The 72,089-nt window shown below is 35.2% G+C and overlaps 1 protein-coding gene and 2 pseudogenes across 1 annotated transcript; 1 reads left to right on the forward strand and 2 right to left on the reverse strand.

Annotated features, from left to right (window-relative positions):
* Window positions 1-8,485: 8,485 nt before the first annotated feature.
* LOC143557621 (PR5-like receptor kinase pseudogene) lies at window positions 8,486-9,734 on the reverse strand (annotated as a pseudogene).
* A 9,935-nt stretch (window positions 9,735-19,669) lies between these two features.
* On the forward strand, window positions 19,670-20,047 carry LOC143557626 (uncharacterized). Its single transcript, XM_077046659.1, has one exon. The coding sequence runs from the start codon at window positions 19,670-19,672 to the stop codon at window positions 20,045-20,047; it is 378 nt and encodes a 125-aa protein (XP_076902774.1).
* Window positions 20,048-46,161: 26,114 nt separating this feature from the next.
* On the reverse strand, window positions 46,162-47,310 carry LOC143557622 (PR5-like receptor kinase pseudogene; annotated as a pseudogene).
* Between the last annotated feature and the right edge of the window lie 24,779 nt (window positions 47,311-72,089).

Raw genomic sequence — 72,089 nt, forward strand, 5'->3', positions numbered from 1 at the left:
CAGCTTCCTTTGGGTTCGTGTTTCGTAGTTGGGCCGAGCTGTTTGGGATCCGGGTTTAGTGGTTTGAACCAAACCCTCGTCATAGCCGAGCATTCCATCAACCACCAGTGCTCTTCTTTATTGTTTTGTATTATTTTGTCAAGTTTCTTATTATTGTTATTTATTTGATTCAACCGAAGCTCGTCTTTATCGGTTTGACTTGGTTCGTTTTACGTTTGACTTTCGGGGGTCCATTCGTTCATTTGTTATTAGATCTAAAATAGAAACGAGATGAGAAAGAAAGATAAATCCTTAATTTTAAACATACCTTAAAGATTAGATCTTGAATGGACAAAAGGTGAAATAGGTGTACATGGGGTTTTTGTTGTGTGTGTATGGATGTGGTGACAATGATTGGAGAATGATGATGGAATGATGAGGATTTAGGGTTTAGGGATTTAAATAGGTAAAGCTCAAAGGCTTTTAGGCCCATAATCCCTCCTTAGGTCCAATAACCTCTCTTAATCCTATCCATACTCCACATATTATTTAATTACCCCAAATAATATAACGCGGCACATAACTAAAATACTCGAAATATTTTATTCATTTATTATAGAAACGAGGACGTTACATCTTAACCCAATAACAAGAGCCGAAGCTTTGATACCACTCTGTTGGGGAAAACGACATGACCTAGTCATAAACGGTAAACAAAAGTGCGGAATAAATCTTCGTTTGCCTAAACTTTTTCCCAATCCCAATGAACATATGAGGATGCCAACAAATAGGTTGTTTTAAATGCAAAAGGGACACAACAAGTTTAGCGTGGAAAACCTCTTAAAACGAGAGTAAAAAAACTACTAAAGTCGCTTCAAATCCACTATCACCAATAATAGCGCAATACAAGGTTTTCTCTAGATATACTAAAGGCATACAATAATCATCATATAATTTAAACAATCTAACATTAAGTTTATGAAATCAAAACAAAAGAGTAAACAAATAAGAAAGAAAATTATCGATATCTGAAACGTTTCGTATCTTTTAAAAGCACAAAAACTTTGGAGCACAAATTTTCTTCTATTATGAGGCGACAGAATGAGAAAAACACCAAATACTTTTCATGTCGGCAGAATGTCTACACTCTAAATAAATAACCTCTTTCTTTTGTTTCTTGTTAAGAAAGTTACTAAGCCCACAAAATAATATAACCACAACACTTTGTGGGGGCCACGTAGGCCAAAGCCCACACACACCCCTTTGTTTTCTTGGACGGAAACCCGCGCAAAAAACACATAATAAAAACTTAATTCAATTCTTTTAATCAAAAATTTAATGGCACAATATTTTATCCGCGTGCCTTCTGTTTCGTTGTAATAAAAAACTTATAATTATCTTAAATATTTCTTCACTCATTCTTTTATGTTGTCCCGTTTTCTTTTATTATAATCCAATATGTGTGTATATATATATATATATATATAAGGGTGAGTTCTAATGAAAACTTCTCTTAAAGAGAAAACTTAGAAACTCTTAAAAACTTCTAAAAAACTATTTTTAACTTTTTTTTTTAAATTTTCTTTTGAAGTTACTTTTTATTCCATTATTCTTATATGTTGTTATTGGATCCAAAAAACAAAAAAATAAAAAAACTTGTCGGGAACCTTGTCGGTATAGTGCGCATGTGTAACAGTGTGCATTGCATATATGTAAAAGTGTTTCTATTGCATAGAATACAACACTATTGCACATATTTGATACACACCATTGTATATATGCAATATAAGACTAATACACACATCGAATACACATTAGTACGTATGTGTAATACAACATTAACGCACATGTGCACCACATCGACTTTTATTTTATTATTATTTTTTTTCCATATAATACAACACTACTACACATATACAATACACAAATATTGAATATATGCAATAAAACACTATTAAACTCAAAAATACATAGTAATACATATGTGTAATACAACGGTATCGCACAGTAATACGTATGTGCATTAGAGTGGGTTTTTTTTATTTTTTTTATATTTTTCCAGTGAAATATAAGAATAATGGCAAAAACGGAAATTTGAAAATATTTATATATATATATATATATATGGAGAGAATCAAGAGAAAACTCATCTTTAGGGAGAAACTTAAAAACTCCTAAAGAACTATTTTTAATTAAATATAAAAAAATATTTTCAAATTTTCGTTTTTGCCATTATTCTTATATTTTGGTCTCCTTCACTCGAAAAATAATAAAAAAATTAAAAAAAACCCGCTGTATATGCACATACGTACAACTGTGCGAAACTGTTGTATTACACATGTGTATTACTATGTATTTTTAAGTTCAATAGTGTTTAGTTGTATATATTCAATATTTGTGTATTGTATATGTGTAGTAGTGTTGTATTATATGGAAAAAAATAATAATAAAATAAAAGTCGATGTAGTGCACATGTGCGTTAATGTTGTATTACACATACGTACTAATGTGTAATCGATGTGCGTATTATCTTATATTGCATATATACAATAGTGTGTATCAAATATGTGCAATAGTGTTGTATACTATGCAATACAAACACTTTTGTATACATGCAATGGACACTATTACACATGTGTACTACACCGACGAGGTTATCGACAAGGTTTTTTTTTTGAGCCAATAACAAAATATAAGAATAATAGAAAAAACAGAAACTTCAAAAAAAATTTAAAAAAAAAGTTAAAAATAGTTTTGAGGAGTTTTTAAGTTTTCTCTTTAGGAGGAGTTTTCACTGGATCCCACCCCTATATATATATATATATATAGAGAGAGAGAGAGGAGGAGGTTCATGTGTATTTTAATCTTAACATAAGAACGTAGGAAATAATACCTATTTATAAAAAAAAACGAGAAAGTAAAAAACAATACCAATCTACATAAACAATGATTTATAATAGCAAAGAGAAAAACCTAAAAATTACAACAAAAGAATCAAAATCAAGAACAAAATAATAAGAACATATACCAGCAAATACTTATAATAGCAAAAGAAAAAAAATCTAATAATAACAACAAAATATAAATCAGCAAATACTTATAACGCCTCATGATCGAAAATTAGCAAATACGAACAAAAAATAACAACAAATACCTATAAAAATAAACCTAATGATAACAACAAGTTAGTTCTCACTGTTCTCATGTTAAGAATAAAATGTATTTGATCCTGTTTCTATATATATATATATATATATATATATATTTCTTTATAAACCCATTTAAGATAAATATTTGTCAGACTTTCTCATACGAAAAAACCCCAACACAAGCATCCAATGCCTAGCATCCCTAAGCAAGCATCGTTCACAAATCAAAACTGAAAAACAAACCACTTTTTTACTTTCAACTCCCAGCATTATAATTGAACAAACATCAAGTATATAGTAATCATCAATAGTGGTCATTATTTAAGGGTCCTGCTAGGGACACCCTCCACACCCATGAATACGCCGCATATAGGCCTATACGTGGCGTATTAGGGTACGATTTGACGTCCTAGCCTGGCTCTGTTATAGGGTTGTCGGATCGTACCCTAATACGCCGCGTATAGGCCTATACGCGGCGTATTGGGTTTTGTTTATTATTGAAGCCCAGCTCCCTCCCCTCCCTCTCCACCATTTCTTTACCTCTGTTTCTTTTCCCCCTAACCATCACCCTCACCCTCGCCCTCTTCATTCAACCCACACCAACAACCACATATGTTTCTGGAGTCGGACAAGGAGATGCCGGACGATGCTAATAGTCAATCGGAGTTAAACCAGGTTTCGTTTTATCTTTATTTAGTACATGTTAGGACATAGTTGTAGATATTAGCACAGAGATTTGGTGAATGGTTTACTTTTAAATTTGTCTAGGCACCGACCGTTTTACGGTAACCCTAGTTCGTCGGGCCTCCCAAACTTAAAATAGATATCCCGTACTGTTACTGTTGTTGTTAAAATTTTTATTATGTTATTACTATTAAAATATTAATATTATGATTAAGATATTGTTGTTATGAAAATATTATTGTTAATAAAATAAAATACTATTATTGTATATATTAAAATACTATTATTATTATTATTATTATTATTATTATTAAAATAATAATTTGAAAATACTATTTAAATATTAATTATTATATTATTATTATTATTATTAAAATAATAATATTAAAATACTATTATAATATTAATTATTATTCTAAACATACAGTTGTTAGTATTAAAGTATTAATTTTTTATATTATTATTAGTACTAAAATATTATTATTATTAGGTACGTGATGTACGTCAGAGATTCAGATGCCAGGGTTAGGCAGCGACGCAAGACGTTCGAAGGTACGTTTGTATACAGTATAATATAATAATATAATATAATATATTGTATTATGTTATAATGTATTATATCAAACGGGTGCTGGTTATGTTAGTGAGTTTTTCTAGAAAAGCCCACCAGTGTTGTCTTATTATGGTTTTTTTTCCTTTTTTTTTATTTCTTTTTTCTTTTCTTTTGTTATTATTAATGTTATTTATGATTATTATTAATATTAATATCATTTAATTATCAATAACATATTATTATTGGAAATTCGATAAAGAGCATTCAGTAGCATGACTTATTTGGGAAAATTGACAGTGCAAAACGAACTTTTAAATTATTAGCTGGTTTCGTTATGAGCATCTTCAATCAGTTACAGTGGCTTACTTGGGAAAAATGGCATTTCCAAACGAACTTTCAATTTCTTGGCTGCTTTCGTTATCGACATCTCAAATCTGGCTCTTCGATTTCTTCGAACTCCAACGGTCTTGGCCGCCGGTCACCACTGACAACCGTAGTTGTGTTCACTCGAACACATATCAGTCGTCACTAAGCTTAAGCTTAGACTTGTTATTAGTTTTATTTTTAGTTAGGGGTATTCTAAGTTGTTCAGGTTGCGTATATTAAAGAATTATTGGCTTATATATATACGTATATATATATAGTAGATGTGCAGTATAAGAATTCATTGCGTCGACATACCAGCACCAGATCGAGACGCTAGTTTGATGAGTTTGAATCTATCGGATCCGCGGTATCTGCTAACGACAGCGAGAACGGGAGCCCTTACTTTGGAGAGATAGGTGGAAATTCGGTCATTGCTCCAACATAACGAGCACCAGATTGAGATATTAGTTTGCACTTAGCTGAACCGGTTGACACATATGCAGACGTGGATTTAGGTTCGTTGTTGACCTGGATATTAACACGTTTATTTACAGCATTCGTTGACATGTTTGCATAATACACAATGAAAGCATAAACTAAAACAACAATCCATACAATAGCAATTGTCTTCGTTATTTTTCTCTTCTTCTTCTTTGACCGGTCGTTGAAGAGAATTGCTATTGTATGGATTGTTGTTTGAGTTTGTTCTTTCATTGTGTATTATGCAAACGTGTTAATATCAGTTCCAACACGGAGCCCAAATCCACGTCAGCATACGTGTCAACCGGTTCAGGTAAGTCCCGGCTAATATCTCAGTCTGGTGCTCGTTGAGCTGGAGCAATGACCGAATTTCCACTTATCTGTCCAAAGTATGGGCTCACGTTGTCGCTGCCGTTAACGGATACCGCGGATCTGAGATATTGAAACTCATCAAACTAGCGTCTCGATCTGGTGCTGGTTATGTAGGCGCAATGAATTCTTATAACGCACATCTACTATATATGTATACGTATATATATATATACACCGATAATTCTTTAATATACGCAACATGACTAACTTAGAATACCCACAACTAAAAATAAAACTAATAACAAGCCTAAGCTTAAGCTTTGTGACGACTGATATGTGTTTGAGTGAACACAACTACGGTTGCCGGTGGTGGCCAAAGGTCAAGACCGTTGGAGTTTGAAGATATCAAAGAGGCGGATTTGAGATGCCGATACCGAGAGCATCCAAGAAAGGGTTCGTTTGGCACTGCCAGTTTTTCCCAAGGTAACCGTAACAGATTCAAGATGTCCATAACGATAGCAACCAATAAATTGAAGGGTCGTTTTGCATTGTCAATTTTCCCATATAAGGCCTGCTACCGAACACGCTTTGCCGAATTGTGAATAATAATATATTATTCATAATTAAAATAATATTAATAATAATTATAAATAAAAAAAAAAGAGATGAAAAAAAAAACAAAAAACATAACAAGACAAGCTGGTGGGTTTTTCTAGAATAGCTCCTTTTTACGCCGCGTATAGACTTATACGCGGCGTATTAGTGTGATTACAACCTGCCCTGCAAAAGCTGGGCTAGGGCTATGTCCGTGGCCGGGGCCGGGGCTGAGCCTGGGGCCGTGGGCTGGCCCGCAGACCCCCTGAGGGTGACGACGTGTTGGTCACCTACCCTCATGTGCAGTTTGATGAGGGTTCTCCCGCCCACACACGATACCTTCGCCTACACCAGATGCACCCGTTTCCCAGCACGATTATATCCTGGTGGTTTTTGGAGTCTTGTGACGCTCACCACCGGGCGGCTGAGTACATTGAACAGGATACGCCCCGGAGCCGATGCTTCAGTATGCCACTATCAGCCCACCGGGGGCTGAACACTGGAGGTTTACTGCACGATACGCGTTACGTAAGTTTACTCCACATTGTTACGTTTTTAATATATTATATTATATTATATTATTGCAGGCCCCGCTCATCTGGTACGCCAGAGATTCAGATGAGGGTGCCAGGCGCCGATACGACACAGTCAGAGGTTTACTACCGCATGTTCGGGCAGGACGTCCATCTCTCGATGGAGGAGTTTGCGGTTGCTCTGGGCTTAAACACCGAGCAGGAGGTACGTAGCCCGATATACACGGAGAGCATCCACTGGGGGTATGGTGGCGGGCCATCAGCGATCACGACTTCGGGGATAGGCCCTTGGACACCAAGTTCAAGGTCTCGGCTATTTGGGACCCGCTGCACAAGTACGTTCTTAAAAATGTATTGTATTGTTTAGTATAACGTAATATATATTAATAATATAATAAAACATATTATATTATATTATATTATATTATATTATATTATATTATATTATATTATATTATATTATATTATATTATATTATATTATATTATATTATATTATATTACACAGGTACCTTCACAAGCTGATTGCGATGTCCATCGCAAGTCGCAACCAGGGCGCGGAGCACTGCAGCCTGCGCGACCTTTTTTTTTAGGTGTCTGCTGATTCACACGCCCTGCAACCTCGCTAGGGGGTTTGCAGACTATTTTGTCGGCTACCACTTTAGGCAGGGACGAGGGTTCTTGATGGGTGGCAGGTACGTCACCCAGCTTGCGATATCTCTTAGCGATGGAGCCCTGGTGGACGGCCTGCGTATCGCTCCCACCCCTCCGAGCGAGCTGGACCGCCTCCGTTGCGGCGGCATGCACATTGTGCGTTCGTTCCCCGGGCCCAACGGCCTGCAGGAGCGACTGGTGGCCGGGTCGGGGGCATGTGCGCCTTACGTCCCGGTGCCTTTAGTCAAGCCTCCCCCGCTCGCGGCACCAGAGGTGGTGCTTGTCCATCAGCCTGTCGACGCGGGGGATGGGGGCGGCGGGGATTCGGACGACGGTGGTGACGGACGTGAGGATCCGGGCGCATCTCAGGTACGTTTTAATATATTATCGTTTTATCGTTTCTTTTAATTCGTCCACACGTATTAAACGTATTTCTGTTGTTTTGTTGTTAGGGGCCGACGCAGCACGTTCCACGCACATATCGCGCGGTGCATCTGGGTCCCGCCACCGTCGCCAGGTTGGAGGCCCTTGAGTTGGCGATGAGGCAGATTTCGCGCCAGATCGACTGGCTTATTAGCAGTCGGGTAGCGGAGCTGTCTGGACAGCCCTACAGCGTGCCACCGCCACACCCTCCCAGTTTTGACCACGAGGCAAGCACGTCTGGCGTGAGACGCGGACGGGGCGACGACGTGGATGCCACGGACGGTTCGAGGCCGAGGTGCAGGGAGAGGACGACGCCGACGTTGCCGACGCGTTCCGGGGCCTCGGGGGCCACGACGACGGCATGGGCATGAACATGGAGGACTTCCTGTAGATTTTTATGTTTTAGTTGTCGTATTTTCTTTTATTTGTATAGATTATCAATATAACAGTGAATTTTGGTATATATATGTGTTAACTATCTTTCACCGAAATAATATTAAATATTAAATAAATAATTAACATATAATGATAATAAATAATAATAACAAAATAACAAAGAAAAAAAAAATATTATAAGACAAAATTGGTGGGGTTTTATAGAAACACCGGCCTATACCCGCGTATAGACCTATACGCAGCGTATAGGCCGGTGTTTTAGCAATTGAGGCGGTGTCTCTAGAAAATCCGTTATTTAATTATCACATGCTTTCAGAAAGTATTGTTTTTATTCAAATGTTCATTATGGCGATTCAAACTTTTTCAAGATATGATATTCGCGGTCCTTACTAAATTTACAATTAAATAATCCTGGATTCCTGGTAGCTAAATAGGTGTAAATTCCATCAGTAGTTGATACGAATTAACTAACATAGAAATACCTAAATGACAAATATCACAACGTATCAAGTAGATGAAGAAAATAAACCATAAGGATGCGATAAATCTGTAGATGGGGAACCGACACACCTTGGTGGAGAAGACAAATAAGGCTTTGGAGGGATTTTCAATGATTCTAAGTCCCCTTCTAACATTTCCAACACTTTTGTGATGGTCGGTCGGCTCAAGGGATTAGTCTGTATGCACCATAAGCCAACAATAATCAACTTCCTTGCAAACTTATTTTCTTCATCGCTCATAATCTCTTTCAATCCAAGTTGTTGTTCATGCAATTCAACCTTCTTATATATCCAGTGAGGAAAGTATATCTCACTTGTATGATCAACTCCAACCTCAATGTTTTTTCTCCCTCCAGCCATTTCTAGAATCATCATTCCATAACTATAAACATCTGATTTTTGGGAAACCTCTCCAAAATTCCTAGAAATTAGTTCAGGAGCAATATAACCTGGTGTTCCTCTCATATGAGACATGGATATCTTGCTTTCTTTCTCGCGGGGCAATGCCTTAGCCAGCCCAAAGTCGGATATTTTAGGGCAAAAATCACTATCCAATAGAATATTATGTGGCTTTATGTCAAAATGTAATATTCGTGTGCTACAACCCCTATGCAAATATTCTAGACCTCGAGCAATCCCAATAGCGATCTGATGCAACTTTTCCCACCCAAGTTGCCTACTATCTGAAGTATCATGACTGTATATGAACCTCTCCAGGGAACCATTAGGCATAAATTCATAGACCAAAGCTCTTTTACGACCCTCCAAACAAAATCCAATAAGACTTACAATATTAACATGGGATGTCCTACCAACACTTGCAACTTCATTAATGAAATCTTCCCCGTCACCTTTTACTTCACTTAAAATCTTCACTGCTACTAGGTTTTGATCTTCTAGCACTCCTTTATACACAGTACCAAAACCTCCTTGACCTAATTTGAATTTAAAGGAGTTTGTCATCTTTTCAACTTGAGCATAAGAGTACCTTTTTGGAGCTAGGAATTCATGATTCTTTAGAAACATTTCTGCTTTGACATTGTACTTAGTATTTGTTATTCTTATAAAGCTTACACCAAGAACCCCAGCTGTGAACAGATCATGTAAGTACATCAGTAAGTTTGTTTTTATAAGTGAAATAGTGGGTTAACATCATTAAAAATTTAAAATACGATTATCATATATTAACCAACACTAAAATCACTTGTGTCAATTTTCTTCCTAGACATACAATACGAACCATTGCAGTAATCATATACCATACGATTTTTTGGCTTAAGTTCAATATGTAAATTTGACTTTGTTTTTTTTTTAATTTGATTTTGGTCGCAGTAAAGTCCAGCACCCTTAACACCATCAAAGTTTTTTCGTTAGATTTTTTTAAAAAGCCAGATTCGCCCTTGATAATCTCTCCAGAAACCTACGAACAATTTTTTCGTAAAATCTCGTTTAATAACTAATAACAAGTTAAGTTTCTATTACAATACGAATACGAAACAAAAAGAACAATATGCAAGTTTCTCCACTACATTCTAGGGAAGGCAATGGGTCGAGATTTGAATAGGTTTCAGTATTCCAAACCCATACCTAAGTATTAAAGTTCATCCCGAACTCATCAGGTATAGGGTATACTCATTTGCGGGTACACACGGCCCAAAGCCCACCCCACCAGTTAACATAAATAATAAAACTAAAATAAGTTAAAATTATAAATATAAAACCATTATAATTCTCTAGTTCATCATTTTTAAAATTTTTATAATGTATTTTATATGTTTAATTTATTTTTAGAATTTGTTAGAATCCCTCTTCATTTTATTTTATACCTAAAGTCACAAATGCAATTTATTCTCATATATTATAATTTCTTTTTATATAAAATTAATTTCTTCCAACTCAATTTATTAACATCCATCAACACGTAACTGTTTTTAATAGTCATCAATACATATTTTTTTCTCAATTGACATAACTATAAAAATCATTGCGATGAATAATAAGAAAAGTACATATATCATACACATGTGACGATTAAATATCAATATTAAATATACAACTTATACAAATCGTATAACATATAATAGTTTTTATCTAAAAAACGTATAACATACCAAAAATACGCAACCTACACGTGAAATTCAATATCAACAATTATATAAACTACACAAAAATAAATATATCCTACATTTTGGACATTAAATATTAACAAAAATACACAACTTATACAAAAACATATAACTTACAACCTCCAAATGTTTTTGTTAGTACGTACTAAATACAATTGTGTAGGTTACATGCATTTTCGTGTAGGCTATATATAATTGTTGATGCTGAAATATAAATGTAGGCTTTGTGTTTGTGTAAGGTGTACATTTTTATTAAAATTTGATATGCACATGTGTAGGATATATGTATTTTCCGTGTAACATATATATATATATATATATATATATATATTGATGTTGAATTACATGTGTAGGCCGGTTGCATATTGTTGTGTAGGTTATATATTTTCTTATACTAAAACAAGTGTAGGTTATGTGTTTTTTGTGTATGACTCTAGATTGTATACTTTTTTTAATTATTATACAAACATGTGTAGGATATTTTTTTTTATTATTCATCAAATTGTAACTATGTGTTAGTTCATGTAGGTATGTTAATTGAAAAAATTATGCATTAATCATTACGAATAAAATTACATGATAACGGATATTGATATATATTAATTGAGTTAAAATAAATTGTTTTGGAGAGAAAGAAATTTCAGCCTATGAATAAATAAAATTTGTGTAGGATGAAAAATCAAGAGAGATGAGAAATAAGTTATAAAAATAGATTAATTTATTATATATTTTTTAATTGTTTTAGTTTTGATTAGTTATGTTAATTGTAAAGAGAAATTAATGGTGTTCTTAGTTGTATTAATATTGTTGCATTTAAACCATTTTCATTTAATTTTAAACATTTGTGATTTCTTGATTTCTCACAGTTCTCGCACTAAAATTGTTTCTCGCATGAACCATCCATATATGGAGAGGTTCAAGAGATAACTCCTTTTTAGAGAAAGAACTAATAAAGAAATATTTTTAATTTAAGAAAAAAAATATTTTTAATATTCTTTTTCCATTCATCCTTCTTATATGTTGTTATTTTTCAATACAAAAAAAAAAAACTCATTGTAGTGCATATATGTAATATATCAACTTTTTTTAATGCATATTTGCACTAGTGTGTATTTTATATTTGTAATAATGTTGAATTACATATATACAATCGTTTGTATTGTATATGTGCAATAATTTTATATTATATGCATAAAAAAATACCCATATAGTGCATTTGTGCATTAATGTTGTACTACATATATGCAATAGTGTGTATTGCATGCAGGCAATAGTGTTGTATTTCATATATTTAATAGTGCATATTGTATAATGCAATTGTGTTTTATTATATGCAATAAAACACTATTGTGTATATACAATGCACACTATTGCACATCATGGTTGCAAAAGTCGCTTGGCGGACCCTAGGCGGACGACTGGGGAGTTGAGTGTACTCGGAGTACTCGGATAATACTCGGACATGGTAAATATAATGAAAATTAAATTTTTAATATTATATCCATGTCAAATATCATTAGTTTACTAATATTTATAACAAAGTATGAAAATACAACTTTAAATAATAAATTATTTAAATTGCTAGTCATTAATTAAAAATTATATTTGTTCTTTAATATTATAGAAATACGAAGTATGTTTTATTTTTAAATCAAAATCGGCACAAGTTCACCGACTGTATATGATTCTGACTGCGGTTGACCACATTTGATCAATTCTTAGTAACTAGGCGGAGTGATAGAAACTCCCCTCGGCGGCATACCTTGTAACAAGTACTCGGAGAGTACTCGGCCTTGTAAACCTACTTTTACAACATTGTTGCACATATATAATACATCGACAGTTTTTTTTTTTTTTTAGGAACAACATCAACTTACTTATTAGAATGATGAAAGAAAAAAATTACAATTTTTTTTTTAAAGTTAAAAATAATTCTTAGTTAGTTTTCTACTTATCTATTTAAGAGGAGTTCTCTCTAGGTCTCACCCCTCTATATATATATAGGGAGAGGATCAAGAGAGAACTAAAGAACTAATAAAAAAATATTTTTAATTTAATTAAAAAATATTTTTAATTTTTTTATCCTTGTTATATGTTGTTATTCCTCACCAGAAAAAATATATAAAAATTAAAAAAATATTTTAAAAAAACTCATTGTAGTGCACATATGCAATACGTCGACTTTTTTTTATTGCATATGTGCAATAGTGTATATTTTATATGTGCAATATTGTTGACTAGCGTATATGCAATTGTTTGTATTGTATATGTGCAATAGTGCTATACTAAATGCAAAAATTAAAAAAATCTATATAGTGCATATGTGCATTAGTGTTGTATTACATATATGCAATAGTGTGTGTTGTGTTGCATATAGGCAATAGTGTTGTATTTACATATATTAAATAGTGTGTATTGTATAATGCAATTGTGTTATATTATATGCAATAAAACAATATTATATATATGCAATGCACACTATTGCACATATGCACTACATTGATAGCTTGTTTGTTTTTTTAACAAGATCAACTTATTAGAAAGATGAAAGCAAAATATCACAAAATAATTTTTTTTTAAAAGTTAAAAGTAATTCTTTATTAGTTCTCTAGTTATTTCTTTAAGAGGAGTTCCCTTTAAATCCCACCCATATATATATATATATATATATATATATATATGGGTGAGATCAAATGAAAACCTTCTCTTAAAGAGAAACTTAAAACTATTAAAGAATTATTTTTAGCTTTTTAAAAAATTATTTTGATAGTTTCTTTTTTTTTCATTATTATTATATGTTGATGTTGTCCCCCTCCCCCCCTCCCTCAAAAACCTTGTCGGTGTAATGCACATGTGTAAATAGTATACATTGCATATATGCAAGAGTTTTGTATTGCATAGAATACAACACTATTGCACATATTTAATACACACTATTGTATATTTGCAATATAAGATTAATACACACATCGAATTCACATTATTACGTATGCGTGATACAACATTAATGCACATATGCACTACATCGACCATTATTTATTTATTATTATTATTGTTATTGTTATTGTTATTGTTATTATTATTTTGCATATAATACAACACTACTTCACATATACAATACACAAATATTGAATAAATGCAATTAAACACTACTGAACATAAAAATACATAGTGATACACATGTGTAATACAACAGTATCGCACAGTACTACGTATGTGCATTACAACGTCTTTTTCTATTTTTTGTTTTATTTTTTTCCGAATGAGTGAAGGCTAACAAAATATAAGAATAATGGCAAAAACGGAAATTTGAAAATATTTTTTTTATTTTTAATTAAAAATAATTCTTTAGAAGCTTTAAGTATTCTCTCTAAGAAGTATTTCTTAGTGCGAGAAGTGCGAGAAATGAATCCAACCAATCATAATTTATCTTTAGTTTAATGATTTATTTTGATAAGTGTATGATAGTAAAATGTGTTTTTCATATATATGGCAAGTAATACTCTTTTGGGGATGCTACAAATGTTTTTAATTATCAGGTCAGTTAGGGTAAACTGTAAGTCCATATCAATCCAACTAATACGAAAGTCAATCGGGTACTAATAGGTTAAAATGAAAGTCAATCGAGTCAAAGGAGGATTAACGGGTTGAAATGAAAGTAAATCGGGTCAAAGGGGCTTTCAAAGTCAAGAGTCGAGCATGCATTTTTAGAAATTAAACGAAAAGGTCAAACATCAAATTAAAGTCAAATTTTGATTATTTTATATTTTGGTAGAAAGAATGGGCAGAGTGCAATTTTGTATATCATTAATCACAGGGACACATAGTAGAGGGGTATCATGGTCTTTTCGGACGCACCTAAAAAGAATCTTGATGTTGAGATGATAGCTCGTTGCAAATTGAATCGGTTTGTAGACGTCATGGATGTAGGTGACCACATGGGTATAAAAAGAACTTAACTCCTTAACAAATTGTTTAAATATTATCTAACAACTTGATCGTTCTTTAGTGCCTGTAAGCCTCTTGGCTACGCAAGTTTGTGTCTCTCTCTTGGTGTGTTTAAAATGGTGGCGAAGCTCCATTATTGTATCTTGGTAATCCAGCTTCATACTCTTCACACAATCAATTATTTATGGCACCGCCTTCATCAATCATATTATGTAGTATAATATATGATCACATTATATCATCTAACATGTAATGTCAAAGAACTTGTTGGACCTCCCATTATTCTTGACCGAGCTTGAAGGACACCTAAGACGCTCTCTCCTTTCTTGGAGACTTTTGACATTTTCTTTTCTTGAACAACTTCATATTTTATGCATCATAGTTTTTTATACATCTTACTCTTTTAATAAAGTAAAATAATGAGACTTAGTTGTCAAACTCATATTCAATTCTAGCTAATTTTCTTTTATAATCTTATCTAATCTCTTATCTTAGTTATCTTAGCTATCCATGGGTCACGGGTTAAACCAATTTTTGCAATTGGACTATAAAATGTAAATTTTCCATCCCAATATTCTATTTCTCATTTCATTCATCCTAACAATCCATGGGTCATAGGTCAAAATCACTTTCGCAATTGAGTTATCAAATAGTCAGGAAATTAAAATAAAAATATTAATTAAAAACCAAACAAATAGACATATGAAAGTTAAACAAGTAGAAAATAGCTAAGAGCAATATTTTTCTAGGGTCGGTTTGTTCTTTCGATGTCCAATTTTCCCGTGGACAATATATGTTGCATTATCCAGGGTAATTATCAGTCATGGTCTGAAATTGTTAATATTTGATGACGACAGGAATACTTGTGATAAAACAACAGACACTGTATATAAAGAGACTTTCTCAAATTTGTAAATTTGAGATACTACACTTTTAATTGTTATATAATTCATTTCTTTTTTACCTTTATTTTTGTTCCTTTGTTTCACATATCGAACCTTATTTATTTTTATTATTTGATAAATCCTGTGTAATACACAGGTTCAAAAGCTAGTCATTTAATACACACTTATATTATCTCCCGACAGACTTTCTGGTAGACTTTTAAACCTCATCTTATCTCCCTCATATGAAGGGCAAATTTTGTTGGTAATTTTAGTGTTATCAATGTGTATTTTAGTATATTGAATTAACTTGTCGATTCAGTAAATAACGTTAGAGATTAAATGAGTTCGGTGACGCAAGAGTGTGTGCTCGATTTAATTCTAGATGTTTTATGGGCTTTTTTATTAAGGCATTGTTGTTATATAATAACTTGGGCTTGATATACTATATATTAGGTTGCTAATTAATTGGGTTAAAACCCATGACATCAATACTAATTAGGGCATACTCAATCGTTCTTGACAGAGACCATAATATCGGTTACCATGTTCTGTTCTTCACGGCATTCACAGAAACATACAAATCCAATAGAGAGAAATCTCTGTCTTATCTGATAAATCAATCACATGTAACCGGCGAAATCGGTTTATCTGAAAGTTCTCACATGATATAGAGGTTAATCCAGGCTACTGATTATTTATGAAGATTGAAATCAAGATCATAGGTTTGAATATTTGATTGAATTCATAATTCAGGTACGTAAATTATACAACAATGTAATATAACCATTCAATGTTAAAAAATATTCGTCGACAAAAATTTCAATCGACATACACATAACCGTTCAATTGAAACTTAATAACCAAATTAATCAGAATGGGTTTATCTTTGTTGTATAATTTGCTTACTCGAATGGTGAATTCGATCAAATATTCAAACCTGTGATCTTGATTTTAATCTTCATAAATAATCAGTAGTCTGGAGTAATCTCTAAATTATGTGAGAACTTTCAGATAAACCTATTTACTCGGTTACGCAATTGATTTATCGGATAAGACAGAGATTTTTTTATTGGAGTTGGATTTGTATGTTTCTGTGAATACCATGAAGAACAGAATATGATAACCGACGTTCTATTCTCTGTCAAGAACGATTGAGCATGCCATGATTAATGTTGATGTCATGGGTTATAACCCAATTAATTAGCCACCCACTATTTGTATACCAAGGCCAAGTTATTATTATAACAACAAGGCCTTAATAACAAAGCCCAAACAACATCTAGAATTAAATCGAGTACGCATTCCCGCGTCACCTAATTCGTCTAATCTCTAACGTTATTTACTCAATTGACAAGTTAATCCAATATACTAAAATACACGTTGAAAACACTAAAATTACCAAAAAGTTTGTCTTTTAATACATCATATAATAAGCATTTATACCTCACTTAAATTAACAACAAATTTGTCTTTTAATACATCATATAATAATCTTTGTATTTTAACACAATTTTTGCATAGAAAAGGAGAAAAGATAAAAATATTTCATATTAGTGTTATACTATTTAAGCTTTAAACAATAATTGTGATTATCGTAAGTCTTGTAAATATGATATTACAAACATGCATATCAGATTCAAATAATCTATTTCATGTATTAAAACATAAAACAATAATAAAAGATGTTTTAGATTATGCGGTTATGCTTTAATCAATTAATAATATAAACACATGCCATGATCAGGTGTGTATATGTTTTAGAATTTAGACCTCCCGTAGTGCGTGTGCATACATGTGTGTTTAATAAGAAGAAACACTTATGGGTACTATTCATGTAATGAATCTTGCACTGTCATGTCATTTCTGTCTTTAAGTACTCATAAACTACAAAATACTGATAGCACCTACCCATTTGTGTAATAAATTAGTTATTAATTTATTTTATTTCTTAAACCTTTGCCATGAATTCAATTTTATATAGCAAGCATTTGCCATAAATTAAGCCATGCATAACCCACATGGCGTGCCGACGATGTTGCCATATGATTTAGAAGCATGCACCCTACCATACTCATATAGATGCCCCATCCTCTCATATATTTTAGAACTTTTGTAATTATTACACTATTTTGTATTTAATATATATATTCCAAATTTATAAAAAAAAAATCAAATTTTTACGTTTATGTGATCTCACTATTACAGAGTTTTATAATTCTAACACTTTAGTGAATTTGTTATCATTGATTTTATAGTTTGATGCATGTAATAGATTATTTGAATCATTATATGCATATTTGTAGTTTCATGTTTACAAGACTTATGGTGATTTTAATAAATTATTTTTTAGATCTCAAATAGTATAATAGTAATGTTAAAAGATTTTTGGTTTTTTTCTCTCTGCAATATGAGAACTTTTAAGATTTAAGAACTTTTGTAAACTGTTTTGGACCACCAATTTCCTTTCAACCAAAACCTTAAAAAAATAAAAAATAAAAAATAAAAAAAATGATAATAAAAATCCTAAACCCCTCAGCATAAACTAAAAGAAACCTAACAACCCCAAACCAACCACCACCACACACACAAAAACTAACTCCCCTTGCCATTTGATCAGGTGTGTATATGTTTTAGAATTTAGACCTCCCGTAGTGAGTGTGCGTACATATGTGTTTAATGAGAAGGAACACTTATAGGTACTATTCATGTAAGGACTAATCTTGCAATGTCATATCATTTCTACCTTTAAGTACTCACAAACTACAAAAATACCGGTAGCACCTACCCATTAGTGTAATAGATTAGTTATTAATTCATTTTAATTCTTCAACCTTTGCCATGAATTCAATTTTATATAGCAAGCATTTGCCATAAATGAAGCCATGCATCCGGCCCACATGGTGTGCCAACTATGTTGCTATATGATTTAGAAGCATGCACTCTACCCTACTCATATAGATGTCCCGTCCTCTCATATTTTAGACCTCTTGTAATTATTACACTATTTTGTATTTAATAGGTTCCCGGTTTAATATATATTCCAAATTTATATAAAAAAATTCAAATTTTTATGTTTATGTGATCTCACCATTTGTGTAACAAATTAGTTATTAATTCATTTTAATTCTTCAACCTTTGACATGAATTCAAATTTTGGGGTAGGATTTCTGGTGTCCAAGGGCGAAAGGTACCGCCAAGGGAAAAGAAAGGGGTATAGTTTGCGAATAGCCTCTTGGAATGTAGGTACTCTTAATAGTAAATTGTTGGAGGTAGTAGATGCATTTAAAAGGCGTAGAGTATAGATAGCGTGCCTTCAAGAGACAAGGTGGAAGGGTCAAAGAAGGGATGAGCGCAATGGGTATACGTTATTGTATTCGGGGTCGGATGGAGCAAAAAATGGGGTAGGATTTCTAGTGGCTCTGGAAGTATATAAGAATGTGGTGGTGGTGATTAGATACATCGATAGAATTATAATGTTGAGATTAGTTTTAGGTGAGGAGTTAGCTGTGGTCTGCGCGTACACACCACATGTTTGATTTGGGGTCGGGAGAAGTGTGAGTTTTGGGATCGTCTAGACATAGTGGTGAAGGCAATACCTAGAGAAGAGAAAATTTTTATAGGAGGTGATTTTAATGGCCACATTGGTAAGGAGAGTGATGGCTTTCAGTCGGTTCATAGGGGGTTTTGGCTTTGGGGTTAGAAATGACGCTGGTTGGGATCTCCTAGAATTTTCGGTGGCCCATGACTTGAGCATTTTAAACTCGTTCTTTAGGAAGAGAGACTTTCATTTGATAACTTCAGTAGCGGGGGACATCACACGCAAATCGACTACATCTTGACAAGACAAGAAGATCGAAGATGGTGGTAGGACTGCAAGGTTATACCACGGGAGACGGTAGCGGCTCAACACCATTTACTGGTGACTGATATAACTTTCAGACAAAAACTGATTGTAGGGGGAGGAAATCTCTACCTAGGATCCGATGGGGGAATTTAAAGGGTGAAAAAATTGAAGAGTTCAAAGATAATATCGCTTCAGTAACGCCGACTTGACTGGGGGATGATGCAAGCCAGATGTGGGAAGCTATGGCGATTACTAATACTCAAGTAGCGAAAGAGACCCTAGGGGTTACGATTAGCAAGTCAAGCGGGCATAAGGAGTCATGGTGGTGGAGTGAGGAGGTGAAGACCAAAATAAGGGATAAGCAAGAGAGTTTTAAGGATCTCTTAAAGTGCACAGACGAGGAAGAGAGACTATGGTTGAGGGAGGGATACAAAAAGGCAAAGAGGGAGACAAAGATGGCGGTGACGGAAGCAAAGAACACGGCCTATAAGCGAATGTATGAAAGTTTAGAAACAAAGGAAGGAGAACATGCGATGTTTAAGATTGCCAAAGCCAGGGAACGTATGAGACATGACCTAGGAACAGTGAAGTTAATAAAAAGAGAGGATGGACAAATTTAACACAAGGATATTGACATTAAGTTAAGATGGCAAACCTATTTCCACAATCGATCTGTTCAACGGGGAGAGAACTTACAAACAACAAAACATCAACAACACTACTCAAAGGAGACAACGGAATAATTGTTATTGCCGAAGTATCACGCAAGGTGAAGTGAGGACAACTCTTAGGAAGATGGGAAGGGCTAAGGCAGTGAGTATTGACAATGTACCAATTGAGGTGTGGAAATGTTTGGGAGATGAAGGAGTTCAATGGCTAACTACTCTGTTCAACCTTATTTTCAAATCGGGAGAAATGCCAGATCAGTGGAGAAGTAGTTTCATAGTGCCAGTATACAAGAACAAAGGAGACACCCAATGTTGTGGGAATTATAGAGGGATTAAGTTACTAAGCCATACTATAAAATTATAGGAAAGAGTAATCGATACAAGAATTAGAAGAGAAACCCAAGTTACGGTAAACCAATTTGGTTTCATGCCAGGGAGATCAACTACGGAAGCAATTCACATCTTAAGTAGATTGACGGAAAAGTATAGGGAGAAGAAGCAGGATTTACATATGGTCTTCATTGATCTTGAAAAGGCATATGATAATGTACCACATAGACTAATCTTGGATAGTTTAGAGAGCAGAAGGGTTCATGGGAGGTTCATAGACATAATTAGAGATATGTATGATCGGACAAAGACTACTGTTAGGGCGCCTGTAGGGGATACTGATTTCTTCTCCGTGGAAGTAGGACTCCACCAAGGGTCAGCCTTGTGCCCTTTTCTATTTGCCATCATCATGGATGAGTTGTCAAAGTCAATTCAAGGGATGGTCCCGTGGTGTATGCTTTTTGCAGATGACATTGTGTTAGTTGGAAACTAAACATAGCCTAAATGTGAGGTAGAAGAATGACGTGCAGCTCTAGAGGACAAAGGACTAAGGATTAGCCGCTCGAAGACCGAGTATCTACATTGTGATTTCAGTGGGGCTGGAGACATTAGGGACTCTCGTATCATCATCGGAGGTCAAGTGGTTGCACAAGCTACTAAGTTCAAATATCTAAGATCCTATGTACAAAGAAATGGGGAGATAGATAGTGACGTAGCACACTGCATTCTGGCGGGTTGGTGTAGGTGGAGAGCAGCTACGGGGGTTTTGTGTGATAGGAGGTTCCCAACTAAATTAAAAGGGAAATTTTATAGGATTGCTGTTAGACCTGCTTTGTTATATGGAACAGATTGTTGGGCCATCAAGAAAACACAAGAACGTAAGATGGAGGTGGCGGAGATAAGGATGCTGAGGTGGATGTGTGGGCACACAAGGTTGGACCGAATAAGAAATGAGGTTTTTAGGGAACCACAAGGAATTGCTGGTATATGTGAAAAATAAAGGAGGGGAGATTGAGATGGTATGGGCACGTGAAGAGAAGAAAAGTAACAGCGCCATCTAGATCAATGGAAACCCTCAATGTAGAAGGAAGAAGGAGTCGAGGCAGAGCCAAATTGACTTGGGAGGAGCGGATTAGGCAGGAGTTGCTAGAGTTACACCTCTCTGAGGACATGGTCCATGATAGGTGTTCATGGAGACGAAGAATTAAGGTTAAGGACTTTTAGAGAAGGTCATTTTTGTATCTTAGTTTTGGCGTATGGGCTTAGACTCTTCTACATTTAGGCAGATTTTGCTTATATTTGTTCTTGTGTTGGTATGTCTATTTTGATTCTGTGATTTCATATGTCTTGGTATTTGATTGTGCCACTTTATCACTATAAGTTTTGTTATTGGTACATTTGTGTTCATATGTTGCATGCTTTAGAATCGAGGGTCTTTTTGGAAGCAGCCTCTCTATCCTCATGGATAGAGGTAAGGTCCGGCTACATCACACCCTCCCAGACCCTACCAGTAGCTTTTGCTATTTATGGGATTTACTGGGTACGTTTGTTGTTAATCTCACCATTACAGAGTTTTATAATTCTAACACTTTTGTGAATTTGTTATCATTGATTTTATAGTTTAATGCATCAAATAGATTATTTGAATCATTATATGCATATTTGTAGTTTCAAGTTTACAAGACTTATGGTGATTCTAATAAATTATTTTTTAGATATTAAATAGTATAATATTAATATTAACGATTTTTTGTTTTTTTTTTTGGTTCTCTCTGCAATATGAGAACTTTTGAGATTTAAGAACTTTTGTAAACTGTTTTGAACCACCAATTTCCTTTTAATTAAAACCTTCAAAAAAAAATAATCCTAAACCCCTCAGTTAAAGAAACCTAAAAACGCTAACCCACACCCCACACCCACCACTACCACACACACAAAAACTACCCCCCCTCCAAACGTAATCCTAGAAGATAAAATAAACCCGAAGGCTAAATCGAGTTTGTTTGATGGGGTATTTTTTTTAGGAACAAGGGATGATAGGTAAACATTTTCTTTTTACTTTTTCTTATTTTTGTGTTTTGTTTTGTTTTATAATTTTTATATGTTTTAGGGGTTTTAGAGTGCTCCAAAATAATTCTCAAAGGTTCTCACACGATCCAGTACTATGTGTGTGTTACAGTTAACACAAACAACTTAAATGCCCCTCCATTTTACGGAAATAACTAACACAGTTGGGGGGGGGGGTATTTGGGATTGTTTATTTTCATCAACTTATAACTTATTAACTTTTTGAAAAGAAGCAAGGTGTTTGTGATTGCTTTTGATGTGAGCGAGAAAAGTTAACAAGTTACACTTTTGTAGCTTATTAACTTATTGAAAAGTTAAAAAAAGTTTTCATAAGGAATCTCAAACACCCCCTTAGCCAAAAGGTCTCAAAAGATTAAAACATTGAAACTGCTAAAGGTCTCAAAAGATTAAAACATTGAAACTTGAGGCCATGATAAGAGGAAAAATGAGAATTCGTACTCATGTAATTAAACTGGGTAAACGTGAGGAGATAAAATAGCAATTAACATTTAAGCACATTTTGGTCCATTTACATGATAAAGGTATTAAAAAGTTATTTATACTTTTAGTTATTTTTTATAAGCACATTTTGGTCCATTTACTAACATTTAACAAAAATATTGTATGGTGTCTGTTAGTTAGATCGAAGTGACAAGAAATCACAAACCACAATATCTTTTAAGCAAAAAAATATGGACTTTTGAATTAAAGTGTCAGTTTTGTTCAAACCATATGGACCAAAAAAGTACTTAATTCAGAAAAAATTTAGTGGGTGGTGACTGTAATTCTTTTACCCAACTTGCCATTATTTACCCTTGATCAAGGTTTGGAGATTTGTTATTGGTAGTGAAACAGGAAAAAGGGTTGTACTTACTGTGACGCCAGATTATGAAGATGACAACAGACATTAACATGACTATTAAGGCTGATCCAACTATAACTGAGACAAGAAAATGCAACAGGTTCAGGTGCATATCCAGTATTAACGCGTAGAATTGAAGATGCTTCTTACCCGGAATCTTAATCCCCCGTTTTCTACCTCGTATTTCTTCTGATATCAAATAACAAAGTATCAGTTATTTAATATATATATATATATGACCATGAATCAACTTCAATAATAAATAGGATCACAGATTCAAATAAACAAAAGTATATGTTATAGGACAAGAAATTTCCAGGAATACGTAAGACAAAATAAATTAAAGCAGCTATAAATACCCAATTTGACGTCTAAACACCGAACATTATGTCCATTTTCAGTAACACACTGTTGTCCGCTTTTATGACACTCATCACAGGAAGGTGTCAAAGTAAAATTAATGAAGGCGGAAGAATCGAGAAGAGAAAATATGTTAGTTTGAACTAGTCTTGGACTAATTGTTGACAATTTCGCAGGTAGCTGCACAACTTGGCATGTATGTGGGAGGCCACTTGGAACTGTTCCATTGTAGTAGTTATAGTAGAAATTGTGATCTTCGCATCCCTTATAGCTACTGTAATTAAGGTGCCCAAAATAAGCGACATTTTTTGTGCATTTAAAGAGAGTGATGGAGGAAGTTATTGAAATGGAATACAAAAGAGGGCTCGGAGAATTGAGACTATTCACAAGCGCATCACAGCTTTTATTCTTCACAAGCTGGTCAAATGGTAAGCTCCAGACGAGTAAAGAATTTTGATTAAAATCTAAATTTCTTACAATATCAAACGACCATCCTGCAATTTGAATCTCTCCACCTATAGAAGTACATTTGACCTTGATCAACCCACATCGTTTGTCCGTGGCATTGTAAAATTGGTACTTGAACGGGGAAAATGTTGGACAACTGAAACTTTCTGGGCATACAGGCATAGAAACGTTGTTTGATATAGCAGAATGAAGGAGTGGTTGACAAGCCAGAATAATCAGCACGGAAAATAAGACGAGAATCATCCTTTCAAATTCCTGTAGAAGGGATTAGAGAACTACCCAACTTATAAACTGACAATTCAACTTGTTTCATTCACTTTCTATGCAATAACAAATAAATAGACATTTCATAACATTGGTCATTGTTTTCCATATTGACTAAAACATTAAAAAAATTGACATATTGATTCCTGTCCTTCATTAATTCTTATACCCTTTCAAACGCCAGTAGGATAGACACGCTTGGAAAGTTTCATGTGGTTGCTTCATCTAACACGTCTCAACTTATAATAATCCAAGTTCATGAAAAAGACACCGAGTAGACTTTAAACCCATTTATTATGTATTTAATTTAATGTAAACTTTCATTTGTTTAAAATCATTCAATTTAATATCAAACCTTTTCCTTTGCTTCTAAGGTAACGTACACATCACATCTCATACTTTACCTCATTTTACTCCACATCATTAGGGTTGGCATATCGTGTATACCCATACATGATGAGGCACGAACACGATAAGAAACAAACACGAAATGTGTGCACCTGTTAATGACACGAAAACTTATCGTGTACCTGTATCCCAAGTACGAACACGAACCTGTTAATTCCTGGTATGCACGATAATACACGATAAGAGCTTAAATCAATCCTACGACAGTCAAATTATTTGTATTAACCTAATTGGGAATGTCGTGAGAATGTGACGGCTGAGAGAAAGTGAGAATTTTTTAGGAATTTAGGGTTTGTGATAACTTATAATTATATATATTTAATTATAAAAATCTAATCGGGTACTTAACATGTACTTAACAGGTAAACAGGTATTTTACCTGTTTAGACACGAAAATTAACAGGTAGATTCGTGTCTACCTGTTTAGTACATGAAACCTGTTAAGGCCTTACCTGGTACCTGTTAAAGTCGTGTAGGTACGTGTCATGTATTCGTGTATCAGGTATAAATTGCCAGCCCTACACATCATCCCAAGGAAATTGTTTAACCCTCATTGCATCTCTTTATTTAATATAAAATTGGTTCTAAGTTATTGTGGTTGTATGTGGAGGATTTTAAAACCCGTTAACATTTTAACCTACCTTAATATATAACGCCCTTTAACCATAAAAGGAGTGGTATACCCCTATGCCTAAACTTCAAATATTATTCTTTGTGTTGTCGTGGGCTGTTTAATAACAAAGTTTAAGATTGTTCCGGCCCAGCTCTGCTTTGTTTATTGTCATCGTACGTTCCAAGTCCAAGTGCGAGAAACGGGAGGACTCCCTGCTAGAGGTGCACAAAACACCCGAACCCGGAACCGGACCCGAAAAAAAACTTGGAACCGGTTTTTTTATACCCGAACCCGACCCTACCCGTAGGGTACGGATAGGGTATGACTTTCAATGCTGAAACCCGAACCCGTACCCGATATAAACCCGATAATACCCGAAACCCGGTTCTAGTTATACCCGAAACCCGGGTTTTTTTGCATACCCGAACCGGGTTTTTTGCATACCCGAACTAGATTTTTTTGCATACGTGATATTAGTGTTTGTGCGCATGTGTCTGTGTGGCACTTGACAATGGTTGTGTGGCTACCCACAGATCTATAGCCGTTCTGCAACGGATCTTTTTTGAAGCACATATTTGATATAAATATTTTGTTTAGAGCAACGTCTTTTGACATATCAAACAACAATTTAAAACACATAAAATAAATGTTTTTTATATCATTGTTTAGTTATTATCATATGTTTGAATGAACTTTGAAGTTTGTATGCAAAAAATGGAGTTATAATAAAAAAAACAAAGTAGGCCCGTTAACAGAAGAATGCTGCAGAAAATTGATTTTTTTAATGCCCAGAAATAGGGTATTCAAATATCCAGAAAATGGGTTTTTTCAATACCCGAAAATAGGGTATTCAAATACTCGGGTATTGAAAACCTGGTTCAATACCCGACCGGACCCGGTACATAGGGTATGGTTTTTCATGCCAATACCCGTACCCGAACCTGACCCGGTTATTAATAATACCCGATTTTCCAATACCCGATCATACCCGTACCCGGTTCCATACCCAAACCCGGTTCTTTTAATACTCGATTTGTGCAGCTCTACTCCCTGCCCTTTAAGTGTGGCTATAATAACCCTATCATATTTTTTGTTATTGATTTCTCTTAAATATATAAAAAAAGGGTGCTAGTTATTATTCTTCCTTTTGTTTTTCGTTTTCTCTTAATCTCGTTTTTCTTTAAATGTGAAAAAGAAAACCATCTTTTTTTTCAATGGCATGCTCTTTATGTTTTTTTTTCCTCAAGCATGTTACATCCCTCAATGTAGGAAAATTTTGATTGTTTGCGGAGGGATTTTGTATGTTTATTTAATATTAACATGATTTTTTAACTTTTAAGTGGAAAATATGCAACATTGGTTATTGTAGGGCTATATTTATTAGGTTTATGTATTAGATAATTTATCTATGTAATTTGAATGTATTATCTAGTTTTCGTTTAACTATTGTATGAGTCAAATGCCTTGTTGGTTGTAAGAAGCTTAATGGGCAAGCCTATTTCGGCCCAACTAATGGAAACACTAGGAGCACGGGGTTCCCTATAGAAGGAGAACTATTCACCCCATGCCCCAGGAGACTTTTGGATTGTTTCACAAACATCATCTTTTCGTTTCCTTTTCTTTTGATTTATTTTAGATTTGATCCTCCAAGATCTGAGTGCTAGTGGTGATTTGCGCTCACCATTAATATGGACTGATCCGAAACAAGTTGTTAGACCCACTTGGGAAGCTACATTGATATTAGAGCTTCGGCTCAACTTTTTGGGTTTTTGGGTCATCTTTTCAGGGTTTGATCGACTTGTTTGCTAGATTTGAGCTTGGATCCGTTTTAGGCGCTATATTTGGAGTGGCTTGGACCTTGGTGTTGCTCGAAAGTAACAAGATTTGAAATATCGAGTTCTTCACAGTTTCGATTTGCAAACAAAAGAAAGATTTAGGAAAAGTTGGCATTTTTTTTGGGTGTTTAAAATAAAAGGTTAGTGTTTTAGAACCTACATAGTATATTCCAGATCTGATGAATTTTTGATTTTTTGGAAATTTGGCTCCCAGCCCGCAAAATGTAACTCCCAAAAAGTTACTCGCAATCAGCAAAAATTAACTCCCAATCAGCAAAAAGTGACTCCTAGTCTCAGCTCCTAGTTCCCACCTCCAAAGTGTTTCTCCGAACTCCCAGTTCGCAAAAAGTGACTCCCAACTCACAATTCGCAAAAGTGAGGATCCGCAAATAATCATTCAGAGAATGGATTCATCTTTGATTTATAATCTATTCTATGATATCGTTGATTAGGTAATTAACTGTGTGGGAGTGTACGTTTTCTAGAGAGAATTGGACAGAGTAATAGGGTGTTTCAATAATAAAAGGCACTTCATTAATTTAGAATAAGTTACTGGGGTTTATATCGGGGAAGAGCCATTCGCTGATCCCTCAGCAAATGGCCTCCCATTCGCCTACCCACACGCTTACATCCCGGGCGTTTGGACTATCCAAAACTTAACGGAAGGACCCTATGCCTACAACCCAGGTGTATGGCCTTAGCTAAACCACATACGCTTACAAACTAACCGTATGGAACCAAAACAAGGTCCAATCGTCTACATACCAGGCAAATGGCCTAAGGATAATTACAATAATACCCCTACAACCTATTTTAAGACCAATTAATGATTACGAAGAACAAGACAACACAAATATACATTAACAAACTTCCCCTCGTCTTGAGCTTTGTTTTTGTCTTCTACTTCCACTTGGTCTGCCATGTTCCACCAGCATGTATATCAAAAGCTAAGCAAAGTCTGACAACTCATTGAAACTACAACACCAACTCATTATATCTACTATGCGACCACCGAATCTGATTCTTATATAAAATGTGAATATCCTCATTTGACGAGTTAATCAACCACATCAGATCAAGCACTCGAATAAATCTGACATTAATTCCCAATCACAAAATAATAACCGCTTCACCAGTCTTCTCATCATAGTACCACTTGCTAAAGTCCTTATAGAAATCTTGAGGCATTAGCTTCAAGGGAACTTTTTCATCACTCGAGGCAGTTCGACTTTTAGAAAGATTTTCAAAAATCCAGTGTGCGGATCAATTTCTCTCAAATTAGTATGGCTGGTAGGAACCTGTGGCTGACAGAATTTAAACACGTGTTCAATCTCTTAAACCAAATGGCTATGAAACCATCTTAGAAACTCAACATTATTCCGGTTTATGAAAGGTCGACAAGCCAAAGTTCTCACATCCCATCTTGGCATCATCAAAAAATCAGTAAACCTCTGAAAGTAGCCTCAGACATAATAGCTTTAGGAATAGATGTTGGTGTAGAAGAGATTGTAGAAGTTGTAGGTTGCTGCGTCATTTGTGGAACAGAAGATAAACGAGGATCGACAGAATCAGTAGAAACCAATGTGAGTATAGGAGATGCTTGCTCAAGAAGTAACCACAATTGTCAACTTTTATTTCTTCTTTGCTGGCTTAGGAAAACTTAGAGGACCATTGGGTAAAGAAGGATCTGGGTTCTCTGAAATAACGATCACTTTGCTTCACTTCTTAGATCTCGCTTTAGCCGATTTCTCAATCATAGCACGCTTCCTTTATCTTTCCTAATGGAACTTTTCCTAGTAGAACCACCATCATCACCTCTATCATTATCATCACCAACACCACCATCATCTTCATCGGGATTAGAATCATTATGATGCCAATAATCATTAGGAGGTCTAACATAGTTTAGATTACTCAAATGACCAATCAATCTCTTAAAATTAGGCCACTCCTCCTCAGACTACCCACTGTAAATCAACATTCTTTTTATGGTGTCTACAGACATTGGATTCATCATGATCACATCATTCAATGTAATAGAATCTTTGAGCAAGTTAGGCAGTAAATGGTTGATTATGATATGCAAGAATCTCGGGTACATCAAAAACTTATCTTTCTTGTTGGCGCAGTTCTCCATCATAAGAAAAAAATCATCTATGAAAAGTTGAATGGCTTATTAAGAGTAAGAGGCACCATTGCTGATTGTAACATATCTCGACAGTTATCAAACCCGGCTCTTCTTCCTCCAAGACAATGGATGAGAACATGCATCAAGTACTTGTATTGCTTACACAGAAAAGCTTTGCTATATTGAGACTCATTCAAATCTCTCTTGTACTTGATTCTTCTTAGTAGCCCCTTGATCGAATCACCATCAAAGCAGTGTACATCATCATTAGAGTCCTGAGAGACTAAGAATAATCTAATTGTCTATGGTGTAATCTTAATCTCTTGCTTTTGAATTGTTGCCTTGATACTCCGTGTTACTGCATCATATATAGCTGTGTTCCAAAATGGACAAATGATGCTGCAGAAAGATGGCAAATTTGTAGAACTAGCACTGTAGATTCTTAAATGCCTCTGAAATGAAATAATTCCATCAAATATAGAATGATCTGGATTATTGTGGCCCAAGAATGCAACAATGCTGTGATTGGGATTTGGGACAAGTTGTACCCATGCAGCTTGTACTTCAGCTAGTATTTGTTGTTCTCCGATAATTCGTGCCTCGTGAACAACTTCTTGATCTTCTTGAGCACCAGCAACAATGTTTTCAACTTGTTCAGCCATTTCTGCACGAAGGAGGCAATTAGCATTTGATAATATCACAAAATAACCAAAATACCCTAATTCGTTTATCAATAAGATAAGTGAAAGGGCTATACACTTAAATGAAAACCTATGGGCTCAGACGTTTCACTTAAGTAACGAATGGAAGATCATTCGATTAAGATTATTAGTGTATGGTTCCATTCGCTTACATTATGGTCATTCAAAGTCAACACCCCTAAATCAGGTTTATTCGCCTAAATCATCAAACAAATAGATAACCATTCACTGACATTAAAAAACCATAGGCTTAACACAAAAGCGTATGATTCCAGCGAATGGCTCAGGCGAATTGCCAACAGATAATTAGCGAATGAACGCATAAACCCATAACCCAAGTTACAAATCTATTAACCAAAAACACAAGTATTAAAATCAAATTTATGTTTAGTTAGCATTGATATGAGATCGATAATTTAAATATCACTTATACATTTGATTTTAAACACTGTTTAAAGGTTAGTTTTAATCTTTTTAAGGTCTAGTGAGTGTTTTATTAATAATGATGATTCAATCTACCTACGTAATAGTATCACGATGGTGAAAATGGATTAAAATGAACAGATATTGAAAAGAGAAAGAAAGGTACTGGTACTCGGGTTTGTTGATCCAGAAAGAAAGAAAGAAAGAAAGAAAGAAGAGGCACCACAAGAAAGTAGGAAAGAGGCCGGCGTCGCTTAGCAAGAAAGAAAGGCCTCGCAAGGAAGAAAGAAAGAAAACCTAAAGTTAGTAAGAGACCGGAACTGTGTGATTTGTAGCAAGATTGAATCTTTATGATTCAGCTAGCAAGAAAGAAGCAAGAACCGACATCAAGATTAAGGGGGTGAATGTTGGGTTTAATCATGATGGGTCGGTATACAAATCCGCTTTTATTGTCACATAATTTGGTTTGCATGGAAATAGTAGGTGTCAAAGTCCTCACGTGGAGTTCATGCTGGATACTTTGAAGACTAAGCATTTATTTGTTTTATGTTTGGTTTATTTAATTGTTAATGTAGACTTGGTATATCATTGACCGAATGTGGGGGGTACACGTTGGGTAAAAAGGTCATGTGATTGCCTATTCTTTAGGTTAGTAGTAGTTAGCTATTTTGTAGTTCTCACGATTTAGTTTGTAAGGCTATAAAGGCCACTTTTGTTTATTGAACATACAAGTCTAAGTTACCTTCTGCAAACTTCTTTTCACACACATATTACGTGAGTTTTGAGTGTTTGGTGTTGTGTGATTCTTAGGCCTGAACCAACATAGTTACTGTAATTAAATTGCCCAAAATAAGTGATATTTTTTGTGCATTTAAAGAGAGTGATGGAGGAAGTTATTGAAATGGAATACAAAAGAGGGCTCGGAGAAGTGAGACTATTCACAAGCGCATCACAGCTTTTATTCTTCACAAGCTGGTCAAATGGTAAGCTCCAGACGAGTAAAGAATTTTGATTAAAATCTAAATTTCTTACAATATCAAACGACCATCCTGCAATTTGAATCTCTCCACCTATAGAAGTACATTTGACCTTGATCAACCCACATCGTTTGTCCGTGGCATTGTAAAATGGGTACTTGAACGGGGAAAATGTTGGACAACTGAAACTTTCTGGGCATACAGGCATAGAAACGTTGTTTGATATAGCAGAATGAAGGAGTGGTTGACAAGCCAGAATAATCAGCACGGAAAATAAGACGAGAATCATCATTTCAAATTCCTGTAGAAGGGATTAGAGAACTACCCAACTTATAAACTGACAATTCAACTTGTTTCATTCATTTTCTATACAATAACAAATAAATAGACATTTCATAACATATATTGGTCATTATTTTCCATGTTGACTAAAACATTAAAGACTGACATATTGATTCCTGTCCTCCATTCATTCTTATACCCTTTCAAACGCCAATAGGACAAACACGTAGACTTGGAAAGTTTCATGTGGTTGCCTCATCTAAGGCTGAGGGGTGCGGAGCGCGAGAAGGGGCGCGAAAGCCCTTCCGCTCGCGCCCCGGGGCGCGAGCACCACACCACCGAGGCGCGAGAGGGGCGCGAGAGGGGCGCGAGCACGCAGACCAAGGCAGGCGCAAGGGGGATCACGCCTGAAAAAGGGCGTAAAGTGGCTTGGAATTCGTGCATAGCCGTTGGGTGTGGATAAATAGAGCCGTTGGCTCTTTAAAGTTTATTAAAAAAAAAAACTTTTTCTCTATATAAACCAATATCAACCCAATATCACATACCACATATCACATACCAATATCACATACCATCAACCTATTTTAACCATATCAAACACAACTTCAATCTCCAAACTCATATATAATATCCCAAAACCAATTTTTTTTTTAAAAATAATGTCGTCGTACTCGTCTGATTCCGACTCCTCCGAAGAGGATGATTTGCTTCTTCATGTAGGGGGGGTTTTGACCGCAACCGTGGTCAATCTCTTGCAAAATCAAGCCCATCAACCCCGACTCCCGAGGGTTAGAGCACCACCTCGTGATCGTGATCGATCGGGTGCTAACGATACTTTGATGAGGCATTATTTTAGCCCTCAACCGGTATACGCGGAGTCGGATTTTCGAACTCGTTTTCGAATGAGCAGGCAATTGTTCACGCGTATAGCGAGTGATTTAGAGGCACGGTATCCCTTTTTTCAACAAAGGGAGGATGCTAGGGGTCTTCCCGGTTTTACCCCTCTTCAAAAATGCACGGCTGCTATCCGTCAATTAGCGTACGGCATCTCGTCGGACGCTTTGGATGAGTATTTACAGATGTCGAAAAGGGTTGCACGTGAATCCCTTCATTTTTTCTGTCAAGGTAAAAAACATTAATTTTACTTTTTATTAAATATTTATTACATTTTGTAATATATATTGTACGTAGGAGTCATATCGACTTACGCTCGGAGATATCTGCGTAAACCTACAACGTATGACATCCAACGCATATATGAGGTGCACGCAGAAAAACATGGTTTTCCTGGGATGCTAGGTAGCATCGATTGTACGCATGTTGGATGGGCTATGTGTCCAACGGCCTGGCGAGGTCAGTTCCACCGTGGTGATCATGAAGGGCCGACCCTCATACTTGAGGCGGCGGTTTCACAGGATCTTTGGTTTTGGCATGCTTTTTTTGGTGTTGCTGGGTCAAATAACGACCTTAATGTTATCGATCAGTCACATTTGATCAACGACCTTATCGACGGGGTTGAACCACCTCAATCTTTTCTTGCAAATGAAGAACTCTTCAAGTACGGGTACTATCTGGTCGATGGTATTTACAACGAATGGGCTGTGTTAGTTCAAGCTTTTACAGATCCAGTCGCCGACAAACGGAAGTATTTTACGAAGAAGCAAGAGTCTGCTAGAAAAGATATTGAAAGAGCTTTTGGAGCTATAAAAAAACAATATTATGTTCTGGCGAACCCGATACGTTATTGGACTCGGGAGAGGATAATGGACGTCGTCTACACGTGTCTTATCCTACACAACATGACGTTAGAAGACGAGGGCAAAGCTATATGCCAAAACTACCAAGGTGACATTCCGCCACAACCGTCCACAATCAGTGATCAACAAAAACTTCATAACATAGCAAATATCAAGAGCCGTAAGATACACGGGGATCTTCGACATGAGTTGGTCGAACATTTGTGGGCGAGGCGACCAGATGATCTTGTATTAGATTAGTTTTATTATTAAATATTATTGTTTGTTTAATTTTTAGTATGTTTTTTTTTATTATGAATTTTCAAAAAAATGTGTGTTTTTTTAAATAATTTTTGAGTTTTTTTAATAATACGTTTTTTTAATACATTTATAAAAAAATAAAAAAAAAAACCGCTCGCGCCCCCTCTCGCGCCCCTCCACACTATGTCCCGGGGCGCGAGCACCACTACCAACACCCATCTTATCAAGTTTCTCTCTCTGCCACACGTCACAATATTATTGGCTGGCGCCCCCACTCGCGCCCCCTCTCGCGCCCCCCACACCCCTCAGCCTAACACGTCGCAACTTACGATCCAAGTTCAAGAAAATGACACCGAGTTGACTTTCTACCCCGTTTTATTATGTATTTAATGTGAACTTTTCTTTGTTAAAATCATACAATTTAATATCAAACCTTTTGCTTTCGTTCTAATATATATTCTTTTGTTTCCTTTTCATGTTTTGGACTTTTTGAGTTCTTGTGGGCGGTTAAATATCAAAGTTCAAGATTGTGTTCCAGCCCAGCTCTCCTTGGTTTAATGTTCATCGGCCCAATGATGTTGAAAAATATGGACCGGCCCGAGTAAATTAACGTTGCCGACCGAGTTATGATCCGTAAGAGATATACCTTGGGCAACAAACACAAAACCCACTTAACTAGCTTAACCGGTAATGACAAACAGTAACGGAACATATTATGTTTATATAATTATATGGTATGGTTATATATATACTCAAGACGGAATTATTATTTATAATAGTTATAAATAATATAGTGGTTCGGGTTTTAAACGAGAGTTAAAAGTTAAAACGAGTTGAAATTTGAGCCCAATTGTGATTTATTGTTGATAAATACAAGATTATAAATATAGTCTTATAAGTAAAATATCATCATAACCTACGGATTTTTCTTGGAGGGCAATTCAAGTCTCCAACATGTTAGGAGCGTGCCACGAAAATCCAAAAAGTCTCTTTTCTCTCGTTTATAATTACGGCAGCCATAAAAAATCAACTCTCCTGCCGCAGATCAGTCCGCACCCACCTCCGGGAGCCGCTGCCTTCATCATACCACCAGTAGCCGCACGCTACCCGCTGTTCTGATCGTGTCAGCTGCACCACCTGTCGCGTCGGACCACCGCTAGTAGCGCCACTTGCCGCTACACCCCGTCGCCGTTGTGTTCGCACACCGCCGCCACCGTTTGTTGGTTTCGGTTAGTTAAACTAGCATCGTTCGTTGTACCTCGGTGTCTCGTGCGGTTATTCATTATCCGCAAAGGTATATCTATCTTATCGGTATAATTATATAAATATTTTGTTATTTATTTCGTGCCCATATCATTTGTAACCGAATCCTGTTGGGTTTGGTTTTAGTGTTGAGTGCTCGTTTATATTTTCGCTGCGCATATATTAATTAATTGCATTAATTATTATTTGTCATATTTATTTAATCGGGTTTTAATTGATAAATTTTGGCTGATCACCATCGAAACACAACAGTGGTATCAGATCCTTGGTTACAATATACGAGTCGGTACCGGTCTTTCAACCGGAATTAGAACACAAACTTGATTAGTTTTAAAGTTTCCAACTAATTATTTTTAATGCAACTTTAGTTTTGGTCGCTCCTGCCAAGAATAATACCCGCGGAAGAGAACCACCAAAAGTGAAAGTCCACTCAGTTCTTCTAAGAGCCTATCGAAGTTATCCGCGGGCAGAGAGTAAAGTGCAAAATTCGTCCCTGACGTTTAATTAAATATGCGAATTTCGTCTAAAAATATTTTTTTTGGCAACTGAACCATTGAGGTTTCTAATTTTTTGTCAATGTCGTCCAAATCACTAACTCTGTTATTTTTTAACGTTAAGTTAGGGTTATTGTGGTCTTTTTACCTAATACTTTATTCTATTGTTTATTTTAGTATTTAAAATGAAAAAGAGAACTAACATATACTATCTACAACTAAATTAAGTTAAGGGATATATTATTGGTAAACCTTTTGGTTATCCACAAACCCTACATACGATCGTTTAGAGGCTATACGATCGTATAGAACCCACTTGAATGGAGGGGTGTATAAGTCAAAGGGTGTGTGGAACCATATCCTAAGTTAAATGGCATTCAAAAAAATAATAATAATTAATTTAAACTAAAATAACTAATATATTCAAATTATAATATAAGTAAACTAAAGGATTTAAACTGTAATCACTTATCAGATCTGGTAACCATCATCAGTTTGTCGACCACCATGTAACTCCGCCACACAAACAGCGCCACCGCCACCATTGAGCCTTCGTCATCATCCAGATCACCGCCACTTGATCCGGCATAGATACCGCCAACACTGGTCGTCCATCACCTGAACCATCACCGTCTCTCACAAAAGACCATCAAGACCACCGTCTGATGCTCGCCGGGAAACCGCTTGTACCTTAATCATGGAGACATCCCTCATCACCGCCGCCGTATGATTCTCACCCAACACCTTAGTTCGGTGATCTCGTTTCATAACAAAATCTGCTTCATTACTTCAAGCAACCACATATCCACGTTGTGTTGTTGCTCCAATCGAGAGCAGACTTTGAGCATGCTAACAATTTCAGATCTGCCGTCTAGATTTATGTTTTCTAATTTGCCCCAAAATGTAAATTGTGCTCACCGGAAAATTGTGGTTTTCATAATCCCGATTTGCCCCAAAACATCTCGATATTGGTTTGAGTTTTCCGGTGTTATAGAAGTTGTTGGTTTCCAGATGTTGTGTTATAGAAATTGAAGGTGGGAATAAGGAATTAGGGTTTGCAGATAGTGAATGATGTTTGGGAAACAGAGAAGGAGCTGGGTAAAAGGATTAACAAGAATAAATAAACCGGGCAAAAAAATAAATGAGTCAAAAAGACAGTTTTACTCTTCATTTAATGTTAAAAAACTAACCAAGTTAGCGATTTGGACGATATTGGCAAAAAATGATAAACCTCAGTGGTTCAGTTGCAAAAAAAAAACATTTTTGGACTAAAATCGCATATTCGACCAAACCACAAGGACGATTTTGGCACTTTACTCGCGGGCGGATGAACGAATAGATTCAGATAAAATGCAGAAAGCACTCACCAGTGGAAGAACGAATAAGGTTACGAATTCGTCTAAAAGCTTGGGGAAGGCATCCGCAAACAAGAGAAGGAAGGGCTTTATATTTGCAAAGGCAAGACGGTTAATAACCAAAAGATCCCTTGATAGGGACATTTACTCTCTTAACAGAGATCACGTGATGGTATAGCCAATAAGGAGGAGCCAACTGGATATTCCTTAACGGCCTAGCACATGGCCGGCTGTTACTCCCTATCAAAACCGGCCACGTGTCCTTCCAGATGAATGGAAGCATCTTTTAGACAGTGACAACTCAACCAATCATTTTCTCTCATCCATGGCTATAAATACCTTCACAATCATCATAAGGTATTCATTCACAACAATTATAATGCATCAATCACTTTATGCTTAGTACTTTCTCTCTTTAAAGAATTGATACGGATTCTCACGTCGGATGGTGGTTATGAGAAGACCCCACCTTGTCCTTTCTGTAACGAGCTTATGATGATTTGTTTGCAGGATTCGGATCTATTTAGTATTCGTTTGACCAAACTACATCCCTCACACCTTGACCTGTGGAAGTGTAGATCTAATCGTATTTACGGTCTGGATATGTGTTTCTTCATATATAAATTTATAAAGAAGATATGAGTTTAAATTCAAGTTAGTAAATATGAGAAAAAAAATTCATGCATGTCCACTTCACATACTCGTTGCCTTCGGTTTTTGAGGTGAAGAAAAGGGACCAAGGGTAACTACACTACGTATAAAAGTTTTCAGGCAAAAAGGATAAATACACTTAAGGAGGTACTGCCATCACCAACAATACTTCACGAATCATTTTTCGGTCTTGAGGTTTTGCAAATACCACAATAGAAGGACTTTTAGCAATGAGCAAAACACTAAATATTATATTAATTGTGCAAGGATGGCAAGTATGAGGCTCTCCACTTGCAACCTTTGTTGCAACCACGACAGTCGAATATAAATAGAATATAAGATGCTTCTTACCCGGAATCTTAATCCCCCATTTTCTGCCTGGTTTTTCTTCGGAATTAACCAAATAACAAAATATGAGATATATGACAAACAAATAATTTCAATAATAACAAAAGTATATGTTCAAGAGAAAGAAAAGTTTTCAAGACTAGGTTAGATAAAAGAAAATTAAAGAAGCTGTGCATACCGCATATGATGTCTAAACAATGAACATCATGTCCATTTTCAGTAGCACAATGTTGATCTTTTTTCTGACACTCATCACAGGAAAGTGACAGGGTAAAGGTAATAAAGGCGGATGAATCAAGAAGAGAAAATATGTTGGTTTGATTAAGCCATGGACCGGGTGCTTTCCGAGGTAGCTGCACTACTTGACACTTTTGTCGAAGGTCACTTGAAACAGTTGTATTTAAGTGGTTATAATAGAAGTTATAATCCTTGCATTTGTTGTAGCTGTTGTAATTATGTTCCTCGGAATAAGTGAGATTTTTTGTGCATTTGAATATAGTGATGGCGGAAGCTAATGAAATAGAATACAAAATTGGGCTTGGAGAAGTGAAATTTGTCATAAGCGCGTCACAACTTTTATTGTTTACAAGCTTGTCAAATGTGCTGCTCCAGATGAGTAATGAGCTAGAAGTGCTATGATCATAAGCCAGATTCCTAACAATATCATACGACAGTCCTCCAAATTGAATCTCTCCACCTGTCTGTGTACAATTGACCTTGACCAACCCACATCTTGTGTCCATGGCATTGTAAAACGGGTACTTGAATGGGATGAAAGTTGGACAACTGAAACTTTCTAGGCAGATGGGTGGAGAATTGTTTCTGTTTGTAGCAGGGTGAAGGAATGGTAGACAAGAGAGAATAACGGACACGAAAAAGAAGACGAATATCATTTCGAATTCTAACAGAAGATATTAGAGTACCCAACTTATATGCATAAGTGTTCATACTTTCTACGTCTATGTATTTTATACATAAATATTCTAAGGTAGAATTACAAAATTAGGTTTCCCCACCCTAAAATAAAAAAAAAAAGAAAAAGAAAAAGAAAATCCATCACGTCGGATATTGTTTTCCATATTGACTGAAAACATGCATGACTTTGAGTTATGGATTCCTGTCCTCCGTTCATTCTTGAGTCTTGGCCCATTTCAAACGCCAATAGGACACACTTTGAAAGTTTCACGTGGTTGCTGTCACACCCCGACTTAGGGTCTAGGCGTATGACTGTCAGTTGGTACCTGTTTTGTAAATGTATCAGAGTTTATGGGTTAAGTTTAGCGGATGACTTATTGGTTGATATAATATTAATTTACATTAGAAAATTTACCTAGAAATTAAATACCCAAGTTGATGTTTACAAAAGTATTTGTTTTTATATTACAAGGATTATTATATTCAAAAACTGAGCCATCTTGATTTGCGAGCTTCTATCTTCTTGACGACTCTAGTCCTTGTATAATATACCAAACTTAGTTACCTGCATTGGGGAATAAAATACGTCAGCTATGTGTTGGTGAATAGTTATGACTCTAAAAGCATTTAAATAACAATTATAATACAAACATAGTTTTCTTGACAAGCTCAGCAGAAATATTTCTATTTCTAGTATATGTAACACTGTCCTACACTCACACACACAATTTCTCTAAGCCACATAGCCCATAACAAAGAACTATATATGACTGTTAGCCCGCGGCCACCTAGCCTTTGACTGTATAGGCTGAACAGTTATGTTTGGATCCAGACACATGTGTATTCGGTCTGAGTTGTTTTATTCTCTAATTTGTATTACAATGTTTTAGAAATCACGTAATCTCATGTAAATGTTTGACTGACTCTATAAGACAAACAACCAGTCTATCTTACAGAGTATAAATATGTTTGACTGTTTATAAAGGTTTAACGTATTCACCTATACTGTCGGTGTGATTGATTGAAAACCTTCTTCATTGTGAATGATTGTTAACCTATAAACAAATAGGTTTGAACAATCACCTTGATGGTGTTTCTTAATTAGACTACAGACTTTAAGTCTGGTTTTTAACCTTGATTAGGTTTGTGAATGTTTTGAAATCATGATTGTATTTGCGTGACGTTTGATATAGCATGCTTTGGCTTAATAGAGTCTATCACGTTGGCAAACTTCTCCAGGTAAGTAAATGGGTCCCGCGGTTGATTGGGATTTGTACGAATTACTTACCTTAGGCAAGAAGAGTCTACTAATGATATCCCCCTTACAGTTACTACATGCCCGTCAAAATATAGTTTTGATAACATTACTTATTGTGGAAGCAACATTTTTACTTAATAAACCATTACTTGGAAAACATTTATAGTTTAACGACTATAACCTTAACTCGGTTCTAATAACTATGTAATAAATGAATCTTAAAGCATAATCCTAACTTAAGCAGCTAGTCGAGAATAAGAATTAAGAAAATCAGCAATGTCTCAGCTCGTGCTTCGGTTAATAGATCAATGGATCGTTTAACAGCGTCTCGACACCTCGTTTCTTAGTGGAATCAAACCCTCGGAGCCTCGGAACACCTTGGCACGTTTTCTTAGGTTAACTATGTGAAAGTGAAGGTGAAATGGAATGAATGAGGCTGCCCTTTTATAGCCGAGTTTTGCAGACCATCGCGTAGCGCGATGGGCCTTCCCTGTGGCCATCGCGTAGCGCGACGCCGCAATTCACCAGATCATGCCACGTGTTGACACGTGGTTGGACACGTGGATCAGATTACTTAACATGGTAATCGCGTAGCGCGATGGACCATTTGGGTTGGCCGTCGCGTAGCGCGACGCCCCCCTTTTTCTTGATTTGCGTAATTCTATGTCGTGTAGCGCGATGGTATTATCAGTAGAGCGTCGCGTAGCGCGATATGTCTTAATTTTCAGATTTTTCATTTTCAACTCTCTAACTTTCAAAATTTATATTTTCAGCTCAAAATTAGACGGAGTATTTTCACGGTGTTACAGTTGCCTTATCTAAGGTATGCCTTATGCACTTTCTTTTAGTAGCGTGTACTGTTATATTAGAGTTTTTATTATTAGTGTGTTGTTAGTTCTGCTTTTGGTTTCTTAAGAAACTTGACATTGTTGTCTTTAAGCTTTTGTTAATCGGATAAAAACCGACCATGGTGGAAGACAAAGATGACAGTGGTGGCGAGAGGCGAGTTGTGGGGATAGGTTTTTCATGCATATTCAATTTGACTGTGGCTCAAATATGTAAAGTGATTCAGTATCAATGAACGTATGGGTCATAGACTCATAGGTTATCTACCTTTTAGAAGATCAAATTGTTTCATCTTTCTGTTTAAGCCTATGTGTAGTTGTGTGTTGGTAATGTTGGCTTTACAAATGGTTATTTTAGTTTGTTATATGTCTGAATTACGATTATTCTAGGATAATTCGAATTGCTTTTTTTTTATTTAACTAGATACACATTATCTTTTTTCCCTCACATGTTCGCAATAAATTAGTTAAAAGTATAAGGAGGGAAACTATTTTTAATATAGTTTTTTTGTGAATGATTTTGATTTAGTATTGTGTTCCATAAGTCGAGACTCGAGACTACAAGAAATGAGAAAAATAGTCCCTTGATGGTGGCGATTATCACAAAGTTGTAGCGGTCAGCTATGAAAAAGGTTTGATTTGCCTACATTATTTCAAGAAAAGAAAGCAGTATAAATTTATTTGACTTATCGAATGTTATCTAATTTGCAAATATGCATATTTAGGGCTAGATCAAAGTGAACCAACAGCCCGTGGCCTAAGGAACACAGAAGCAACAACCAAAGTACCAAACCTTGCAAAAAGGGTGCATCAAAAGTCCACATGTACCATCAATAGATGCCGAATCCAGTAGCAAGATGCAAACCATCGGCAAATGAAGTGAATTTTATATGAATTGGGTGAAGAGACGGTACCATCTACCCCTACTGAATTTCTGGTTATAGCTTTAGCTGGGATAAATCTTGCATTAAAGCAGATGACGGTTTGAATTTTGTTTGTCAAACTGTAGATCATAGTGATTTCAGGTCATTTCAGACACGGACTGATTGTAAATGGGTTACATAACTAAGTTAATGCAGGTCATAGTACAACCACAGATTGTCACAGTAGTGAAATATATATATGGATCACCAGCGACAACAGTTTTCGGGTCAGACACTGAGTTTGATTAAGTTGTAATCTTGGGACATTATTCATTTATTTGGTTTTGGGTTGAAGTAATAGCAGAATTTTTTATTTTGAGTTACAATCTTGACAATCGGTCAAGAAATAATATTTTTTCTACAAGGGCATTATGGTCAAAAGTGTGCAAAGTTTACAATGGGTGAAACTTTAGAAGTTTTAGGAGTTTGACCGCAAGGGAAATTGTTGGCATTTTGAATACAAAGGGTATTTTGGATAATTTAGAGTTCACACGAGTTAACTAATTTTTGACAATTTTTTATCAAGTTTCAACACTACAAAACTTGTGGCCTGTTTCGATGATTTTAAAGTGTTTATTGCAGGTTTGAAGATATTTGTTTTATTTCAATTGTTTGACTTTAAATAGTTAATCACATAAAATTATAGTTTCTTGTTTGTTTCGGTTTTCCGATTATTCAAAGGGTATTGTTGTTACTTTTCAAAGGTTTGGGTATTTCGTAGAATTTAATATTCTGATTTAAATCACCAGATTCAAGTTATAACGGTATACTCAGAAATTTTTTGTTGTTACAAATTTTATTTCGGTATTTTGGGTTTCATTTCGACATATTTTGGATTATTTCGATTAACTTCGGACGTGTTTTAGGTTGATTCAGATTTTAGGTACGGTATATCGCTTAATCAAAGCAATAGTTATATTATTAGATGTTTTTAAATTTGTAGAACCTAATTAAAGGCACCGAGAGGTAACATAGATAGAAAATGAAAATTGATATTTATAATTACGTAATGATTATGCATTACTGGATTTTGCATTTTAAGCATTCTGTTATATGAATAAACTAGTTTGAGGCACGTGTATTACACGAATAATTGATGAAAATTTTAAACTTTAACCATTAAATGAAATACAGTCAATAAAATGATCAAACTTCGTTAATACAATTACAACTTACATTAAAATTATAAAAATTACATAATTAAGATCACACAAATATGTTACAAATAAGTAAAAAGCTTTCTTGTTACAGTTGTGATTATGTTGGTCGGTATATATTGTTTATCAAAAATTAAAATCTTTTGTTCATTCTGCTTGTAACTCTTGATATGGTAACATATAGGTCTGCTTATAACTCTTCTGTATGACAAATAAGGTTATTAAAAAATACTCAACATTTTCATTTTTGACTCTTAACAAATTTTGACCTTAATGTAGTTAACTTGTACCAAACAATCTATTTACCAACTTTGACCCATAAAATCAAATTTAAGTTCCACAAAAAACCCGAAATAATTTTCATTTGAGAAACATAATTTTTGTTGATTTTTGGAATTCACCAAGTATTTTGAAATATATAGTAAAATAATATGTTAATATTTATATTTATAAAAATATATAGATATTATATAAATATAGTGTAAAAGGAAAGTGAATAATTATTAATTTATTACATATATTAGGGTATATTTAGTTTTGAAGGTAAAAATAATTGTGAGAATTAACTAAAACATGACAAGTGTCCACATTTATTTTACTTTGTTACAATAAGGTAGATTCCCGCTTGACTTTCCAATCCTTTGTTGGTGATGGTATAAGCCCATCACGATGGATATTCCACAGCCACTAGCATTTTTTAAAATAAAAGAATAACATTTATATTTGGAATCCTGCTTATTCGTTACAGTCGTTTGTCGGTGTTAGAAAATTTCAAATGGACTATCTATCCACAATCCGTTGGTAAAACTCAAACTTGGCAGTAACCGTTATATTTCATGCATAAAAATGGCAAGCAGCTTAAAGGGATGGATTGGATGGCATGGGTTGTGATGGCTAATATTGAAGTGCAGAAAGACAAGTTGGGCTTATTCGTTGTGCAAATATGCGGCTAGAAGTTGGTGTTGGGGTTGGATTTGTTCGGAAAGGCTAAATTTGGTCCAGTCACATTTACAAATACTTTATTAACCATCAAAGGGGATTAAGCTTGCAAAATGCCACAATGGCTATTGAGTCGGATACTATGCGTCTAGTAAAGATGATATCAGACATATAACTCGTATGGACAAGACGAGCGCATCATAAAAAAAGGGCCGCCAAAGAAACACAACAATGACATTGTGGATTTAGGTGGGTGGGAATGGCACAACCCACTTGAATCTTGATCATAGGGTTCTAGAATTTTCCAAGCAAACTTGGAAGGATAAAGGTTGTCTTGAAAACTCTAAAACGTACTTTGAAATTCTGCTCCAAGATTGGCAGCTTTGGAAGGGTGTAGGTCACCCAGTTTGTCAGTACCAGCAATGAACTTTGTATGTAATACGTATTATGTACTACAATCAAATTCTTGCAAATATGCATTGTCAAAAATAAGCCGATAAATACTTAATACAATGGCTCGCAAGATAGTCATTCAATTCAAATGGGATGAATTTAATATAAAGTAAAAAAGAAGAAGGAACATCCTTACCTAATATATAAAAATTTTTACTAAGATGGGAAAATTGCGGCTAATGCTACTCCAATAAATGGTCCTACCCAAATTACACGCGTGAATTTTAAAAAAAAAATTAATAACTATTAGGTTTGTTGGATTTTAATAATTCCTAGGTATTGGCCGATAATAATCCCTATTCATTTTATCGCCACTGACGGTCCCAAATTTAAAAAAGTTGGCCTCCAATGGTCCACCGTTAAAAAGGACTTAACGACGTTATACTTTTTTTCGAATTTCAAACTATTGTGCTTAGGGCTTTTGTTCGGAAATATGATATGAGTCGATTGATGTAAAACTTAGCTCGAAACGGTGATCCAAACGACTTTATTTTTGTTAACTGTAAGTTCAAACAACCGAATTGAAGCATTGTTTCGTCGTTTTGGAGCACCGGTTCGAACGAAGCTTTACATCAATCGACTCGTATCCTCCTTATGATCAAAAACCTAAAACATTAGTTTGAAATTCAGAAAAAAGTATAACGCCGTTAAGTAATTTTTAACGGGGGATCATTGGGGGCCAACTTTTTTAAATTTCGGACTGCTAGTGGCGATAAAATGAATAAGGATTATTATCGGCCAATATCAATCAATAGGGATTATTAAAATCCAATAAACCTAACTATTATCAACAAATTCATATGAAAGTTGTATTTTAAAGATGCATAATTAAGTAGGTAGAGAGCTTAGATCATTCAATGTGTGGTCTTGTAATATTGCCAGCTCCCAAACTCCTTGATGGGTTAATAACCGGTTTGGTTATCAGTTATGACACGTATCAAAACCGAAATCGAAGCCCAACTTTTTGCTGATTCGTCATGGCTGAATCGAACTATTGTTAATTCAGTTAGTATTCGGTTATTTTCTCACCCTAAGTATTTTTAATTGTATTGTGAGGACTAATTTGTAACACACCAAAGCAATAACATCTCAAGAAGCAGCTTGTATTCTTGTAATAGCTTTCAAGTGATACAAACACCTATTTGTGTCAGCAATCGATGGACTGAAAGATTTACTTAGAGCACATTTAAGCGTCACACGAGAGCTGAAGAAATCACTCCATGACACCTAGCTCTAGAGTTGAAAATCCACGTGCTAGCGAGCCAAATGAAACATATATAGAAAAATAATTGTGTTTAGTTGCTTATAATTCAAAATGCAAAACAATCTGGTTGAATTGCCCATATCGTAATATAGATACCAAGTCAAATAATGTTTTTTTTAGATCGTAACAAATTAAAATTAAACATGACGATTAAGCAGTACTTGTGGGATGAACTTTATAACTCACTCAAATAGTAAAAGGATATTGTATTGTTATATGAATACATTCAATATTTGTTTTTAAGCTCAAGTGGAGATGTGACTGATATCTAGAGGTGTCGTTTTTACCCAAACACAAATACTAAACCTGACCTGAATTAACTTGAACCAGAAGATCGAACCCAATTAATATGGGAATCCAAAACCTTAAAGTGGTATTCAAGTTGGTAATTGGGTTAACTAAATGTTAATCGGGACGTAAACAGTTACACATCACATACTCCATGGAATAACATATAGCATGGCAATATTTAAATGAACAAATATTACCAAAGTGTCAAGTAGAAGAACTAGAAGGATGCAATGAATATGTTGATGGGGAACAGATACATCTTGATGGAGAAGAAATATAAGGTTTTGGAGGGATTTCAAGTGACTCTAAGTCCCCTTCTAACATTTCTAACACCCTGGTGATTGTCGGTCGGATCAAAGGATTAGTTTGTATGCACCACAATCCCACAATAATCATTTTCCTTGCAATCCTATTTTCATCATCACTTACAATCTCACTCAGTCCAAGTTGTTCTTCATGCAATTCAATCTTCTTATATATCCAATGGGGAAAGTATATCTCACTTGTATGATCAACTCCAACCTGGATGTTTTTCCTGCCTCCAACCATTTCTAGAATCATCATTCCATAACTATAAACATCTGATTTGTGAGAAACCTCTCCAAAATTTCTAGAAAACAGTTCAGGAGCAATATAACCAGGTGTTCCTCTCATATGAGACATGGATATCCTGCTTTCTTTATCACGGAACAACTTAGCCATGCCAAAGTCAGATATCTTAGGACAAAAATCATTATCCAATAGGATGTTGTGTGGCTTTATGTCAAAATGTAATATCCTTGTGCTACAACCCCTATACAAGTATTCAAGACCTCGAGCAATCCCAATCGCAATATGGTGTAGTTTTTCCCACCCAAGTTGGCTACTACTCGAAGAACCACGGCTGAATATGAACCTCTCTAGGGAACCATTGGGCATGAACTCATAGATCAAAGCTCTATGATTACCCTCAAAACAAAATCCGATAAGACTTACAATATTAACATGGGAAGTCCTACCAACACTTGCAACCTCATTAATGAAATCTTCCCCATCACCTTTTATTTCCTTTAAAACCTTCACTGCTACTAGGTATTGGTTTCTTAGCACTCCTTTATACACGGTACCAAACCCACCTTGACCTAGTTTGACCTTAAAGGAATTTGTTATCTTCTCAACTTGTGCATAAGAGTACCTTTTTGGAGCTAGGAATTCATGATTTTTTAGAAACATTTCAACGTTGACATTGTACTTTGCATTTTTTCTCATTTCAATTTTCCTTTTTAAGCATAAGATTATAATGACACATGTTGTTATAAAGCCTACGCCAAGTGCTGCAACTGTCAAATGACTCAAGTTGATAAATAATTTGTTCTCGAAAGTGAAATAGTAGGTTGAGATGACAAATTAATATGTAGGTTTATAATATAAATTACCCAATACATGAATCTTCCCATGTAATTTTCCTCCTGCATATACAAATGATGCATCAGAATATCATTTCCCAAATAATTTTATAGGGAAAAGTTAAAATGCGAAAGGAGACAAAAGTGAGAAGTGAGAGAAGGATTTATGGCAAAAAAAAACCCTAAAAAAATGAAATCAAACAATAAAAAAATCATAACTCAAAATATAAGTAAAAAACGAAAAATTTTAAAAAACCAAATTGTTTCCACTGTCATTCCCGTTCCAAAAAAAAAACCCGTATGGACACAATACCAAAAATTAACAAACAACACAATGATAAATATAACATAATGCCGAACAAAATATAACATAATGTTGAGTAATATAACATAATATAAAAAAAATACACAATCAATGACGAAAATAAACAAAAATCACAATGATAAATAGAAAGACACAATGATCTTTTTCCCCAATATTGTGTCTTTTTTTTTGTGAACAAGGAAACGATGGAAACATTTTTGTGTTCTTACATTTTTTCTTTTTTTTATTAAATTTTGAGTTATGATTTTATTATTAAATTTTTGTTATTTTTAGGAGTTTTATTTGTCTACAAATCCTTCCATACTTCTTGTTTTTGTCTCCGTTTGTACAACAACATGACCTTGATTTTCTATATATTTTTAACTATAGAAATAATGTATTATTTGTTTTTGTAATGTCTGTGTTCCATCTAAATTTAAGGAAATGTCCATTTTAATGTGGAAGCAATTATATATCAACATATAACATTTGCTTTGTATGTGACGATTGCTCTTTGTACTATGTATGGCCTTATGTAAATTGTTGTAATGCCTACAAATTCTCAATAAAGGAAATCATTTGTTCGGCTTTGTATTATTGATGGATTTTTTATCATTTGAAGTCACGAGGGCCTTGTTGTTCCTTTCGAAAGTTCATCTAGTTAACTTTGGGATCAAGGTACTAGTTTCAGCAAACTTAAGTGACCAATTAAGTAAAATCCAAATTTTAAGACACAACATTAACCCTAGTTTTCCCATCAGCCGATGGATACTTTCTCCTCCCACTTCCCATTTGGTTTTCGGTTAATTCAAGCGTTCGAGGCACATATACTTCAATTTAATGTTAGCTCACTGTAAATAAATTGCTTATTGCTTCATTGCTGGTGGTTAGAACTTATTCTACTTCTTAATTCTCGATTTATGGTGATTGTATGCCATCGGAAAGTGATTTGGGTTCAAGATGGTGGAACGGTTTAACCCAAGTAAAATCCTACAAGTTGTTTTGGTTTTCCGGCCACTGTTTGGTTTTCCGGCAGAAATTCTTGCTGTGGCAGATGGCGGCCACAGTATAGGGTGGTGGTGCTCGGAGGCGCGGTCGCACGGATATTTGCTTGATTTCGAGTTCATATGACCAAGTTATTAGCAAAACAAGAAATGGTTCGCATTTCGGCTGATGGTTCATGGATATATGATTCGCACGAATCGGAGTTTGTATGGTCAAGTTACGACCATTTCAGTTTTTGTTCGCGTTTGTACTTTAGGATGCTGTGCGTATGGGTTCAGAACGACTTATACTCGAAGTTATGACTTCGTGAATCTTTTATTTATTGTTTGGTATGATCATGGGATGTGAGAAAATTTGTCGGGAATGATGTTTGAGGAGAGTTTTCGGTAACATTTTTTTTATAGGTTATTTATACGCGAACGGATGCATCTGTTGTGCAATTTGGAAACCTTGTGAAGGTTTAAATTAGAGCTTTTACTTCTATAAACTTCTAAGTTATGTCATTAGCTTCATATTCAAATTTCATGGCTATTTTTTTTTGTTTTGTCGGTCAAAAGCGTATAGTTTGAAATTAGGGTTATGATTCGTCTAGATTTGGGGATTTTATGATTCGTGTGTTTTGTGACCATATTTACTATTAATTCAGTTCCTAAACTCTTATATTGACTTATTTTATTATATTTTACGAGCTTTTCATGATTTGGGGCTGAATTGGTTGTCAATCATACTATCGAGTTCTTAAACGCACGAATTCGACTTCCTTGAATTGAACCGGGTGAAATCGTGTAATCTGTTGCTCAGCGATTGTAATTGGTTGAAGGATGAATTTAATGAAGTGCTATTAGGAGCTGGTGTAAATAAATTTGAATAACAAAGAGCTGCGGGTTGGTTTGATCTTGTTAGAGCATTTCTTTAGGTTTTGGTACGGTTTAGATTATGGATTTTGCAATTCGCATGTTGTGTGATGAAGTTGACAACTAATTCAGGTCATGAACCCCTAGGGGGACTTGTTGTATTTTATTTTATGACTTTTTATGATTCAGGGCCGAATTGGTTGACGATTAAACAATCAAGCCTTTAACGAGCGGATTCATTATCCTTGAATTGAATCAAGTGTAGTTTTGTACCCATTTGCTTCCTAATTGAATTAGTTGATGAAATGTTATATTAATGATGTAATTAGGGGCTGATTATAAAGTAATTTGAACGAGGATGAGTATTGGATGGGTTTAACTCTTGTTAGAACCATAATTATTAACAAATGACTCGTTACGGCGTTCTTGAGCTGTAAGTGCTTAACTAAAGTTGGAAAACGGTTCAGGTTGATATTAAATGGTTAAAGTAGGTCTTAGAGTACTTAGAATGGTTTCTGGGAACCCTTAGGCCGTTAATAGAAAAGTGGAACACGGGTTGTACGGGTTAGAACTGTACCAACTTCTGTTAGGATTTGTTGACCTGTTTGGCCTGTTTGACCATTTGAAGTTTCATAAGCCTAGTTAGTGGTATATTTATATATATTTTTACCATGTTACAGGTCTTTGATTGATTGTGTGTTGCTTGACGGTCACTTGGCAATTGATAGACTGGATTTGCACGCGGGTGAGTCCAATGATGCCCTTTTTTTTATTAATGATTTAACATTTTGGGCTAACATGCATACCATGAAGTTACTTTAATAATTTTACCCTTTGATGAAATTATCATAGGCTTATATATATTTATATATAGAGGTAACTAGATATTTTATAAGGTATATGAGTGAGGATTGTTTAGCTTACTTATTAGCTAAATGTATGTGTATGCTCGAAGATTGTTTAGCTTAATATTTAGCCAAATATATGTGTTTGTTTGAGGAATGGTTAGTTTATGCTTTAGCTAAATGTAGTTGTGTGTGAATGTCTATGTGAATGTGCATGCTTTGTCAAGCCATGACCAGAACAAAATTTGAGGATAAAATTCCTTAGTTTCCTTTTGGTGATCTAACGTGAGGAAGTCCCCTAATAGTTTATCTATCCTTGGGGTGGGATGTGAAAATTTCTTAGTCCCCTTTTGGCGATCTAAGGTGAGGATGTAATATTCTTAAGTCCCTTACTTTGTGTTTGGTGACTTAAGGTGAGGAGATCCGCGTTGTGTGCTTGCCTGAGGAAAGATGTATTATTTTACTTACGTGATGAATAAACATTTTAAACTTAATATTTTTATTATTCATTGTGTTGTAAAGCTTAAATGTTTTACTTATATTATATTTAGTCAATTATATTTATAAAAACATGAATTCACTCAGCCTAGCTGACTTTGTATGCATGTTAGATTGATTATAGGTAAGATGGATGTTTGGATCACCACTTAAATGTGCTCGAGGCTACCAGGCATTTGAAGATGGCATTTCTAGTGGAAGATATTATTTATAGAACGAAGTTATGATATTAAACTTAATTTTACTTTAAATTTGAATGTTTTTCCGCTGTGTATGCTCGAGTTTAAATAAGCGTGTCAAACATTTTTTTTTGACTAATTTATAGTATTTTTTTTTTCTTTTGAATGAGTAAAAAGGATTATTGGGCTTAAACTTATTTATTTACATTTTGGGTGTTTCCCCTGTTTGGGGAATTTGTTTAGAAAGACTTCCGTTATTTGTGATTTGTGATTTGAGTAAATTTTATGGTATGATATTCCAACTGTTTGACACCCGATTTCGGAAGTCTTACACTTGTTAAACAAACTAATCTCCCAAAAAAATAGAGTAATGAATTAGGTGCATTTTATATAATTGCCACGGGTCTTTTGAGAATTAGGCACTGATAACTTAAAATGTTGTCCTGAAGGTGACTTGACAGACTTGGTAGAAACTATGCGATACTTTCCAACATCATTGCGTGATAGATAGTCCACGATTACCCGCTTCACTTCTTCCCAATCATTTCTCTATATATAGATTGATCGTTGTGTTTTTCACATTTTTTTACCTTAAATTATTAATTACTGTTACTATTATAGTATAGTGTAGTTTTGCTATTACGTAGGTTCAAGAATTATTATCACATAACTTGTTTAGGTTATAGGCAAAAACTTGGTAAGACGACGTAGATAGTTCAAAAAGGTGAAGCTATGTGAAGAATTATGCAAATATCTTGTTCAAAGCATAATTGTAGCATTAACCAGACATTATCAAAGTATAGTGGTCGTAATGCAATTTATATATGGTATGTTTAGTATGTACTTAACTGTCATGTAAAGAACAAGGGTCCATTTGTAATCGATCAAACTTGGTAACTACCAAATTTGATGTGTCGATCATATAAGGGCACGTGAACCGTTGCAATCCTGGATATCATAACGGTTCAACAAGTTTAAGTAGGTCGTTCATTGCCAAAAACGAGTAAGATATTACACTATCAAATTATTCAATAAATTTATTGTTGATTCCAATTCAGTTTCTTATCAATTCTATCATAATCAATTGTCGAAGATCATCAATGTGGGAAGCAACTGGTATTAGAGAAGAAAAGAGAATCAGGCTCTTGATTGGGTAGTAGATTCAAGTAAGGAGAGTTTTTGCAGTTACTGGCGGTTACAAGATGATTAGTGGTTGTTGTTGTTTGTTTCATACAAAGAACACACACGAATCTGATTGTGGAGTGAGTGGGTTTGGTCTGGCGCAAACAGAAGGCGGCAAAGGCAATTTATTGGTTTTTGGAATTCAGAATAACCGGAAAACAAGAAAGGTTCACCAAATGTGATCAAGATCGTACAAATTAGTAGATTTGTTGTGAAGTTTTGGATAAGTTAGTTTGTGAAAAAAGTTAAAATATCTTCCGATTAAGAGACAACTGAGGGTGACTAAAGGATTTTTGCGTGTTTGTTGAATACAGAAAAATATCAGGTGTGCAATTTCTATTCTGAATATATGTATTTCAAATAATCTAGAAGTTAGGAAATCTAAACTATGGTTATAAACCGTAGTAAGTCAAAGTGAAAGTTATACGCGTAGAAAGAATGCCATATTCAGCATACCTATATAATAGCAAACCGATTGTTCCACACAACACCATAGGATCATTATCCCATCATCAATGTCCTGTTGAACCTATTAGTGAAACATAACCAGATTTACGAAAAGACAAGGCGACGATTGCGTACTTGTATCAAGTGATAACAAATGTCGGAGCAGAAAGGGTGCAAAAGGTTCGTTTGCAATCTTTGATGATAGAATTTCAAATTTTGCAAATGAAGGAAGATGATACGATAAACACCTTCATGAAGAAAATTAATACCTTGTCACAAAAGAGAGTAAATTGGGAAAGTCTTTGAATCAGCCATTTCTTGTACGAAAACTTATAGAATCTCTACTAGATAAGTTTATCCATGTTCTTGCATCCATAGAGTAAGTACTGACTTAGATAATGTGTCAATGGACGAGATCGTCGAAAAACTGAAGACCTATGAGGAAAGAATAAAACTCAAGAGAGGAAACCCAAGAGATAGTCAAGATAGGTTGTTTTATTCACGCCACGAAAACAATTAAGACGTGACGGATTATTTAGTAATCGTGGACTATGAAACGTTCAATCCATCACAAAAGAGATGGTAGGATAAGCAAAGCCTTATGAAAGAAGGCTTGTCAAGCAGCCAAGGATAAGCAGAACCCTAAATACTTTAAGTTTCATAAACTTGGACACTACAAGAAAGATCGTCCTCAAAAGGATGTTGGTGAAGCATAGTCAAATTTGGTATAAGAAGGTGAGGAACCAACACTGATGGTGGCGGTCCCTATTGATGCTAGCGAAGATGTTTTGTTAAACAAGGGTGAAGATTAACCTGGTAAGTATGCAACAAGAAATGAATGTCTATGGTGTTTAGACAATGGTTCCAGTAATCACATGACTGTTATAAGGAGTTTCGCATAAAGAAGATGATGAAAAATTATATGGTCGTATATGTTTTGGAGATGGATCACACGTTGAGCTTAAAGGAGGTGATTCTTCTTGAAATGTGAGTCAGGAACAGAGGGTTGTATCATGAGTGTCTTACATTCCAAATCTCATGAACGGTATATTAAGCCTAGGGAAACTAACAGAGATCAGGCGCAAGTTGATCATGTAAAGAAATTGATTATTGTCATATGATCAAGGAAGAATCCTATTGATGAAAGTGGAAAGATCGACTAAAAAATATACAACATCAAGTTAAGAATACGAACACCCATTTGTCTTATGAAAAATATAGATAAGGAAGCACAATTATGGCATGCTAAATTAGTTCATTTGAACTTCAATGTTATTAAAGACATGACTCGGAATAATCTAGTTCAAGGAATCCCAAAAATAAGTCCAGCGGGACATATATGTGAGGCATGAATGATTGAAAAGCATAGTAGTACTCCATTTCATGCTAAGTTTAGGTCGTTAACCTTTAGACTTCGTCTATGGAGATCTGTTTGGTCCTATAACCCACCTACACACTTAGGAAAGAGGTATATATATTCCTACTTGTAGACGACTGCACATGCTACATGTGGGTTTATTTCATATCCTCTAAGGATCATACGTTTGATACATTTAAGGAATTTAAAGAAATGTTTGATACAAAATCAAAAATTAAGGATGCCAAAAACTGATACAGGAGGAGAATTCATATAAGATGAATACAATAACTATTGTAAATACAACGATATGGAAAGACAATTGATGGCACCTTAGTCACTACAACAAAATGGAGTAGTCGAACGAAGAAATGAAGATGCCTTAGAAGTTTTTTGGATAAACAGGTAGACACACCAGATGCATACTGGAATTGAGTTCCTACTAAAGATTTATTAGGCAAAAACCATACGAAACACTAGCCGGAAGAAAATATAGGTGACTTGAAAATTTTAGGTTTCACTGTATATACCAAGGCAATATCATTTCATTTAAATAACCTAGATAAAGAAGTACGACTATGGTTTACTTAGGTGTGCAGGAAGGATCAAAGTCATATAGGTTATATGATCCATGAAAAGACAAGACATGTGTAATAGAGACGTAAAGTTCGTGAAGAAGGAATCTTGGAACAAGAATGTTTATATCAATGAGAATGGTACTAAGGAAGCACAATAGACTAACTTAGTTTTAAGGTTTTTGTTGAAGTTCATACTGTTCCTGTTAATTTCGAGATGAATGATGACAATCGTGATGGCGAAGTTAATATTCAAAATTCTCCTATTACCCCCTCCAATGTATTCTTATGAATCAGTGTAACATAGCGAAGAGATTCATGAAACATTAAAGAGTTTATCGTGAATATGATTATAATCCATGAAAAGGATTTAGCATGATATCTCAAGTACAATAAGACGCACCAATAAGACAGTTAACGTTGGAAAAACTATTGTTAGGTGAAGAATCTCCACGTAACCACATGGAAGCTTCTACTTATGAAAGATGGATCGAATCAATGAACGTTGAGTTAGGCCCATTAAACAAGAACAACATTTGGCTGTTAACTACTTTGCCTAATGATTACAAGGCAATATGTCTAAAATGGGGCATTAACACAAAGAAAGATGATAAAGGAGACGTTATGAAATACAAGGCAAGATTAGTAGCAAAAGTTTATGTTCAATAACATAGAATGGAATTTGTTGAAGTATTTGCAGCAATTACCTGTATCGAAACTGTGTAGTTAATTTTATCTCGGGCAACTTATCACGGCTACGAAAAACATCATCTGGATGTAAAGTCAACATTCCTACATGGAGACTTGATTGAAGAACTCTATGTTTCATAATTTGAAGGTTTCATAGAACTAACGATAGGAAAGGTGTACAAGCTAACGAAAGCAGTGTATGGCAGAGGCAAGCACCTTATGCTTGGAATGTAAAGTTAGACCAATAATATTAGTTTAAATTGGAAACGATATTGGTTTAAATTGGAAACGATCTCTGCCAATAATATTGGTAGGAATAGATGTTGATAGTGGGTTAAGAATATGATGGTAATGATGTTGAAGTGGCTGGTCGGATCAGGCGGTCCGGCAGTAGATAGTCGGTGACATCAAATGTGTAAGATGAAGATCTAGATGGTGGCTGGCATTAGTGTTGCTAGGTTTTGGTTCTTTAACTCCCTGGATATTATTTTTTTTTTGTTCTAGTTTTTTGGGGCTGGGTCTTCATCAAAGTTACTCCCTAGATACATAGTTTTTTTGGGCTGGGTCTTTATTGCCCTCTTGAGATACCTAAGAAGGAGAAGCACAAGGTGTTCACGTCAATGATTAAGGGGCTCAAGCAAACTCCTCTAGTACATGCTATAACCGTCAACCCAGTCATTCATACTAGCTGGATAAAGGAGTTTTGGAAGAGTGCAAAGGTCTCAAAAGATTCTATGTCTCTCACTACAAAGGTTGCGGGAAAGAGCCTTACAATTAAATAAGACGATATTCGACGGGCTCTCATTACTAAGGATGCATCGGATCATAATTCTGGTGAAGGTGATCGTGAGGTATTGAAGGGGTTTGTGGAAGAGATGGGGTACGACATCGCGTGGAAGACATTGGAGAAGAGGCGCCTCCCACCGTACTGGAGATTTTTGTTTCATATTGTGGTACACTGTTTATCTGATCTTAAAGGCGGGTTTGGTAGCCTTATAACAGATTGGGTGGGAGTGATGGTCGCGTTGACATACCGGGTTCAGTTTAATTATTTGAGGCTAATCTTCCTTTGCATGATTGCTAACGCCTCGACCGACAACACCTGGATGATGTACCCCAGGTTCGTCCAGATGTTGTTGGACGATATGATGCCAGAGATTCCGAAACCCATGTATGCTGCTACTTTTGATGAGAAGGGTAATGAGCTGCCTCCGTATAAGCCTTATCACGTGAAGATGATCAAGCAGACGGTGTTCACCGCAATGTTGAGCACCAAAGGCAAGGGGTATGTTTATAGAGGAGCTCTGCTCGGGAAGAAGTTTGGTTTTTTGAGGAAACAGAGGGTGATGATGATGATGATTCTGGAGAAGAAAGTGGGGAGATTGTCAGTATAGATGTCGAGGAGACCAAGAGTGAGGAGGATTTGGAGAGGAGGACCAAGAAGAAGCATGATTCGAAGAAGCGGAAGGCCACGAGCAAGCCTTCTGCTGGTGGGCCTTCCCAACAGGCTGAAGAGGAAGAAGAAGTTTAACCGTTGAAGCGTTTGAAGTGGGTCAGGGACTCCAAGAAGGCTCTGAGCATGGTCATCAAGATTCCAGGCGCAAGTAAACCTTCAACCCAACCTGACCCACACATAGCCTCACCCACCACCCTAGCCCAAACCCTAGCCACCCTCAAAGCCAAACAAGTACAAATCCCCATCTACATCGAACCCAAAACAAAAACAAGAATCAAAACCAAAGCCAAACCATCAAAGACCTTATTACATGTGTAACATTTCGGATTTTCCGTTATCGTATTTGGTTACATATAAACCCGATTCGGGAACTTATCTCTGAACTTTATCGATAAAATTATCAATTATAAGTATTTAAGATTTGGTATTTTCATTTTATACCCTTTATGCTTTTAAAGTTTTTAATTCTTTGTTTTAGCTTTAAAATAATCAAATTTTAAACAATTAAGGAAGTTAAGGGACTAAACTTGGCAACACTGATCAGATCATTTAAGTTGTTATTCTTTCCTAGTTCGTTTTTAGTATCCAAATCGCTTATTTTTGGCATAAATCGAGTTAGTTAAGGTCCAAGAAAACTCATATAGCCTAAGTACATGTCCATGTTCATTACTTGTTTTCCAAGAATGAATTTTACTGATCTTTTCATTGATTTTGTCATTAAATACTTATTCGGTTGCTTAAACGAGCAAATTAACCATAATTGGTTTGTTTTAGTGTTCCCTATATAAATAACTCATTCTAACATGCCATAAACTTTACCTAAACCCTAAGGGAGCATATCCAGCCATCACCCTCCTATGCTCATCATCAAACTCTTCGGTTTTTGTATTATTGTTGAAGATACAAGCATAAACGGTTGACTTTGCTTACTTTTGGGCCTTTGACTCTTCGTTTTGGTTGATTCTTTTACTTTCTGGGTACGTTGTAAACTGAGTAATTGTTTATATATATTATCTAGTTAATAACCTTCAATCAATTTCGGTGGTTGAAGGGTGTTGACTGGTCAATTCGTTTAAAACCCGTTAAAGGGCAAAACAGTCAACAAGTTTAAGTATTCGTTTTCTCATACTTCTGGTCGAATTCAACGTTCAGTATAGAAGACTTTTATTCTCGTAAAGAAATTAAGGCTACTGACCAAAACCCAACTTCCGACTCGCAGTTCGGTTTCTGTTCAGTACCAACTCGCTTAAATCTTAAATTTAAAATAACCGGAGTTTTAAACATTTGTTTGGAATGATTCCAGCGGCTGAGTTTGTTTTTACTTATATTATCACATCTCAAAGTTTCAGGTTCTGATTTTTTATCTCGTTTGACGCATTAGTGGACGACTCGCTTAATCGTTAACTCGTTTATTCGTATTTGTATTCACTTGCCTTTAGTCAAAGGTGAGTTTTATCATTTCCCTACTTTACTAAGTTTTCTAAACGTTTTGAGGTCATATGTGTATTATTCGTATCTCATATTATATATATATCTCAAAGATAGCAAACATGTAATTGCTTACATGCGCTAATATTCATTCATTCGTATTTTAGAGGGGCCCAACATATTCCCATGATAAGGTGCTCATATTATTGACCAACACCCGATTCTCTTGGCAACGGTCTAACTACTTGCTTATGGTTTGATTCATTACCAAAATTTACTACGTTATGCTTATTTATCATACTATATTATGTCATTGCAAAACTGGTGATAATCTCACTCAACTTTATGTTGACAAACTCTATTATTTTCTATGCATATGAAGGTTGCTTTTGAATTGAAGTTTGACGTGAAAGGGACATCTAGACCAGACCTTAGGATTTAATGAAGACTATCATATTTAAGTTTATCTTGGATTATATTTACTTATTGGAATTATTTTGTAATATTTGTAAAATTGTGTGTACTCTTTGAAATAAAATAATTAAATTGATATTGTTATTTATATTCATGATAGTATCTTCGAGCTATGAACAATCAGATCACGCCCTTGCATTTTCGCCTTAGGTTGGGGTGTGACAGATTGGTATAGAGCCGAATGTTTTAAGATAGGTCGTTAGATATTGTCCTAGTCATATGTTAGGACCCTATACGTGCTTATCTGAACTGCCTTATATGCTATTAAAAATTGTTTACAGCTTATTAAAGTAATTGTTTTATTGTATCTTATTTATTTATTGCACACACACACACACGAATTCCGAGGCTACGCCTCACATTCAAAATATTTTACTAAATCTTTTATTTTTAGTAGGTTATCTATTATTTTGGGAAATTCCTTAAGAATTCCCGTGTTTTGTTTTTACTCCCCCTCCTTTGGGCATGGGAGTATGACAGGTTCGGTAAGTAACCGTAAGGGGTGCGAGAAACTGTGAGTCGGGCCTTGGCAAAACGGTTCCAAGAACCAAAGGTAAGACGCTATTCCTTACCTGACCATAGTACTCGAGCCTCTAGGCCAAAGCAGAACAAGATGTCATACGACCGGAACCCTAAGTGATTAAACATAACTGGATAAACGATTACACTCCATTTATAAAAAATGATTTCACGGTGGTTCATGGCTAAATTCGGGAAAAATTCCAAAATTGTGTTTTTAATTATTTTAAAATGCTTAGTTGGGTCAAAAATTCATGCAAATCCATGGGCACACCAACTATCCATTTCTCAACCTGTTTTCAATTTGATTTTTGGTTGGAATGTATCATCTGGGGTGGTTCCCGAGATACACCAACTACTCATATTTGATTTGTTGATTCGATATTTAGTTGGGTCGGTTAAATGCCATGTAACGGTCATGGGCCGACCAACTCCATTGATTTGATTATTCGATAATTTGTTGGGTCAATTAAATGCCATGTAAACACTCCTCAACCGCTTCTGCTGATGCAGGGCCCGTCCACAATACCGTGTCAAATTCGACGGAGGGGCCAACTAGCCCCGGTCGCTTTCCATACGAGCCGGATGAGCTGATCGGGGGCGACTCCGTCCATTTCTTTGTGAAAGAAGTTAGACGACACAGTTCTTTTTACTATGACTTTCAAAAAGAGTTGCCTTATCTCGGTAACGGGGTCTGTTGATTCGGAATCGTGGGAGACCAACTCAATTGTTTGTTACTCGTTATTTTAATTAGGCCAATAAATTGCCATGGAACGCTTATGGGAAGCCCAATTCACAAAATTTATGTTGCTTTGTTTAGTTGGGCCATTCAACTTGCCATGGAAAGCTCATGGAGGTCAACTCATTGGATATGTTTTTTCTTATTTTATTTGGGGATCTTAAGCCACTGTGGGAAGCCCATGGAAAGGCCAACCTAATAAACATTTTTACATTTGGAATTTTTATAAACAATGTTTATTTAATTAAATGTCTAAAAAATTATTCACATTATTTTAAATCCCGACTCGTCCTCGAGTCATCACTAGCACAATTTTATTACACTTCTCTATTATCTCACATTGACTCATTTCCACAACTTACCCATCATCTCGTAAAGTTTCACCTTTGGTCATCATAGAATGTTTTCCCTAAGAATTCATCATCGTAATCAACGTCGTTCATCTGCTTCTCACAATCACCGTCTGACTACTAGAATCACCAAGGAGTTTGCTACTGCTATGCCGTTAACCAAACAACCGCCAACCTCAAGTAAACCAAAATTCCTCGAACAAAAAATCTTATACTAACTCATATCTGTTATAATGTTATTTAAATTATCTCCTCTCATTTATTTCCATATTCTTAAACTATAAACTATCAAGTGCATTTCAATCTTACCCTCAACTTTAACTATAAATATTTTATTACTTTTTGTTTCTCCTCAATCTCATGTTGATTTTCACAACTTACTTTCCATTTTATAAGTCTTAATTGTTAAAACTCAAATATTGTAATTAACTAAATTTTTCATCTTCCAAATTTAATTTTCAATATTAAATTAAATCTTCCATTAATTAATTTAACTTTTATCATAAAATTGACCTTTTGATTTAATCTCTATGGAAATCCATGTATAACTCGATCACTCACTTTATTTATTGATTAAGTTCCGTTATTTAGTTGAAATTAAACGGTGGTTCTTAAAATTTTCAACTCCCTACTTTGACTTTTGATACATGTTGAAAATTTTGAATGTTTTAAATGATAACTTCGTTAGTTGTTAGAATAGTCATGGTGGTTCATGCATTTCTAGTCTCGCGTTTCTCTTATTTTATTGTATTATCTCCCATCTCATTTTCATTTTCAACATTAATTTAATATTCGCAATTTACTTAAAGTTCCATGATAAATCACGGATACTTCAATTTACTTATTTCATAATATTTATAACGATTTTGTGGAAAAGGGAGATTCCTCATAATTCGTGGATTCTTCAATTACCCACCTTATATTTTATCTAAATTTAAAGATTTAATTGGAATAGGACTATCTTGGTGATTCGGGAATATCCGCTTCCTAGTTTAATTTATTAACGACTGGTTTGAATATGTATATTTTTGCATTTTCATTAATATTTTAATTATTATATACTAATATTTTAAATCGGATTAATCTCATCTCAAATATCACAACTTGAAAAGCTATAACTTTATATCAATTTCTCAAATTTCATAAGTTTCTCAATTAACCAAACTCGACTCATCAAAATTTTTGTTAACTATGTTTAAACTTATACTTTCGGTCTTAAGAATTTTATTCCTAACGATTACGATATTTAAGGATTTCACATGTCATTAGTCATTTTGAAAATTGTTATTAATTAAACTTTTGCGCATACCATCTTATGAATCAAGTTCCTTTATCTGTCAAGGTTAACTTCTTATAACATCTTACCCTTGACTTATTCTCGTTCATCATAAATCATTTCAAATGTCTGCTTCAAGAAATCCATTTGAATCTCCAAAATTCATATCTTTGCCATAAAACATGTTTTAGAAATTACACGGTTTTATTTATCCCACTCGAGCATTTATCAATTATCTTTTGAAATTATATCCAAAATTATCAAAACGTTTCCTTTCTTTCAAAATGATGGTTTTAAATGTTTTATAACCCACATGATGAACGAGTTATGTGAACCATCCGACGATAAGAATAACTATGGTCCGTAACATAATTATCCAAGTCCTCTCATGATAATCATAATACGTACAATTATGTGTCATAACTTAAAACCGAAAGTAGTTGCTAATTTTGTGAAAATAATAACTAAAATGAAAAATAAAATTTGTTTTTATAAAGGAACTTATAAAAAAAAACTTATACATTTTCATAAAAAAAAAGACTTTTCAAAAATTTAAAACAAAAAGTTTCACAAGAAAAAGTTAACCGGTTCGCCCTTAATCGCGAAACCGTTAAACCGAAGAAACCAGTGAAAACAGCTTTAAGAATATTTTTTTTAACAAAGCTATAAACTAATAAATATTCCAACAACTAATTTATAAATTTATAAAAAATTTATAAATTTAAATAATAATATATTATTGTTATAATAAAAGCATTGTGTTACTTGTTACTTTATTAATTACTTGTATACATGCATATATTGATACTAGTTATTATTTAAGATAAGTATATATATATATATATATATATAAGTTAGGATCTTGCGTGTTTGTGTGAAAACCGAACTTGGACATAAACAAACTAAAAGTTGCCAACGGGTCTATCGAACTTGAACTAATAAAAGGATAAAAAGAAACGTTTTAAGAAAACTAAAACGTTTGTGTGAAATATTTTAAGTTGAACGAACAACTTAAAATGTATAGATTATTAAAAAAGTGTACCAAATTAATAGGACACAAGGTGTTTGAACATATCTGACGTTGTACCTACCGAATGTGAGTTTCTCACAAATCCCCTCGTTTTAATAATTAAATGCTTTATAAATGTTTTTGGGGGAAATACACATTTCGTAAGCATTTTATTTTACAATTGTATTAAATGTAATGGGTTAAATCATACTGGCGTGAAATACTTCGGTAAGGAAACAACTGCATAAATATAGTATGAACGCGTAGGTAAGGAAACAACTACCCGGTAGTTATAACCGTTAACCTTGTATTGGGACGTAGAAATATTGATAGATTTATCGGGGTGACGTCCTGCCTGCCGACCAGTCGCTCTGGTTAAATGTTGGGGGCAAATATTTTGAGTTTGGTATGTGTCGGGTTATAGGTTTAAATTACTTGCATGTATCATATTTCTTGCAAACTTACGACTAATACACTTGTTATAATAATAAAATGTTGGATAAAGTTTGAATTATGGATTACCTTCGTAAGCATTCAAAGAGGATTATATATATTGATATGACTGTAAGTCGTTAACGCGATTTTCGCTACATCAATAAAAGTTGACTTCGGGCCGTATGAACGAAGTGGTATTTATGGAAACAATTAAACAAAGAAAAGCATTGTTTCAAAATACATGGTTTTAAAAATTGAGAACTCACCAACCTTGTGTTGACAAAATATTTTAAATGTGTCTTTCAGGTAAATGAAAAGGTGGAAACTTCGTGGAGGGCGTGAGAAAAGATGACGTGTGTGTTTGAATGAAAACTGTTGACTTTTCAAAGTTTGGACTTGTATTTGAATAAAATCGTGTATTATGACACGTGTAAAAACTCTGATGGTTGAATAAAGACCAACTTATGTATTATATGTAGATTTGATTGTGATTGGCTGAAATGGCGTCTGTCATCACCCGAAAGGACTTAGTCAAAGTCTTCCACTGTTTAATTAAGATTTTCGGGGTGTGACAGATACGCCGCTAGTACATCCTATATATAAGTGCCCTTATTGGATTGTTATTTGGAGCGTTACTTCGATTATTAGAGGTTCCACGTTATGATATTTTTCTTAAAAGTTTAAGTATTTTCAGAACGATGATGTTTTGGTGTTCCCTAATTTCGGGACGAAATTCCTTAAAGTAGGGGACACTTTAACATTTCGGATTTTTCGTTATCGTATTTGGTTACTTATAAACCCGATTCGTGAACTTATCTAAGATCTTTATTGATAAAATTATCAGGTAATGATAAGTATTTAAGATTTGGTATTTTCATTTTATACCCTTTATGCTTTTAAAGTTGTTAATTCTTTGTTTTAGCTTTAAAATAATCGATTTTTAAACAATTAAGGAAGTTAAGGGACTAAACTTGGCAAAAATAAAATTTGTCTTCTTTTCACTAGAGCGCCGCGCGGCCACCCTTCTTCTTGCTGGCGCGCGCCGCCATGGCAACACTAATCAGATCTTTTAAGTTGTTATTCTTTCCTAGTTCGTTTTTAGTATCCAAATCGCTTATTTTTTTTGGCATAAATCGAGTTAATTAAGGTCCAAGAAAACTCATATAGCCTAAGTACATGTCCATGTTCATTACTTTTTGTCCAAGAATGAATTTTACTGATCTTTTCATTGATTTCCTCATTAAATACTTATTCGGTTTCTTAAACAAGCAAATTAACCATAATTGGTTCGTTTTAGTGTTCCCTATATAAATAACTCATTCTAACCTGCAACAAACTTTAGCTAAACCCTAAAGGAGCATCTCCAGCCGTCACCTACCTTTGTTCATCATCAAACTCTTCGGTTTTTGCATTATTGTTGAAGATACAAGCATAAACGGTTGACTTTGCTTACCTTTGGACCTTTGACTCTTCGTTTTGGTTGATTCTTTCACTTTTCGGGTAAGTTGTATACTGAGTAAATGTTTATACATATTCCCTAGTCAATAACCTTTAATCAATTTCAGTGGTTGAAGGGTGTTGACTGGTCAATTCTTTTAAAACCCGTTAAAGGGCAAAACAGTCAACAACTTTGACTATTCGTTTTCTCATACTTCTGGTTGAATTCAACGTTCGTTCCAGAAGACTTTTATTCTAGCAATGAAATTAAGGCTACTGACCAAAACCCAACTTCCGACTCGCTGTTCGGATTCTTGTCAGTACCAGCTCGCTTAAATCTTAAATTTAACATAATCGGATTTCTAAACATTCCTTTGGAATGATTCCAGCGCCAACGAGTTCATTTTTAATTATATTATCATATCTCAAAGTTTTAGGTTCTGATTGTTTATCTCGTTTGACGCGTTAATGGACGACTCGCTTAATCGTTAACTCGTTTATTTGTATTTGTATTCACTTTGCCTTTAGTCTAAGATGAGTTTTATCATTCCCCTATTTTACTAAGTTTTCTAAACGTTTTGGGGACCTATGCGTATTATTCGTATTTCATATTATATATATATATATATATATATATATATATATATATATATATATATATATATATATCTCAAAGATAGCAAACATGTAATTATGTGTGATTAATCGAATATACGTGCTACATGCTTACTTGTGCTAGTATTCATTCATTCGTATTTCGGAGGGGTCCAACATATTCCCATATATAGGGTGCTCATATTATTGACCAACGCCCGATTCGCTTGGCAACGGTCTAACTACTTGCTTATGGTTTGATTCATTACCGAAATTTACGACGTTATGCTTATTTATCATACTATATTATATCATTGCAAAACTGGTGATAATCTCACTCAACATTATGTTGACAAACTTTATTATTTTCTACACATATGAAGGTTGCTTTTGAATTGAAGTTTGATGTGAAAGGAACATCTAGACCAGACCTTAGGATTTAATGAAGACAATCTAATTTAAGTTTATCTTGGATTATATTTACTTATTGGAATTGTTTTGTAATATTTGTAAAATTGTGTGTACTCTTTGAAATAAAATAATTAAATAGATATTGTCATTTATATTCATGATAGTATTTTCGAGCTGTGAACAATCAGTTTTCCGTCTTAGGTTGGGGTGTGACACCATGACTCTCCCATATCATCTCCCGAACTATCACCCACACAACAAGACCGACCATTCCCTACCCAACTTGAAAATATTCCACCAAAACCACCACAAAAAACCGTCCAAACATCAACATTCCATCAATCTTTCTCACCAACCACAACCACCACTCAACCAGACCAACCCATTCCATCAGACCAACTTGCATCCTCACCTTTCAAGTCACCAACATTCACATCACCTTTGAGAACCACAACATTTTGGTCTCAAACCTTCACAACTTCAACCCAGCCCAACCAACACAAACCTCCACCACAACCCTACCTGAAACCACTACCCCTACCAACCTATGACCTTACCTCTAATTACAACCTCACCACTACCTACCCAATCCATTACATTACCTCTATAAACCACAACCCCACCTACCCAATCAGACACACCACCTACCGTTTCCAAGCTCACATTCTTCACACCTAAACCCCTGTTAAGTGAGAAATCGAAGAAGTCCCCAGTATATGCTATGCTGATCCTATCCTCGACAGGATTGTCGCACTAGAGGAATCAAACGCAAAACGGGCTGAACATGAATGGGTGTTGTTGGAGTATGTGAAAGCATAGAAGCCGAAAGAAGTGGAGGCTGGGAAGGAGAAAGCGGGTCTGTTGGCACGAATTGAGACGTTGGAGGAAGAGAGGGACTTGGTTAAGGCTCTGCTGTAGAGTCAGAGAGGATAGATTGATACCTCCAGAAGTGAGTTGACAGTCAACAAATATTGCTCAATAATCAATCATTATCACTCGCTACTCATCGGGAGGAGGGTACAAGGGTCGGGGATAGGGTGACGAACTTAGAGCGAACCTTGCCATCTGCCTCCGTTCTTCAACAGAAACTTGATTCAGATATGGAGAAAGCAGTGGACAAGTGGTTCATTGAACATGAGGCTACAAATGCTCGGGTTTCTAAGTTGGAGATCCAGCAAGGGACCTCTCAATCACTCAGTATGCTTATTTATGAAAATGTTGATTTCAGAACTGAGATTGAGGCCCTAAAGACAAAGATTGCCGCCCAAGACCGTCTAAATGAACTACATCTGAAGATGAATGAGGAAAGGGCGAGCGAATATCAATTGGCCTCGGAGCTGATAGGTATGCGTGATGATTATTTTAACATGCTCGAGAACCGTCTTGATTCTTTATTTGGAAGTTGGAGGAAGTCTGGTGAGAGGACGCACACTCAAGGACATCAACCGTTTGTTGGTCCAAATGTTGATGTCGGTGTTGAGATGATGGTGTCTTTTAAGGGTGAAGCAACTGTGGGTGTGATTGTACCACATATTGGCTTAGCCTCAAGCGATGTGGCAACTGGCTCGGTACCTCCGGAGGTTGGAGGATCAGCTACCCAAGACGTTTTTGAGGAGGAGGAAGAAGACGATGATGATGAGGAAAAGGTCCATGATAGTTTTGAGGAAGACGATGATGATGAGGAAAAGGTCCATGATAGTTTTCAGGAGGACGATGATGATGAAGGAGATAGTGGAAATGGAGGTGCCGAAGTAGTAGGTGGTGGTGGAGCGGATACACAAACCGCTCCACATGATGATGGACCACGTGAAGACCCCTCAGCTACCGAGGCTTCTAAAAGAGTGAGGGACCAAGACGCTGCATTGCAAGATGTTTTTAACGAATTATTTGATGTAGGTGAATTGGCAGGGATCGTCTCGTCTCCCGAAAAGGAGAGGATATCGGAGGATGACGACGGAATCAGCTACTCACCTTGTCCAGATACACCTCCATAAGTTCAAGATCCTGCTCCCGCTCTTGAAGCTCAACCCATGATCGCCCTGACAGCAGACTCCACACAGGTGTCTAAAACAAGAAAGAAGAAATGGCACTGTGTGACGAGTCGTGCAAGTGCACGCTACCGCAACTGCCCATATCACGATGATGCTCTTATTGCTTATGCCAAGTATCACGTGGACAGTGATTCATGGGCGTTGTGTAGGGTGAACGGGGACCTCGCCTACATGCACTCAACTGAGATGCATGCCCTGCCAAAACTTGACATGAATTACTTTAGGCAGGCCGTAGGTGATGGTATTGGTGAAACGAATTTGGACGGTTGGTTCAAGCAGCACATAGATCGAGAATCAAAATGCCACTATGCCAACTTCCACTTAAATAAAGGTCGGAAATACAAGCATCCGACGAAAAAAATCCAGCAACGGCAAACGACGAACTGCATGGAGATATGAAATGCCCAAAGAAGGTCGTACAGTTTATCATGGAGAGCCTTTCGAGGCAAATCTCCTTTACTACTTCAAGTGCCGGGAATTTGATAATGAATCGGGCGAAGCCATCATACACTGTAAAGACATGCATCCATTGCGTGTATTTGACGAGCATGAGTTGATGGGGCTGAGCAAAGAAGACATCCTAAAGATGTACAACTCACCTTTGCCCACTTTGGAGGATATTGGGAAACAGAATACCGATAAGATAGTTGAAGCCTTCAACAATTGTCTGAAAACTTGTTGAACTTCCACTACCTGAAGATGGTGCTCTGGAGTACGACATTGACTGAAGACGAAGACAAACGACAATACTAAATACTAGAGGGAGATTGTTGAGCCATATTTTGTATATGTTTTGTCTTTTGTATTGTGTATGTTTTGTATGTTATCGTCTTTGTTTATAATCATGTATTAGGCCCAAGGCCATTGTAAACAAAGCCCATTGGGCTATTTCTAATAGAATGGTGACATGTCATGCCTTCCCTGTAAATAGGAAGCATGTGTATCTCACAACATAAGTTTTTTGAAAATCTTATCCATCTAACTATCTATCTCTCTCAAAAGGCCGAACATAAGTAAACTACAAACATGATCCGAGATCTAAGGTACTTAGTGTGATTTCCGCTAAGCACTAAGTTAGATTGATCTAAGAATTGTTGTTTGATCCACTCTCGGGACCTACACTTAATAGGCTAAATATAGTATGAAGGATGTGCAAACTGCCAAGAATAGCAGCTATTATTATGCGGCTTCACAAGTGTAAACATTTCGTAAATGGAAAAACAGCCACTTTTGCAAACTTTAATATAACCATACTATTCTGACTCTCACTATAGTCTTTATGTCTTACATTCACCATTACCACATATAATTCAGAACCCAGCGCAACGTATGAACATCTTGTTACTATTATTTATAATTAATATTATTATTTTTAACGGGATACAAAACATTAGCGAAACTCGATTGTCCAACGAACCATACTTGTTTAAATTAGTAGCAATGTAATTTACATTTAACGAGCATATCTGGAATACCGACTTACTGCAACCCGGCAAGTTAAATAACTTTTAGTTTTTAATGTTACTTTTAGTTTTCATTGTTTTTTTAATGTCCTGTTTAGTTATTTAATTTGTACAATTTTAATTAGTTGAATGTTTTTTATTTAATGTTACGTTATTTTTACTTAAAAATAAGTTAGTTATTTTAGTTAAATAAAAAAATGATGAATAAATGAGCTGAGGTGAGTTATAGGACAAAATGGCGTGCCGCTAACATGCAAGGTTAGGGTTGAGATACTCGCCCCACCCTCAGAGTGACTCTGACTTTATAGATTTGAACATGCTATAGTAGATTTCTATTCTATAGAAACTGAGATGCTGATATGGAAAATGCTCTTACCTGGTATGTGTCATCCTCTGCTTGAGTTTTCTGCACCAACATAGATAAGTTATATATATGCCAAGAAATAATTTCAAGATTCTGAACCAAAAATATGTTATAGGAAGTAGAGGACTTGTGATTCGGGTGTACTCATAATAAGGAGAAAATGAGAGAAGATGAAAAGAGAAGCTGTAAATACCCCATTTGACGTCTATGCACTGAACATGCCCGTTTTCACTATTACACACAAGGCCTTTTTTCTGACACTCGCTACAAAAATGTGACAATTTAAAGGTAATAGAGGTAAGAGAAGACAGAAAAAAAAATATGTGGGTTTTATCAATTTCAGGACTTGACAGTTTCGTAGGTAGGTGCACTACTTGACATGTATGTGGGAGGTTACTTGGAATAGTTCCATTATAGTAGTTATAGTAAAAGTTATGATCTTTGCATTTGTTGTAGCTGCTGTATTTAGGTTGCTTAAAATAAGTGAGATTTTTTGTGCATTTGAAGAGAGTGATATTGGGAAATATCGAAATGGAATACAAATGAGGGCTTGAAAACGGAGAAGTGACATTATCCATTAGAGCCTCACAGCTTTTACTTTCCACAAGTCGCTGAAATGTTTCGCTCCATATGAGTAGAGAACTATGATTATCTTCAGAATTTAAATTACTAACAATCATATACGACCTTCCTCCTAATTGTATCACTCCACCTATTGGTGTACAGTGGACCTTGATCAGCCCACATCGTGTGTCGGTAACATTGTAAAATGGGTACTTGAATGGGGTGTTAGTTGGACAGCTGAAACTTTCTTGGCAGATAGGCATAGTAAGGTTATTGGATATAGTAGAGTGACAAAAGAGAATAAGGGACATGAAGCTGAAGACGATAATCATTTCCTCCTTATTGACCAACAGGAAAGATATCTAACATAGCACCTGCCTTTCGAGAGACTGCAAGTATATTATGGTTGTCAAAAATAGAGTATATTGACCGTTCATTTTTCAATTTTCTCCTTATTGACCAACCCCATCAATACGTTTACTGACACTTGTAGCCATCTCATCCACTCATCCTTAATCCCTTTCAAACGCCAAAAAGACGAACTTAGAAAGTGTCATTTGGTTCAAAAAGTGTGGACAGTCCAAATAAGTGATACATGATGTTCATGACCCCGTTAATCTAAATAGACCCTTCACGTTCAAAGAGAAATTGCCACTATCTTCCAATAGTTTTAAAATTGAAGATTAACAAGACACAAATACACACAATAAATACCGCTATGAGGGACCCAAAGTGCCTCCGGCAACAAACCATGGGAACGTAAACGGGAATTCTCTCAAAATTTTGTCTTTTTGGAAATATTCCCAACATTACGTCGTGGGACTCCATTATTGCATTACTAATAGGTGCATTCTTTCTTTGTTTCTACTTTCTACCTCTTTTAAGTGTTCTTTTACATAAATATCTGACATTTGGGCTAAACAGACTGGGGTTAACATTCAATTACAACTCAACTTGCCTCATTTTCTATGCCATATTGATTAAGACAAACCTTGATTAATTGATTCTTCTCCTCCATTCATCTTAACCCTTTCATACGCTAATATGGTCCATCAATTTTGAACAAAATTATCCTTTACGATGAAGACAAGCTTGAAAGATTTGAGTCATTGCCTCATAAATGGTCCTTGCTAAATTTATTAGTCAGCATCCTTGCCTTTCTTTGAAACACCAAAATATCACACTCAAAACAAGAATCCAAAAGGAAAATATACTCTTACAAGGATTTTTTTTTTTGTTTTTTAACTTATCTTAGATGTTATTGTACAAGTTAACATTGACGCAACATTTAGTGCAATACTAGAAAACATGGCAATTGCAACCAAAAAAGATAGAAAACGTTGCGAATGCACACTACTAGAAAAATGGGCTGTTGCGACCGTAAAAAAACAGTGGCAAATTTTGCAACTGATCTGCGACCATATCATAATGGTTGCAACATTAACGACTAACCCAGATTCAGTCGCAAAACGGTCGCAAGAATCATCTAAATACTTGAAAAAAAAATAAATAATATATGGTGGTCGCAAAACAGTTGCAGACTTTGCAACTATGGTCGCAAAAATGTATTATTTTGGGCGGTAGCAAAAAGTAAACGTACTTACCAAAATAACTTCAACTCGTTGCAGACAATGACCTCAAGTCTCCCAAATTCAAGCCCTAATAACTTCAATTTACTGAAACAAGTGCCAGATTACTCCAATTCGCTGCATCATACATCATCAATCCGTAATCAGATCAGATGATATTGAAATCAACCAGCGGAAGGAGCGAGAGAAGAGTATTTGTATGGATTTGTGACTTCAATCATCAAATTTCACTGACTTGTTGTTTCAGTTCCCGCTAATTAAGTTCTATTGTTCTAATTTCATCACTTTTTGAACAAATTAGGTTGAATCGTCGGACGAAGAATAGCAAACACATCGCAATTGGGACTGATGGCGAGAAGCTGACGTACTTTCATGTTCAATTGAGTGTTAAGTTGCCATATAGGTAATACTCCACAAGTTATGCTTTTATAGATCAGATTAAAAGCAAAGCGATTGTTCATAGGTTTGGTCTCGTTTGGAGACGCACACCAAGTGCTCGATGAAAAGCTTCATCCAAGTTTTCGAGATGTAGATTACTGGCCTCTTCCATATTATCACTCTATTTTGGATGTAACTATAATTATTTACTAATTTCTTATTTATAAATGCATCTTGTGCATAGATTAATGGTAAAAGTGTCGTT

The sequence above is a fragment of the Bidens hawaiensis genome, unplaced genomic scaffold (genome assembly GCF_021521415.1).
Source record: "Bidens hawaiensis isolate Kalapana, Puna unplaced genomic scaffold, B.hawaiensis_p1.1 tig00019074_1, whole genome shotgun sequence".
Taxonomy (NCBI): domain Eukaryota; kingdom Viridiplantae; phylum Streptophyta; class Magnoliopsida; order Asterales; family Asteraceae; genus Bidens; species Bidens hawaiensis.

Bases quoted from the DNA above. Each gene is read 5' to 3' on its own strand.
- LOC143557626 (XM_077046659.1), top strand. From the start codon at position 19,670: ATGGCGATTACTAATACTCAAGTAGCGAAAGAGACCCTAGGGGTTACG.